Genomic DNA, 72089 nt, shown 5'->3' with positions numbered 1-72089 from the left:
AGTTTCGGGAGAGGGCTTTGTTGGTGCCCCAGTATGCAGGTGACGAGGATATGAGGAGGACTCGTTACCATGATATGCTACGAGCTGACATTCGGGAGCATGTTAGTTTTTCGGCTTGCCCTACCCTGGACTCCATGATTGCCAGGGCTAGGGAGAGGGAGATAGATTTGGAGCACATCCGGAAACGGAAACTTGAGAATGGTCAGATATCGGGGGCTTCGGGGAAGAAGCCCAAGGGATCAGATGCGAGGCCGAAAGGCCAGTCGGGACCGAGGCGCTGCGGGAGGTGCGGCAGGCCGCACGAGGGGGCGTGCAGGATGGGATCGTCAGGCTGCTACAAGTGCGGCAAGTTTGGGCATATCAGCAGGGATTGCACTGCTCCTGCGACCGTTATTCAGACGTCGGAGTTGCTGTGTTTCCACTGCAACCAGAGGGGCCACAAGAAGGCCAATTGCCCCATGTTGACAGCTTCAGCGCCAGTGAAGGCGCCAGCTCCAGCGACCCTGCGAATCACGGATGGCCGTCAGGGCAAGGCAGAGACTCCAGTGGTGAGGAGTCGGGCATTTCAGTTGACTGCCGAGGAGGCACGCGCCGCGCCCGATGTGGTGACGGGTATGATTCCTTCCTTCTATCTTTTATTTTACATTGTTATGATATTGATATGTGCTCCGTGTGTATACATGTGTATTAGGATCGTTCCATGTGAACGGCATCCCGGTTCAGGTATTGTTCGACTCGGGTGCATCCCGATCGTTCGTTTCTCTTGCTCTTAGCAAGAGATTTCATGAGACTTCAGGCGAGTTAGATTGCCCGTTAGAGGTAGAGATTGCCGATGATCGATCGGTGCGAGCATCGATGGTGTTTCGAGATTGTGTCCTGCGACTGTTTGAGGAGTGTTACCTGGTAGACTTGGTCCCCATTCCATTGCGTGGGAACAAGGTGATTATTGGTATGGATTGGTTGAGCCCTAATGGGGCAGTGACAGATTGCGCACAGCAGCTAGTGCGAGTCAAGACCCCAAGCGGGAAAGAGTTGGTGATTCATGGAGAGCAGCCGCAGTGTGGACCCACTGTATGTTCAGCAGCGAGGGCTAGGCGCTACCTTCAGCAGGGATGCGCGGGTTATGTCGCGTACGTGATGGACACCCGGGAGGCGGGTAAGGCAACCGTGAGCGAGGTCCCGGTGGTTCGAGATTTTGCTGATGTTTTTCCGGAGGAACTACCTGGGATACCTCCGGAGCGGCAGGTGGAGTTCAGGATTGACCTCGTTCCCGGTGCGGCTCCGATAGCCAAAGCACCGTATCGGTTAGCTCCTCCCGAGATGCAGGAGTTGTCTACGCAGCTGCAGGAGCTGCTGGACAAGGGATTTATTCGGCCGAGCAGTTCGCCCTGGGGAGCCCCGATTCTGTTTGTGAAGAAGAAAGATGGGTCGCATCGGATGTGTATAGATTATCGGGAGCTGAACAAGGTAACGGTGAAGAACCGTTACCCGCTCCCGAGGATTGATGACCTCTTTGACCAGCTTCAGGGCGCATCTTGGTTCTCCAAGATTGATTTGCGTTCGGGTTATCATCAGATGAGGGTCAGGGAGGAGGATATGCAGAAGACCGCGTTTCGGACGCGCTATGGCCATTACGAGTTTGTGGTGATGCCGTTTGGGCTCACCAATGCTCCTGCCGCGTTCATGGACCTCATGAACCGTGTATGCAGACCGATGCTGGACCGGTCTGTGATAGTCTTTATCGATGATATCTTGGTTTATTCCAAGACCCGGGAGGAACATGAGGAGCATTTGAGAGAGGTGTTAGAGACCCTGAGGAGGGAGAGCTTGTATGCCAAGTTCTCCAAGTGTGAGTTTTGGTTGCGCGAGGTGCAATTTCTGGGGCACCTCGTCAACCAGAACGGGATTCTGGTCGATCCGGCCAAGGTTGAGGCCGTGATGAGATGGGAGGTTCCGAAGTCCCCATCTGAGATTCGGAGCTTCCTAGGATTGGCAGGCTACTATCGGAGATTTATCCAGGATTTCTCCAAGATAGTCGTGCCCCTGACGCGGCTGACGAAGAAAGCCGTGGTCTTTCGATGGGGACCCGAGCAGCAGGCTGCATTTGAGACGCTGAGACAGAGATTGTGTGAGGCGCCGATCTTAGCCCTGCCGGAGGGCGTAGAGGATTTCGTGGTTTATTGCGATGCGTCCATTTCTGGGTTGGGCGCGGTGCTGATGCAAAGGGGGCATGTCATTGCTTACGCTTCGAGGCAGCTCAAGCCTCACGAGGCGAACTACCCGACGCACGATTTGGAGTTGGGGGCGGTGGTATTTGCCCTCAAGATTTGGCGACATTACCTCTATGGGGTTCGGTGTACCATCTACACGGACCACAAGAGCTTGAGGTACCTCATGGACCAGCCGAATCTAAACATGAGGCAGCGTCGGTGGTTGGATGTGGTGAAGGATTATGATTGCGAGATCCTTTACCACCCGGGAAAGGCCAATGTGGTGGCCGATGCGCTTAGCCGCAAGGCGGCGCCGATCAGGGACGCCTGTTTGAGGATGACTGTGGTGACTCCCCTGTTGGAGCAGATTCGGGAAGCTCAACAGGAGGCTATCAAGGAGGAGCATCGGAAGAACGAGCGCGTAGTAGGTCAGGTTTCCTCCTTCGATTATGATAGCCGAGGGTTATTGACACTACACCGTAGGGTGTGGGTGCCGTATCATGGGGGCGTGCGCCAGATTTTGATGGAGGAGGCGCACAAGTCCCGATTCTCTATTCATCCCGGGGCGACGAAGATGTATAGGGATCTTCGTCTAGACTATTGGTGGCCCTGCATGAAGCGGGATGTGGCATGGTACGTCGAGCGGTGCTTGACCTGCAGGAAGGTCAAGGCCGAACATCAGAGGCCGCATGGCAAGATGCAGCCGTTGGACATTCCACTGTGGAAGTGGGAAGATATCACGATGGATTTTATCACGAAGCTTCCCAGGACCGCGCGTGGAGTGGATTCGATTTGGGTCATCGTGGATAGATTGACCAAGAGTGCTCACTTTATTCCGATTCCGGAGAGCATATCGGCCGAGAAATTGGCTGACATCTATATCAGGGAGATTGTGGCACGGCATGGGGTGCCAGTATCGGTGATCTCGGACAGGGATGTGCGTTTTACTTCCAGGTTTTGGAAGAGATTCCATGACGAGTTGGGCACTCGTCTGCAATTCAGCACCGCCTTTCACCCGCAGACAGATGGACAGAGTGAGCGGACCATCCAGACTTTGGAGGACATGTTGCGGGCGTGTGTTCTGGATTTCGGTGGTAGCTGGGATACCTATCTTCCTTTGGCTGAGTTCTCCTACAACAACAGCTATCACGCGAGCATCGACCGCCCTCCCTTCGAAATGTTGTACGGACGGAGGTGTAGGACCCCGATATGCTGGGGTGAGGTTGGCCAGAGAGTTATGGGAAGCACCGAAGTGGTGCTCAAGACGACTGAGAGGATACAGCAGGTCCGGAGCAGGCTTCAGACTGCTCAGAGTCGACAGAAAAGTTATGCCGACAAGCGTCGATCCGATTTAGAGTTCCAGGTCGGGGATATGGTCCTCCTGAAGGTGTCACCGTGGAAAGGCGTCATCCGATTCAGGAAGCGGGGCAAGTTGGGCCCGCGATTCATCGGACCGTTCAGGGTCTTAGCCCGGGTGGGCAAGGTAGCATATAGGCTGGATCTGCCAGCCGAGCTTAGCCAGATCCACAGCACTTTCCATGTTTCGCAGTTTCGGAAGTGCCTAGTGGACGATTCTGCAGTAGTACCTTTGGAGGATATTCAGGTTGATGACAGCCTGAACTACATCGAGCGCCCAGTCGCAATCCTCGACAGGAAGTCGAAGGATTTAAGGAACAAGAGGGTGGAGCTAGTGAAGGTGCAATGGCAGCACCGCAAGTGTTCAGAGTGGACTTGGGAGCCGGTAGACGAGATGATGGAGCGCTACCCCGAGCTGTTTCAGGATTAGGCGGCAGACTTCGAGGACGAAGTCTAAAATAAGTGGGGGAGATTTGTAGCACCTGGTTTCCGGTATGTGAATTTTATTTGAGCATTGCCCTAATTTAGCCTTAGACTCGGCGAGTCATAGGGTCCGACTCGCCGAGTAGGGACGAGACTCAGGACGCGTTTTAAGTAGGCGACTCGACGAGTCCATATCCTGGACTCGGCGAGTCACCGCTGCGGGATGAAACCCTAAGTTTCAAGGGTTTGCACCCTATTTAAACTCTCATTCCGCCCCAACTCGTCCCCATTCACCCCCAGAACTCCCCCTACATCGTTTTCCCTTGTTTTCTTGAGAGTTTGAGGTATTCTTGGTGTGTTCTTGAAGGTTTTGAAGAGTAAGAGGAGTAGATCGAGAAGAGGAGAAGGAGATCAGCCATCCTTGTGTCATTTCAACTTTTCCTTTGAGGTATAACCCGTTTTCCCCTTGATTCTATGCTTAAAACTTCATTTGGGTCCTTCTTGGTCAATTCCCCAAGCTTGCATGTTCATTATATGTGGTAATAAGGCGTTTGGCCTTTGGATCTATGTAAGATTGAGCTCCAGGAGCTCAGATCTGTTAGCTTTTTGACCTCATGAGGCTTGTTAGCCCTAGATCTACCATTTTGAGACATTTTGAGCCTTATAATCCATATTGGTGAATATCCACACGTAAAGTTGGAAACTTTACGTGTGATTCGTGTCCTAGAAGTCCAGATCTATGAATGGCATGGTCTGGAACCGAGCAAATCGGTATATTTAAGGAGTGCATGGCGACGACTCGGCGAGTCGCATAGGTGACTCGGCGAGTCTGGTCGCGAGTCACCGAATTGGTCCCTTCTTCATGTGTCGAGTTGAGCCTTGAGTCACAGGGGGTGACTCGGTGAGTTGGGAGCTGAACTCACCCATGTTAGGACTCGGCGAGTCAATGCCCTGACTCGGCGAGTCCAAGGCAATCTTCATAGCTCAAGAACAGACTCGGCGAGTTGTTCATACAACTCGGCGAGTCTTAGCATAAAGTGTTCATCGGATGAAGATGAACTCGACGAGTTGTTCATACAACTCGGGGAGTAGGATGAAGGTGTTGAATGGCAGTTAGAAGGTGAACTCGTCGAGTCATAGCCCGACTCGACGAGTAGAACCAGGGACCCAGGACATTGGTTTGCTAGGGACTCGGCGAGTGGTGATCCACTCGGTGAGTCGGGTCAACTGAAAGTTGACTCCAGCTTTGGCTTAGAGTTAATCCAGGGGTAAAATGGTCATTTTACCTAAAGGACAGTTAGCAGTGTTTGATTGGGTATGTCGTGGAAATTGCAGCCGGAGGACTCCCGGAGCAGCAGCAGTCAGTTAGTTCCCGATCAGTTCAGCAGCTACTTCGAGGTGAGTTACCTTCCAGTAGCGGTGGGTCTAAGGCCACAATGCCGACCCACCAGTAGGAGTTGTATGATAGATGATTGTCTTTGTGATATCATCTAAGTTCGCTAGTACCTGACATGTTATATGCTAGCATGATATGCTGTATGTGATAGTAGTCGAGTTCGGTTGTTAGGACCGAAGGGTAGTCAGACACCCCAGATACGTCTGACAGTGTATGATTATATGTTTGCATGCTGGCTTGTTATGTTATATGCGATAGAGGTAGTATGAGGGGACCAGTCCCTGTGGTCGGTTGTTAGGACCGACGGGTAGTCAGCACCCCAGAATGGCTTGACACGGGTAGTCAGCACCCCAGAATGGCTTGACACGGGTAGTCAGCACCCCAGAATGGCTTGACACGGGTAGTCAGCACCCCAGAATGGCTTGACATGGGTAGGTCGGCACCCCAGAATGGCCGTACCGGGTAGTCAGGCACCCCAGAATAGCCTGGCAGTATATATGTTATGTGTTTTGTATGGTATGCGGTACGTTGGGAGAACTCACTAAGCTTTGTGCTTACGTTTTCAGTTTTGTTTTCAGGTACCTCTGCATCGAAGGGGAAGGAGCCGACGCGGTAGCGGCACGTCATACACACACTCTTCGGTTTCCGCATTTATGAGATTTACTGGGATTGTACTCTGATGTTTTGATGGAATGTACGGTTTGGCTTTTGAGAACATGGTTGCAATGTGTTACGGTGTGAACAAACAATGTTTCTTTTTATTTAGACAATGTTTTATTTATTAATGTTTTTCTAAAGTAATATCAAAAAAAAAAAAAAAAAAAAAAAAAAAAAAAAAAATTTGGGTCGTTACAATAAGACCCTAACCGTATACAATTTTGAAAGCATACATGTAGCAAGATTCATACGATTATCATATGTAACACCCGATTCCTGTTCCTTGTCTGTTTGTGGTCTTATGGTAGAGTATGTTATTCGAAAGTTTATTTGATCATGTTTTGTGTATAATTTGCATGCATAAGGCAACCTGTTATGATTGAGCTTTGGTTTGATATGGATGGAGTAAATCTTAGGATAGCCTAGGATTTGAGTGTTTTTCAAGTGTTTTTCATGTTTTACCCTGGGACTCGACGATTTGGAGGCCCAATGTAACGCCCGTAGATCCAGGCTAGTCAATTTAAAGATAATAAGGGTCGAAAATGACTTTTTGACAAAATATTATTTAGAATAAAAAATCTTAACCAAGTTGTAGAATATGTCTCAAGGGTTTCGTACATATAAAGAGCGCCGGAATCCGAGTTATAACGAAGAAGTTATGACCTGTCGAAGTTTAGCGACGGAACCGGCACGGCACCGCGAAGACGTAAATAGTGAATTTATGATAGAGCGACTTTTAGCCTTAGTAATATAAATGAAAGTCGTAGAATAGGTTAACCTGAGAACGTCTATAAAAAGAACGCCCAAATCTGACTTCGTATGAGGAAGTTATGATTTTTCAAAGTTTCAGCTTAGCGGTGTACAGCCCGAAGTTCGAGTATTAGATCGAGCGGTTTTTAGCCGACACAACCTAAACGAGAATCGAATATCTCATTATTAGTAGCGTAACGATAAAAAGACAGACGAAAATAGACATCGGATGAAGAAGTTATGAGATTTTAACGGACCAATCCTGTCTCGGCCTGTTAAAAATATAACTTTAAAAATAAATTCAAAATTAGCCAACGGAGTCTAAACGAAAGTTGTAGAGTACGTCTCCACCTATGCGTGGATATAAATAACGTCAAAAATGGAGTTCGTATGAACGAGTTACAAATTATAATAGCATATTTACGTATTAAAATAAAGTATAAATCATATATACGTACACACACACACACACACACACACATATATATATATATATATATACATATGTATATATCATTAGAAAGGTATCGACGATGCGGTCATTATAAGACTAATGATGAGTTCTTTCGACATTAGTTTAGTACAAATATCATTAAATCTATTTAAAATAGTATTATGAAGGGGTGTTTAGTCGTTTATATAACTATAAGGTCATTAAGTAGTTATGGAGGGTAGTTTTTGTAAATTCAATTACTATAAATAAGGCTCTCATATTTCTTGCACCATTCTCTTGATTCAAGAGTCTTTCTCTTCTTATCCCCCGAGCATTTTGGTCCCTCGTGATTCGACTTCTCTTTCTGTAGTTTTAGTATAGTAAGGTGAACGCTGAAGCGCTGCACGAATCTTTCTTTGAAAGATTCAGCGACGAAGTTCTGCCCTTGCAGAGTCCGACTCCTAGCTAAAATCCCCTTGTAAGTAAGTTATGCTTACCCTATTTTAAATATAGTTTATATTTAAAATTAGTATTGTTATTATAAATTTATAATAAATATTTGAGCTATTATTATGACTTATATAAGTGTCGTTATAATATCTTTTTAACTACTCGCGGTACGGGAAATCTGGGTTAAAGGGCCGCATAGGGTTGTTGGATTTCAGAAGTGCTACACGCCAAAATGGTCCCGCCCTCCAGTGTTTTATGTATGGCCCCTATCTGTACATAGTGGATGGAAAGTATTGTTTAAACGCTTATATAATAATAATAATAAGACTAATAATTAGTCACGGTAAATATTCTGTCACACCCCACTAAAGCGGAAACACGAGGCGTGGCAGTATAAAGGGTTTATAGCAAAAGTTAAAAGATAACACCAACCATAGTATTAAAAATCATTACAAATTTAAAATGGGTTTGGACAACTTTTAAAAGAAATTACAATGAAAATTGGAATACAACACATGCGAATGCTCCTAACAGTGAAGTGTCCCTAAGTGCCACTTACTCGATGACTCCTGAAAAAACATGTAAAACGAGCGTCAACTATAAAAGTAGTTGGTGAGTACTCACAAGTTTAACAAAATAATATTGGTTCATGAATTGAAATCAAAGTTTTGATAAAAGTTTCCAATAACAAAAGTATATTGTTAAAAGGAGTAAATAAGTTTGTCAAAACAAATTTCTTTGTCATCATGAGAGATAAAGTATGTTGCCCGATTAAGATGCAAAATTCATATTCTCATGGAAGATAAAGTTTGTTACTCAAACGAGTAAACAAGTTTCATTGCTAAAATGAGCAATCAATTTCGTTGTTACAATGAGCAAACAATTTCATTGCTAAAGCATGTATATAAGTTTTCAGTAATAAAAGTTCGTTGTTATAATGAGATACAAATTTTATTGCTATAATGAGAAACAAAGTTGATTGCTATAATTGATAAATGAGTTTATTGCCATAATAAATAACAAGTTTATTGCTATAATAAATGAAAAGTTTATTACTATAATGAGTAACAAGTTTGTATGTGTATGAGCAAACAATGAGTTCTCAACCAAACCTATGACTGAAGCCCTATCAAGATCTATGCTTATCGTTCCATAGATGAATATGGTATCATGCAATCCAGCAATAGGGCGAGTGAGGAGTTGTCAATTCCTAATAGTGCTATCCATAATGACCATTGGCTCAAAGAGTTAATGGTTAGAGATAAGGGAAGGGCCTTAATACGATAAGTTCTCATGTTCCGTGTTGCATAGACATACATAGAGAGAGATATAGCAATAAAATAGCAATCATGTTTGATACAAATTAATTTAAATACAACATTCAAATAATAGTTTTTCCGGACATGCTTTTCCACCCCAAAACATAAAAACTGAAAATAAGGGAGTGCGTGAATACTCACAATATGCATTGAGATGATGCAAATGATGCCTTGAAATACGCTCCACTAGTACCACTATCATTTTCCTACAACGATGTTACACACTAATGAGTCTCTAATTGTAATCTAATACTAGTATACTTACTATTACAATAGAATTATGCCAATAATGTGTCAAAATTTAATATTGATAAGTTACAAACATTTTTCTGTGAAAATTTAATTTCAATGAATCAATTGTTATATAACAATTTAAGTGGAAATTTCCTATTATTGAAATGCTAATATTTAACATTTTAAGAGGTGTTCCAATGATTAAATATTCAAAACTAAATCAATTTAGTTCTAAACTTTTCCAAACTTTTCATTTCAGTTTTAATTAAAGTCAAAGACTTTAAGATAAATTTTCTTGAATTTTTGATTTGTCTAACTATTTTTCACCATTTAATTCCATGAATAATAATAATTCACGCCGTGAGTCATACTCATGCACGGCATGAGAGAAAATTTTATGATAACTATATATTCTCTTGATCATTACGACTTGAGGGACTTTTGGCCAACTTGGAGGGTTCCTGAAGATGAAATTCAAAGGGAGAAGAAGTCTGGAATTAAGTTGCTTACCAAGGAAGAAAGAGGAGTTCATATTAGCTTAATAATTTGGTACACTTTAATTATGTTTTTGAGTATGAGTTATTTGAGTTTATTTGCTAGTATGCCCAACTAAATCTAGTTGCTTCTGTTAGCTAGATGAAGCTGAAACTCATGGTTTCGATAACTTAGTTTTGATTTACTTGTTGGTTATGAATTGTGTTTGATGGATTGAACCTAACATGTTTGATTTAATATTTGATTGCTTTAAATTCCTGTTCTGTGTAGTTAGTGAATATGAAGCTGCATGAATTTGAATACCTAATAATTTAGTGAACACTAGTTTATTAGAGCTAAGATCAAACCAATCTTAGATAAGTAATTGAACTATTGAATTAGGCTGTGCTAGAGAAATCATATTATGACCATAAGTGTGTTTTTCAAATCAATCTTACATGGCTCAAATTCCATTTAATAATTGATTCTGTGTAAACTATTGTATGACCATACATAGATTGCATGAATTAATAAATGTTAGTAAATTTAGAAATGAATTGCTAATACTATCTTAATTGGTAACCAATAGTAATTGTCATAACTAATTTACAAACCATTGAGGGAAAGGGGATTCGAACTAACAAAAGTGTTTGTTAATTGATTGAATTGTGTGCTAAGAGTTAAGTTCATCTAAACTTGCAAAATTCGATAAAACCCCCACTTTGCTATAAAATTAGGTTAATTTAGTAGTAAATAGATTAATTAGTTAAAACCATTCTCTGTGATCGACAACCGACTTACCCGACTATTCTATCATTTGTACTGCCTAGGTGCAATTTAGTTAGTTAGGTTATAAATATAAAAGTAGGTGTAGCTAGACAGACATAATTTGCACGCATCAAGTTTTTGGCGCCGTTTCCAGGGAACTGTTTTTAATTAATTTAGTTTGTTTGATTATTCGTTATTTGTTTTTATTTTTTAGTGTTATTTTATTTTTATTTTTATTTTCGTTGATATCATGTCATTTTTCAGGAAGGTTTTTGTTGTTATGTGCATGAATTCGTGATCATACACATTGCTTGGTTTTACTTTTTGCATGAGTTTCGAGATTGGAAGCGATTAGGGAATTCTTGACTTGTTTAGTCTACTACTTTGGGTGATTTGTCCAACTCAATCCACGAGGCATAGTATAGCAAGGCGTATCGAGGTGGTTAAGTGGAAGACCGAAATCTTGCTACTCTTGACTAGTTGGGTCGACTCTTGTTCTACTTTTTAGTTAATGGTGCAAAGAAAATAAAGGAAATAGTCTGACAGGTCCTGCAAGTTTTTTTCTTTCACAAACCACCTCTTGCATGCAAGGGATTTAATCAACAATTGTAGCTTGATTTCGACGAAGGTGATTGTGATATACTTTTAGTTATTTTGGTTTGCTATTTTTTAGTTATTTTATTTTTATTTATAGTTTGTTTAAATTTTTTGTTTTCCATGTTGATGCTCTTGTTGTTTCAAATCTTTGCGGAATTTTTGCTCTCTTTGAATGCTTTTAGAAATTTCAACAATTAGGATCTAATGTTGATTTGTCACATGAAAAAAGACATATGAGATTTGAAGTTGACAATCGAGAGACATGACTTTCAATAAGTGTGGGGTGCGCGTCGATTTCGTGATAGATTATTATTTCGAAGAGTGGCATTTCTAACTATACATGGACTCCTGTGGCATGGAAGAGTTGTTCATATGCCATGGAGTTTTATTTAGACACGGAGCAGAATTATTGTCCCGGCTGCCACGACATGGTTGACACTTTCCTATGTCATGGGGGAGTTTTTCATCGCAAGAAGGAAGTTGTCATTCTAGATATCACGTCGTGGTTATCACTTACCACGTCGTGACCATATTATTATTCGTATTCTCCCTCGTTCGATAACACGGCGTGTTCGACACTTCCCATGCCGTGGTCACTATACATTGCATTAGTTTGCAATCTTTTACACCACATTTTAGAAGTCGAGATTCTTGATTTTATTTTTCGTCACATTCAGAAGCAACAATCTAGTTTCCAGTTTTCCAATAATTTTCTGAGCAACTTTTAGCAGCCCCATTCGATCTCGCCACTACCACCCCAAGGGAGTCTGTTCCAATTCTCTCTATTTAATTTTATGTTATTTAGTTGTTTTAGCATGCAATGAGGACATTGCATCAAATAAGTGTGGGGTAGGGGACGAAAAAGGTATTTAAATTGGAAAATTAAAAACTGCTAGATTAGGAAAATTTAAAAATTTATATACTTGAAATAATAGTTTTTGATCGCAAGAAGGAAGCTGTCATTCTAGATATCACATCGTGGTTATCACTTACCACGTCGTGACCATACTATTATTCGTATTCTCCCTCGTTCGATGACACGGCGTGTTCGACACTTCCCATGTCGTGGTCACTATACATTGCATTAGTTTGCAATCTTTTACACCACATTTTAGAAGTCGACGTTCTTGATTTTATTTTCCGTCACATTCAGAAACAACAATCTAGTTTCCAGTTTTCCAATAATTTTCGGAGCAACTTTTAGCAGCCCCATTCGATCTCGCCACTACCACCCTAAAGGAGTCTGTTCCAATTCTCTCTATTTAATTTTATGTTCTTTAATTGTTTTAGCATGCAATGAGGACATTGCATCAAATAAGTGTGGGGTAGGGGGATGAAAAAGGTATTTAAATTGGAAAATTAAAAACTGCTAGATTAGGAAAATTTAAAATTTTGTAAACTTGAAATAATAGTTTAATTTAGGAAAATCTAGTAATAATTAAAAAAAATTTCTAATATTGTATGGGATGATCTGATGAGAACCAAAATGTTTACCTGAGCCTACACATGTTATAGTGTATTTGTGGCTTCCCATTTCCTAGTGAAAAGTCATGAGGCATGAAAGGGAATCTGGTAGTTTATATGACATTATACGTTTTGCAGCCTAAACCTGAAATCTATCCAGGAGAACGTATGTAGTCATTGTACTTAGACTAATACCTTAACCAATAAGGGTTGAAGTTAAACATCCCTACTTAAGCATGTAGGTTTTGAGTGAAAAGAAAAAAAAAGTGAGATACATGTTAAAAAACACACACACACACACAGAGAAATTACCAAAAAGTTGTTAGAATTTTGGAGCTATCAAATTATGAAGATCAAAAGATCAAAATTCTAAATAAATCCAAAAAGCTGAAGATACCAAAAATCAAACAAAAACGTGGTGAATTCAAACAAAGTAAATATCAAATATTCGAAGAAGTGACGAATTCAAAGAGCTCCATTGTGGTATCAAAGTTGTAATTTCTATAATTTATGTATGCTTGGTTGTTTAGCCAAAATACCTTGAGGTTAAGAGAGATTTCTGAGGATTGATTGGGAGGGTTGCAAATTTGAGTGTCGTATAAACTAAGGGGTGAAGGTTTATAAGAATTGTGAGTATTTAGGAATGGTAAGTTTCTTAGGATTTATAGACACGAATACATCCATTGCGGTCTTGGGATAATGTCTGGGTTTGAAATGGATTATTCTATGCGATATTGGTGAGATAATAAAATTAGTTTTGCTTGAGGGCAAGCAAAAGGCTAGTGTGGGGTAGTTTGATAACGTCTATTTTATGCATATATTTATGATGTTTTCTTATTATTTTATACTATGCTTTTATCTTATTTAGAACTAAAAGATACTTAATATGCTTTGAAATATTTAATTACAGTAAAAATGGGAGCTGGAATGCAAAAGGAAGAGAATGGAGCTGAAAAGATGCAAAAAGGATATTGCTAGCAGATTGAGCCCTCTTCAGTGTTTCGGGTATATCGGATGACTCATAAGTCCAATTGGCGTGATTCAAAACGTTCTAAAGACTAGACGAAATTTCCTACGACTTATGTGAGATGAGCGTTTTGCTAATTCTGCATTTATCTTATCCAAAATTGGCCTTGAAGATGAACCATAAAGCTAGAGGAAATTCCCTCCAAGTTACTTATTCCCCATGCATCACTTACCTTATTTTTATTTGCTTAATCCCTAAGCCACCGTTAGTTGCCTTATTCCAATGCAACTATAATATTCCATATTAATTCCATCTACCTTCAACTATAAATACCCCATATCATTCCACCATTTTCATCGTCTATGATATTCCGACTTCTAACCTATTTTAGTCGACAAGTAACTTCTGGTAAGCCGTTTTGAGGGTCTAGAAGGCGGCCAGAAGGCCGTTAAGCTGATTTTGGTGTGGAAACCATTTGCTTTGAGTTTATGATTAGATGAAACCTTGATTATTGGATTAATTGCTATATTTTATTGTTTTATTCATGTTTAATTTATCTTGTTAAACTTGTTAAAAGATCCTCATGTATTAATTGCTGGATTAGTGTCTAAGCCCGTAACCATATTTCGTAAGTAATTGACCTGGTTGTGCAAGGTCCTTTTGGGTTGCGTTCACCAAAGCAACTTGACTGGAGAAATGATAGAGAAAGAGGTTATTATTTTTTATTAATATATTATAAGAATAATATATTAAAAGAGATCATATTTATTTAGTTAACATTGGCCAAGAATTAATTAAGAATTAATTTTGTGATTAAAAGAAGTTAACTAAACATGGGGGTTGAACTATAATTATGTGATAGTTGCAAAGTAGGGCAAATGATGCCCTATAGGATAGGGTGGACGAATTCAAGGGGATAAGGCCCTAGAATTTGTCCATGATAAGGCTTCTAGATTTATCTTATGGGCTGCTTGGTGGGCAAGCAACCAGATAAGGATAAGGACTGAAACCCTAATCCATACCCCTATATAGGGACCCCTTGGCTTAGGAAAATTGGCCACTTGATCCTAGACGTTCCTAGAGCCAATTTTCTGCCTCTCCTCTCCTCTCTCTCTCTCTCTCTATCTCTCTCTCTCTCTCTCTCTCTTGCCTCTCCATTTTCTCTTGGTGTTTGTGAGCCATTAGAGGTACTACACTTGTGGTACTTGCTTTCAAAGACAAGAAGATTCAAGATTTAAGTTGTTATTAAACATAACAACAAGAGGTATGTAATCCTTTCTCCTTCATGAATTTTGAAAATACTAGGAACATGCTAGGGTTCTTCATGTGTTCATAATGTTGTGTATCTAATAGTGAAAACATAGATCCTAAAGTAAGGTTGCATGCACACATAGAATTGTTTGTATAAAACCCATCAGTGGTATCAAAGCATTTGGTTTTTGTTTTCTATTAGCATTATACAAATGTATGAATTTGACACTTTAGGGTTTATGGCCAATAAACCCTAGGAGGCATGATTTTCGAAATTAGGGTTCTTGAACCCAAAATTTCGAAATTTGATAAAGGTTTTTCAAACCCTTTCCTTAGCCCCCAAGATTTCGAATTCTAGGGTTTGCCAACCCTAGGGTTTTCGAATTTAGCCTCCTTCCCAAGATAAGATCCTAAATTTTAGGGATTAGGATAATGCCATATCTTGTAATTATCTTTTAATTGTTTAAATGTGGTAATTAATGATTTGAATTATCCCATCCCGTATTTTCGAATTTTAGGGGATTTAAGGGATTAGGTTAAATTAATTGTTTAATTTAAAAGATGATCCTTCAAGATTTGATAATTAAAATTAATTGTTTAATTTTGGGATAATTATTAAATCAAGAGTTTTAATAGTTATTTTTTTTAAATTAAAAGGTTTTAAATTTCGAAAATTTTAAATTGAATTAAAACCCTAGTGTTTTAAAATGATTAAGATACACCCTATACTATTATAATATTACAACATATATATATATATATATATATATATATATATATATATATATATATATATATATATATATATGTAAAACTTAAAATGCTAGTTTTACTGTTAGTATGCCTCATTTACGAAGCCGGTCTATAAGGGGGTATAAGGTTATGGCTATAAAATGACCATTTAATGGGTGTCCACTCTCACCCACCGCTTCCTTGATTGGTGAAGGATCGTTAGCCGAACGGGTAAGATAGGGAAAACCATTCCTCTTTAAAATTATAATGAATTATAAAAGTAATTAAATGTTTTTACAAATAATTCTCAGTCTTAGTTACTTTAGGGAAAGTGAATTGGTGCAATTCCATGAAATTACACTTTTCACCCTTGCTAAGACGTTAGTGGAGCACGTGTGGTTAACCGGCACACTAATTGGACTCTAAGCATAGATGGCAAAGGGTGACTCATTGTTTTTCATAGTTCGATGGAGCATGTGTGGCTAACCGGCACATCAAATAGGTGACTATAACAATTAGGGCACCATGTACATTTGCATGGTTATTCACACCCGCTTTGTGATCCTCGACATCCAAGTCACAAACTAGAGGGGCACATCGAGATTTAAACATGCCATTGAAAAGTTCAATGAATCCCAAAGGAATCTAGGAGTTTTTAATACATTTAAAACTTAATCTCTTTTTCGTTTTTCATGGTGTAGAATTAGTGAATCGTCATTCTCTTACCTTCAAATTATTTTCATGTTAGATTACGACATCCCACTTCTAATTTGTAAATAATGTTGTTGGATCCTAGCCCAAATTTCTCATTTGGGTGTTTATTTGGGGATTCATTTCTAATCAAACTTTGTCCTTTTCTATTTCAGATGTCGAATATAAACAACAATGCTTCTGGCTCAAACTCCTCTGGCTCGTTCTCACTCATGAATTTGTGTGGGAGAGTGATCTTTGACGGGTCCAATTTCAACAATTGGATCCGCAACATCCGAATGGTCACTCGCTACGAGGACAAAGAGTATGTCCTTGATGAGAAGCTGAAGGAAATCAAGCTCAACACTGCCACTGCTAAAGAAATCGTTGCCTTTGAGGCCCATGAGCATGATGCCATGAAACTCCATTGCATAATGCTAGCGACCATGACTGCAGAACTCCAAAAGTCCTATGAGGACATTTATCCCTATGAAATGCATCAAGACTTGTTGGACGGTTACCACTAAAGTGCGAGGCAAGAAAGGCATGAGATCATCACTTCGATGATCACTGCCAAAATGGGTAATGGAGAGTCCCTTACCACCCATTTGCAAAAGATGCAGAGATATGTTGATCGCCTGCTAAAGTTAAATGTTAACTTTGATGAAGAGCTGGCAATTGACATCATCATTCACTCCTTTCCTCCCTGCTACAACCAGTTCCGCATTACCTACCACAGGAATAAGGAAGAGGTCACCTTGAGCAAGCTTCAAGGCTTGCTAAGGACTGCTGAGAGCAATCTCAAGGATAATTCTGTAGCATCGACTCCCACTCCTACTGCTGCGCCTGTCTTGGCAACAGGTCAAGGGAAGGGTAAGAAGAGGAAGGCTCCCTCAAAGAGCCACCACAAGGGAAAGTACCAAGATGACACCTCTTCTAGTGGAACCAAAGCTGGTTCTGCTAAGCCCATCTCCAACCCTAAGGAGGCAGAGTGCCACCACTGCCACAAGATAGGGCATTGGAAGAGAAGCTGCCCAGAATATCTGCAAGCCATCAAGGATGGGGAGATCAAGCCATTTTTCGCAGGTATTTACACAATTAAATATAATTATTCATCGCATGCTATTTCTTGGGTTCTTGATACAGGATGTGGTTTTCACATATGTTCTGATTCGCAGAGACTAAGAAGAAATAGAGATGTGGATCAAGGAAGGATAAATCTAATCATGGGAAATAGAAGATTGTCGCCTGTCACCAAGATTGGAGTTTATTCCTTAGTGCTTAATAATGGATTAGGTTTAGATTTGAACAATTGTTTCTATTCGCTAGATATATGTCAAGAAACATCATTTCATTTCATGGTTTATATAGACAACGTTTTAGATATTCATTTGATAATGAAAAGGGTTCTATTTATGCTTATCTTAATAATGTTTTATATTTTGAAGCATTGCCTTGTAGTGAAATATATGAGACTGTGATGGTTGTAGATAACTTAAGAAATGATGTGTTGTATGTGGATTCTTCAAATAGTATGGATAAAGCATGCTTGTGGCATTGTCATCTTGGACATGTCAACAACAAATGCATAGCACAACTCCAAAATGATGGAGAGTTGGAGTCATTCAACCTTAAGGACGATGATGTGTGCGAGTCTTGTTTACTTGGAAAGATGACCAAGTCACCCTTCACTGGCACTTGTGAAAGGGGTGAGGGTCTATTGGATCTCATACACACCGATGTGTGTGGGCCCTTTAGATCCACCAAAAGGGATGCGAACCACTTCTATGTGACTTTCATCGACGATTATAGCAGATATGGGTATATATACTTAATCAAGCATAAGTCAGAAACCTTTGAAAAGTTCAAAGAGTTTAAACAAGAAGTGGAGAATCAATTGGGTAGGAAAATCAAGATGCTTTGATCCGATCGAGGTGGAGAGTACCTGCAACATCCCAAAATTCAGGTGCATCTCTTACACCCTTCTTCTTTTCCAAGTTGTCAAGTTTATCCCTTAAGAGAAAGTTATGGAAAATGAGTACGTTGGGCGTACTGAAGAGTACGTTGCGCGTACTCATGTGCTTAAGTTCAACGTAGACTCTCCTAGGTACGCTGGGCGTACCCAAGGTTACGCTGGGCGTAGCGAGCCTAGATGCAAACCCTAATTGTGGCTTGTGGACTATAAAAGGAATGTGTTGGTCTTGTCCCCAACCACCATTCCTCAGAGAAAAACCCTAGGAGAGCAATATTATCATTCCTAGCTAGTGTGTGAGTGTTCTTGAGCTAAAAAGTGCCTTTGTGTGTTAGTAAAGATGAAGATAAGGTTCTTGTGGATGCTAGAAGTGTTGGATTAATGTCTAAGTCCATAACTATATTTGGTAAGACTTGACCCGACCCGGCATGGTCCATTTGGGTTGCATACCATCATGCACTTGAATGAGAGAAATAAGACACTTATGGTTATTAATATATTATAAGTTCTAGTATATTAATAATAAGAATAATAAGATTATTTAATTAGTATTGATCAAGAATTAATCTAGGATTAATTAAGTGATCAAAAGAAGACTAATTAAATATATGGGTTGATTGTGTAAATCATCCATACTTGTATAGTGGGCTAATGCTCCATGGATAATCAAGTTGGGCTAAAACCCATAGGATGGTCCATGGATGCTCCATGGTGTATTTGTACCCATGGATCCAAGGAAATGGAAAGCCATGACAATTAAGAGTTTACCCTAATTGTGTAACTATATAAGCATCTTATTATTGAGGAAAAATCGGCCACTAGAGATAGTGAAGAAAGGGCTAGCCGATTTTGATGAGTGTAGAATTCTCTCAAGTCATTCCAAGTGTTTTGATGATTGTGATTCCATTTGAGGTGTCACACTTGGGGCACTAAGCACTCAAGCTTCATGAAGACTTACTACACCAAAAAGGTATGTATTCTATCCTACTATATCCATTGTTTTATATGCTAGATTAGGATAATACCTTGGAAGTTCTTATTTGCATGTATAATAGAGAAAACATAGATCCAAGGTATTTAGGGTTGCATGTACACTTAGGAAGTGTTAGAATGCTCAAAACCCAACAGTGGTATCAGAGCCACGGGTTGTTTTCTGTTATATTGATGCAAATATTTTATTTTCAAAGTTGGAAAAAAAAAACATGAAGTTTGTCAAATTTTAAAATAATTACTTGTTCTTGTGAAAAACTAATTATTTGTAAAATTTGAATAATTTGCTTTATGAGTTGAATTAGGTCAAATTTAATAAAAGATAAAATAATATGATTATTTTATTAGTTTTAAAAGTTTGATCTAAAAAGTTTTTTTTTTTTTTTTTTTGAAACCTCCATAAGTTATGGATTTGAAAAGGTTTTAAAAAAAAAAATTGACTCAAAGTTTTTTTGGAGTTACAAAATTTGGTGTTAATGTTTTAAAGGATTACATAACTTAAGAATAAGTTATGGATCACCAAAAGTTTTTTGTGTTATCTTGTTTTATGAGTGAATTTGGATTAATGATGAAAATTATGTGATAGTTGGTTTTAATCCAAATTAATCTAAAAATTGATTCTAAAATGTGTTTTTGTAACTTGTCCTCAAGTTATATGAAAAGTCACATTTAAGAATCATAAAACTCATAAAAATTGGCAAAGGTTACAAAATGAAGAGTCTAGTTCTAATTAAATGGTTTTATGACTCCATAACTTGTCCTCAAGTTATGAAGGACCAAGAGTCTCTTCATTTAATAAAATAAAAATAAAATAAAAAAGGTGTAACCTTAATTAATTCCATAAGTTATAAAATAAAGAAAAGTTAATTCTTTTATTAGTTTAAAGTCTTCCATAACTTGTCCTCAAGTTATGGAACTTGAAGAGTTTTTGGATTAAAACTACTTTAAACACATAAGTTATGGAATTAATTAGTTTTGAATAGTTTCAAAACTTGACCTCAAGTTTTGGAATTTGTAAAGTTTTCACTTATGAATACTTTAATTCCAAGTTAGCCCTTAGAATTTTAAAAGTTAAAATTCAACCCTTATACTTTATAATATTATAAGTTAATAATATATATATGTATAAGAGTAAAGTCAGTCTTACCGCTAGTACGCCTCATTCACGAAGCCGGTCTATAAGGTGGGTATAAGGTTGTTGCCTATAAAATGGCAACTTAATGGGTGTCCACTCTCACCCACCGCTTGCTTGACTGGTGGAGGGTCGTTAGCCGAACGGGTTTGACAGGACTAGAATTCTCCCTTCATTAAAAGTATTAATGATAATACTAAGTAACTAAACTCTTAATAATACCCAATCTTAGTTACTTAGGAAAAATGTGAATAAGGTGCTAATCCATGAAATTACACTTTGCACTTTGTTTAAGTCGTTAGTGGAGCGTGTGTGGTTAACCGGCACACTAACTTGGACTTAACAAGGTAGGTAAAGGGTGACTTAATATTTATCATAGTATCGATGGAGCGTGTGTGGTTAACCGACACATCGATTGAGGGGTAATTTATTAAGGGTACCAAGTGATTTGCATGGTTACTTCACACCTTGTTTTGTGATCCTCGGCATCCCAGTCACAAAAACTGAAGGGCACATTCGAGATTGAAACATGCCTTTGAAAAGTTCAATGAATCTCAAAGATCTAGGAGTTTCAAAACCAATTAAAACCTAATTATACATTTCGTTTATCTTGGTGGAAATTGGTGAATCGTCATTCACCTACCTTCAAATATTCTATAGCTTGGATTACGGCATACCTCTTCTAAGTTATAAAATAGTTTGTTGGGTTCTAGCCTTAATATTTCATATTGGGTGTTATATTAAGGACTTTAAATCAACTATCTTGAATATCTCCCAAAAGATGTCTGGTTTAGACACCTATGATCTTCCCAAATCTCTTGAAACAAGGTTTCCTAATGAAGATGATGTCCCATGGATATCATACTTCTTTCTCCTCCTCCAACTATTCTCCCTAACCCACAAGTTCTTGAAAAGTTTAAGGTCACTCAAGCCCTATTGGCAAGGCAAGGTCTAGGTGTGATCACATCTTGGAGATGTAGTCACATATTGACAAGCCGGGAGAGTTGGGTGTCAAAGTCTTGAGAAAGTTGGTGGCTCAATCACTTTCTAAGTCACATAGTGAGTTCCTTTGGGACACCTATGAAACAGACTATGACAAGACCCTTAATGACCTTATCTATTTGCTAAGATCAACTTCCTAAAACTTTATGGACATTGACAATGATGACATTGGATATCCAGTAAAGCATTCTCTTCCCAATGGAAAGGGATCGGCTATAGTCAACTCGGTTGACCAAATGGTAAAGAGAAAAGCTAAGTCTGTGATAGTCATGTGTACCATTATCAAAGGGTCCATATGTTTGTATTGCCAAAGAAAGGGCATTGGTTGCGAAGCTGCCAAATTTACCTAAGGATGTTAAAGTCAATAAGTTTGACTCTACTTCAGGTAAAATCCACTATCTAACTCTGTTAAGTTTCTATTATGAGATTCTTGATACATGATGTGACCGGGTCGCATGGTGATGGTTTAAGAATCAAAGGAATGTGAAGAAACTTAAAGGAAGAATATGCTGAATCTGATCGCATAGATGGATTTCTATCGCATAGTTTGAAAAATCGGATTCTTGAGCTACTTCTTAGGAGTTATGAGATATTGCTTAGGAATAGATAACAACAAGTTTTCATATGGATTGTAAAGATAGTTTTTCCGCAAAGTTTTAAAATAAAAGAAATTTTTTTGATTTTATTTATTTTAAAATATCCTTACTATGGCATTTGAGGAAAAATTGTTGCTTATATAATTCCGTTAAGAGCAAGAGTGGAAATATGAAATTGATTCTTTCATTTGTGGTAATGTCTAAATTTACCAAATAAGGAAAGGTTCTCATCATCCAAGGTTCAATTGGACCGGAACTTGGAATCATGCAAGTTGTATAGCATGATGAATGAGAACTTTCAAGTTTTGGAAAATTAAGACTAATTACTTGTTCACATGGATGTGTGAGTCAAGTAAAGGACTTAGGGATCGAGTAGACATTCTTGTGCACTGATTAAGTCCACCACTAAAGATCGTTAAGAAGAATCAAATTAGGCAGAAGGATAAAATTTTCTCATATCTGAAAAGATGGGAGAGTACTTTAGTATCAGTTTTGAGATCATCTTAATGATTAAGAAACCATATCAAAATTAGTTCTCTAAGGAAATCTTAGTGCATTCTTATGACTAAGAAGAGGAACTTGAATTGTTGAAATGGTTAAATCAAGAAGATGAGTCATACTTCGTTCCAATACAAGTCTTAGAGTCATACTCCAAGATTGTCATTTGAGTGACATGTCTTAAAGAAGGTTTAAAACACTTGTCAAATGGAAGAGTAAAAGTTTTCTACTCTTGTACATTTGAAATTGGTAAGTTGTGATGTTTTGGATAAAACAAAGACCAACTTAGGCCAATTGTGTGAAGTGTTTGTCTTGATTAGAATCCTCACTATCTCTTGGATATTTGAAAAGGGAGTCTTATATGTCAAGAGGACAGTGGGAGTCTTAAAGGTCTTGAAAGTCTCAAGAAATAATCAAGAATAAAACCTGAAGTTCTTCGCTAGCACACGACTTGAGGTTTATAACCTATCGTGTTGACATATCTGTGCCCATTCCAGTTAAAGTTGGCTTTGCATATGAGTTCTTAGAGTTCTCAATTTGTTGCACAACAACTTGGAAGCAATGGCAGGCCCTTGAGCTGCCAAGTGGCAAGAAGTTAAGATTGAGTTCAATCCATATGAGTTTGGATTTGTCATTATCCTTGTCTTGTGACTATGGTTTTGACAATTCACATGGATAAGAACACATACGCCATTAAATCTAAGTGTCATAAGGTTTCTCTCTGATTCATGAAAATGATGGTGAGGAAACACTTTCACTAAGTAGATTTTAGCTAGATAGCAATTGTGATATTTGCATTCTCAAAGTCGTTAGTGGAGCGCGTGTGGTTAACCGGCACACTAATTTGGACTTGTGAGAAGTGGCAAAAAGGTCTAAACATTATGATTACGGCATCCCTCTTCATAATTGTTTAGATACACAAGTGTGCTATCTAAGGGAAGGTGTATGATTTTGATACAGCTTTATCAAAACAATCTAGCATCAGAAATCTGAACTTTGGTAAGAAAGTCAATGAAGTATTGATTTCTAGAAGTCCAGCTGATTTCTGAGTACATGTCAAAGCTAGTGGGAGCATAAGTGTTATGCTATTAATCATCATGTTATTGGGAGCATGATAATTATGATAAGTATTGCAAGTTAGCAATGTTAATTATAGAAAACAAAAGTTTCAATTGGGAAAGAGTTGTTTTGCTATAATTAAGGGAGAGGAAATTATACTTCATATCAAATCTATAAGGTTTAGATTTGAGGTTTTAATCATTTAGTCAAGGATATATATATGAATTTCATGTTGGAATGACTCAACATAAGGAAATTCTGTATATGAGTCCATTATTTGCGTTCTAAAATTCGATTATGATTACGGCATCCCTTTTCATAATCTGAATTATGAGAACTTGGCAAATTGAAATGGAAATGTTATAGCAAAAGACTGGTTTAGTCTTTATGTGAGACATCATGAATCGTGTCCCATATGCTTCGGATATAGGATCGATTACATGTGCTATAATCATCCGTTCTAAAATTTTCAAAAATGCCTGGGGCATTAAGAAGGGAAAAGGTTTAGAACTAGATATGACTAAAAGGATTAAACAATTGTCGAGGACAATCTAAGGTTTACCAAAGATTGGCTACTCAAGGACAATTGGAAGTATAGTGATAATTCTGGAAGGACCATATTGACATAATCTGTAAGGAGGCAACTCTTGTTCAGAAGTGATAGTCAAAATGGAATCTGGAAATGTTTCAAAGTTAGAATCGTCAATCTGTGTAAGATTAAGGAAACTTAATGCAAGAAGAATATTTCCAAGGAGTTGATCTCCTTTGGAATACTCTGTAATGATTGTTGCCAAGTCTTTATGACTTTGTGCATAATCATTACGAGAGGATCAATGCATATAAGTTTAGAATCTAACAGATTTCAGTAAATGGCATGAATTTGGAATTCCTGCATTTGCGGTAAGGATTTGGGAGTGTGAAAAGAGAATCATTGAAGTTATGTTCAATGGATCTAGTTCACAAAGTAAAGATCATAGACAAACATAGTATGCATACTTGGTGTATGGCATGACTAGTGTTTAAGAAAACATAGTGTACATGCTTGGAGCATGGGACAACTATTGTTTTAAATTCAAGAATAAAGTTGATAGCTGAAACAGTATACAATGAATAATGTGTAATCATATGGTGATCAATAAAAGGTGTTTTATTTATGTTCAAAGGGTTGATACCATATTGGATTCTATTATTATTGTGTTTCACTTTGCATGTTTTGACTTCCCGAATAAACTGGGTTATTCTTCCGGAATGACTAAGTTATTCAAACCATCCACAGTCGGTCATATTTTGGAAGTAGATATGAATTAAGACTGTCATGATGGGTTGTAGAGGTCTAAGGTGTTGGACAAGGCTACAACAATCATGAGTGCTCATAAGTTCTGAGTATTGGATTCAACCCGCGCTCATTGGAATCACTTCATGGATTTTATCACGAGTGATCATGAGACGATAATATCTTATATTCTTCAAACCTAGAGATATGAGTTGTTACTATGAGTTGATAGTACATTGATTGCACGAAACCGCATTTGGTAACTCTGTGCTATAAAACGTGCCTTTGTGTATGATTCAACAAGTAGTAGAACAAGCCATATGAGTCGAAGTTTATCCGTTCCTTTTACCTTCGGGATAAAAGCGATATGTGTGGGCCCCTCGATGATTTGATGATGACAAATGGAAGTGCTCGACCGGGCCAGGACTGATTTGATTTGTTCAATTAGTCAGTTGTCATAAATCGGAAATCGGGAAACAACAAATGGACAGAGAGAATGATTATAATCCATGTCTCAGTCCATATGATATCTAGAATGGAGGAATATATGATCCCTTATCTAATGGACAAGTCACTGACAAAGGTCAGAGTTCATCGACAAGGTCAGAGTTCGACAGAAGCTTTTGAGAGCTACGATTGCCGGTTGGTTCCTGAAGTCATACGCAATAATAGTTTTAGACTTATCCAAGTGGGAGACTGTTGGATTAATGTCTAAGTCCATAACTATATTTGGTAAGACTTGACCCGACCCGGCATGGTCCATTTGGGTTGCATACCATCATGCACTTGAATGAGAGAAATAAGACACTTATGGTTATTAATATATTATAAGTTCTAGTATATTAATAATAAGAATAATAAGATTATTTAATTAGTATTGATCAAGAATTAATCTAGGATTAATTAAGTGATCAAAAGAAGACTAATTAAATATATGGGTTGATTGTGTAAATCATCCATACTTGTATAGTGGGCTAATGCTCCATGGATAATCAAGTTGGGCTAAAACCCATAGGATGGTCCATGGATGCTCCATGGTGTATTTGTACCCATGGATCCAAGGAAATGGAAAGCCATGACAATTAAGAGTTTACCCTAATTGTGTAACTATATAAGCATCTTATTATTGAGGAAAAATCGGCCACTAGAGATAGTGAAGAAAGGGCTAGCCGATTTTGATGAGTGTAGAATTCTCTCAAGTCATTCCAAGTGTTTTGATGATTGTGATTCCATTTGAGGTGTCACACTTGGGGCACTAAGCACTCAAGCTTCATGAAGACTTACTACACCAAAAAGGTATGTATTCTATCCTACTATATCCATTGTTTTATATGCTAGATTAGGATAATACCTTGGAAGTTCTTATTTGCATGTATAATAGAGAAAACATAGATCCAAGGTATTTAGGGTTGCATGTACACTTAGGAAGTGTTAGAATGCTCAAAACCCAACAAGAAGTTGGAGTGCAAGCTTGGATCTGAGTTCTATAGAGGGAGGAGCTTCACTTGGAGGTAAAAATCTCAGAGATTTCCTTGTTATTGTTGATTTGTGCTTCATGGACCAATTTTTAGGGTTTTTGGTCCCAAGGTGGAGACTTTATGAGCAAAAGGTCTCCATAAGCTTAGATCTACTATATTTCAGAGTATTATGAGTTGTGGGTTCATAAAAATCCAATCTTGGACGTGAATATTAAGCCAGGCATGAGATATAGGCTTTATGAGGAAAGAAGAAAGGTGTTAGAGTGATTAGTGACCTTTACAGCCATGCAAAGGCTTAAAGGTTTCACCTTTATGGATTAAGTGACCTTAGAGAAGTCAGATCTGAAGTTGAAGTATATGTCTTACCAGTTTAATACCCAAAATCAAAAGGAGTATGAAACTAGGATTTACGCGGGGCGTAATCCCAGTACGCGTAACAGAGGGGGTCGTGTTCCCCGTTTTTGTGAAGTCGCTGGGTACGCCCAGCGTACAGATTTGGTACACGCAGTGTAACTCGGAGGGTTGACTTTTGTTAACTTTTAGGGTTTAGTCAATGATTGGATCTTTGAGCCATAAGAGGGGTAAAATGGTCTTTTACCATTCTGAGAGAACTTAGAGAGGGATTAGTCTAGCCTTTGAGAGTTGTATTGATTAGAGTAATTATTCCATGTGATTAGGCGGAGGCTAGACCAGTATTACCGAGTTCGAGATTTACAGAGTTACCCGAGGTGAGTCTTCTCACTATAATTTACCTAGAGTGGTAATTAGAGTTACGTGACAGAGTATGTTGTATGCTATTTATATGATGTGATATCTATGTGATTCTATGCTATGTGTGATTCAGAGTTTACAGATTAGGACTAGAGGGTCCACAGAGTTATGGGACTGGAGGGTACCACTGAGACACATTGACCAGAGGGTCATACAGAGTTATAGCCTCGAGTGGCTAATATGTGTTGTATGTGGTATTTTGGGGAAACTCACTAAGCATTTATGCTTATAGTGTTATGTGTTATATGTCTTAGGTACTAGTGACGACCGCGGGAAGGCGCCGGCATTATCCATACACACAGATAGAGGATTTTATTTGTGATCTTGGGATATGTTTTGTTTGATGACAATTGTTGAACATGTGATTTTAAAATGTTGAATGAGTTTTATATTGTTGAAAAATGAAAAATTGTTTTGAAAAGCTACGTCGTTACAGTACCTAAGTCTTGAATTCCACGACTACCTCAAGGAATGCAGAATAGTTTTTCAATTAACGCCACCTAGGACACCTCAGTTGAATGGTGTAGCTGAGAGGCATAATCGAACCTTGCTAGACATGGTTCGTTCCATGATGAGTCGTGCTTCACTACTAATCTCATTCTGGGGGTATGCCTTAGAGACTGCCGCCCATATCCTTAACTTAGTCCCTACAAAGAAGGTTGCCAAAACACCTCATGAGATGTGGACAGGGAAGGCTTGTAAGGTCCTGAAACGGATCTTACCAGTGATCTAGCAAACAAAACGATTGATTATAATAAGAATGAAGTAGAAACAGAATCAAGAACAAGCTTGCACACGCTTCTATTAATTAAAAACGTCTAGCACAACTTGTTTTCAACAACTGTGAACTCTGTGGCATCAACAACTATTAAATGACCTACATAACCTCTATATATAGTGGACTTGGGCTGACTCTGGGTTTATGGCCATAAATAGGCTTACGGTCGTAAACTCATAACAAGGCCGTAAACTACTAACTAAACTACCAAAACTGCATACAGACCCAAAAGAACCTATTACAACAAAAGCCTAGACCAAACCATTAATTATAACCTTCAATCCCCCCCCCCCCCCGGTTGGTTTGGTGCTAGCTTGGAGTTAATCTTTGTCGACCACCGTCACATCTGCCTGCCCCATTGCTCTATTCCACATATGTTTATTGATGATCTCGGCAACCATGGACTTGTACTCTTTTGCTGCTTGCTCAAAAATCTCCTCGGAAACTTTTATTTGATAAGTACTCAGATGATGAATATCCCACTTCCTGAACTGGAACAAATCCCTTCGATCATAAATACGGATGCATCCATCTTTAAGCTTGATAACAGCAGGCGCTATAGCCTTGTCAAAAACCTAGTAAAGCATGGAGCTTAAGGATCCATCTGGATAACTTTGAAGAATATGGATTTGTTTAACCTGATTGGTTGCAGGACACATCACCACCTGAAGTGGATGACCAATTTTGGGATCTATGACGTCTGGATAATGCTTGATAACAGACTCAACAGTCTTCATCGAAGGAAAACCCCTTTTCACCTGGTCTTCTAGGAAGTGTTTGAATTGATTTGCCTGTGGATTATCCGAGGGATTTGCAAAAGGAGATTGTGATAACTATGATAGATCCACCCTAGTCCATGAATTGAAATCATGACAGTCTTTGTATAGCTCAGTGTTGCCACTCTTTCTTTGCACTATCCACATGTTTAGAGTATCATGAAATCCCCAAGAAATGATCCCAGATCTATCACCATACTTATCTCTAAAGCGTACAGCTCCAAGATCCGTAACCGTGATTGTTGGTTGATCCCCAGGTGCATTCTTGTCAGACCTCCTCTTAAACAAGAGTTATCCATTTTCAGCAACTTCATCTTGTCTATCACGTATAATGGCCACAATATGGGGAGCATGAGAGGGGTCCTCATCAAAATGATTAACGACCCGTGAAGTCTGAACGGTTAGCATGGTAACAGGATGAGCTTGAGTATGTAGATTGATCCTGTACTCTTCTGTAAATGTTTTATATTTGTCACCAAGATCTCCTTCAAGATTCTTCTTCAGATCAAAGTAACTGGAGGTAAGGAGATTAAAATGGGCTTGAAGATCAGAGATTTGCTTTGTCTTTATCACTCGATCATCCTGGAGATCAGAGACTTGAAATTTCAGTTTGGCGTTCTCATTCAATAAATCATTGACTTGAATGTCAAGTTCAATGTTCCTCTGATCCTGGACATTGATCTTCTTTTGAAGCTCATCAACCGACGGTTTATCTACTCCTTGGTGAGCTTCTCTGAAAGAAATTCCTTTGTCGCGAGAAGAAGGATCTACACTTTCATTTTGAGCGAGATGCATAGCTAACCGCACAGAGGCATCATCAGGATCTGCCCCAGGAAGAGAGAATCCTGGTAGAGCAGAGGAGCCACCAACCTCAAAAGTGGTGCTAGGACCTCCATAAAATGGTTCTGTTGATACGATAGCAGGGGTAGTCGTTGTTGTAATCGGCATGCCATAAGACAAGTCAAAATATCAAGGCCCAAACCTAGGATCACGTCTTCTTCTCTTAGATGGAGGTTGTAAGGTCTGGTCTGATGTATCATCACCCTAAAGTGGTTCAATTATAGGTGAGGCAACGTCAAGGGGAGGAATCCCTGACACTGTCACCATTGGAGCCATAGAATCAACCACTTGATCTGTAGAAATGGGTGTTGACTCGAGAACGTCTTCAGAGTCCCATATCTCCATTGCTGGGTTAGCAACATCACTGATATTATCAAGCAATGTGTTGAGGTTGACATTCGACAAGAAGTCATCATTGCTTCCAAAGTTGGTTGGAATCTTATCTCTATCAAAACCTGTATGATCAAGGTCTTCATACTGATCAGTCTCAGCTGCATTCTTGGAAGACCCTTCATTGTAGTCATTCTCGACTTGGACTGATCGCAGGTCATGCTCCTCATCCCCAGACACACTAGGAGCAACTGTCTCTTCTCCTTCCTGATATGATACAGTGATCACATCTCCTTCTGAGATCACCCTTTCTGATGAAGTAGGCTCCGAAGATATCTTATCAGAAGATCCATGGGACTCGGACGCGTTATTCGGCTCAGCAAATCGTCCGAATTTAACCAGTGGATATAGTCCTTGAAAGATAACTTTTCCTTTGCGATTTTGTTTAATGAGCCTAAAAGTGTGAGGGCCCAAAGACTTCATATCAAGTGTTTCTCCCTCCTTTACCATGTCAGGAAATTGTTTGTTGATGAAGAGCTAAATGAATCTAGGATACATCAAGAAGGTATCCCGTGTGATGGAATTGATGTTGACCACAAACTCGTCTAGGATAAACCTCGAAAAGTTGAAGCCAATCCCCGCAACAAGAGAAAAAATAGCTCTAGTGTTTCTCAGGGATATTTCATCTGCACCAGATCTCCTACCGGAGATGCAGCTCACAAACACATGGGCTAGGAATCTCCAATAGGGTGGTAGAAGCTTTTTCACTGTAGGAGGAGAATCGCCTTCATACCCCATCTTCTTTAAAATTTTCTAAGCATCTTCAATACCAATTTCAGTGGGAAAACTCGGTAGGTCATTGATCAGCAATGTCCAGACAGGTTGAAGGCCTGAAGGGGCAGTCCAGACATGCTGAAGGTTCTGAGAGTGGTCCAGATAGGTTGAAGGCCTGGTGAGGCGGTCCGGTCATGCTACAGACTTTGTATTTGTTGAAGATCTATGTGCAGGTATTGAGTAGACTGTTGTGCTATAGCAATGAGTAGGACGGTCCCAGGGATTAAGCATGCCGTTGGAGTGGACTGAAGACTCCGGTGTATTTATGGGTTAATCGGAAGTTGTTATTAGAGATCAGGTGGAGTACAGAGGATCTTGGTGAGCTCATTAGTTTGGATTGTCTCCGAGGTTCCATTTCTTGGATCGGGTAATACTCCAGTTGGGGCTGGGAGTAGATCCGAATGGGTATTCATCAACTTTAAGAAGGTTTGGAATTGGAATGTCATGTCAGTCAAGTTCTGGGAACCAGGTTAGATCTTTCTCTTGATCATCTAGGGACACATGGCATGTGGGTAGGGTTAAGGTGGTCCTGCTCTATGCAGTAGGCCAAGATACCTAGTGCGGGCCGACTGAAAGTCGTAGGCACGAAGACTCAAGAGGAGCAGTAGGGTTGAGGCGGTGGGCCAACAAACCCTGATGGTTTCAACTTGATGGTTGAATTGATTCGATCTGTTGGTTTTCCAATCTAGGTTATTCCATCCCGAGGATGACCGGACCCTATGATCAATTGGACTTGGTATATCGGTATTCCCATCCGAAGGGTGATATGGGATAGATAGGAGTGCCGTACTGGTGGGCCAGTAGTGGTAAGTATGTTGATGATGGTTCGAGTTATTTTGGCTTGACATGGGTTAATTTCATTTGTGGAAGAGCCATAGTGTCTCTGAAGTGAGGAGGAGATGGGTCGCTGGAGATTAAGTGATAGGTGAGGCTGTCGTGGGTCATGTAGCGTCCATTGTGATAGTAGAGGTTGATAGCAGGGCGTGGAAGCAAGTCCAACCAGTCAATTTTCTTTGTGGGAGGCGGATGGGACTACCGTTTGTGTGGGTCTTTTGGTTAAGTAATCGGTGAGGAGTCCGGTGTTGTGGGTAGTGGACAGACAAGTGGGACCAGGGAGATTTCGACTTCGTCTGAGAAGCATCATATGGTAGCAGGAAGAGTTGAAGTAGGTGTATGACTTGGGATTCATGTGTAGGATGCGAGGACATTCCGTCCTAGGGATGAATGGACCCGTCGTGGGCATGCCTGGTATTCCATCCCGAGGCTGATTGGGCCATGCATGAGTGTTCGTGTTTCAGTGGATTGATTTTTGTATGATGTTGTGGTACAATTGTCCTGTCAACACAAAGGGTTCGCCTCATGAAGAGGGAAAGTTGGGTTTCCGATACGTTGGATCATCAAGATTTGTCAGTTGGCAAAATGGCTAGTAGGATAGACCTTTTTAAAAGGTTCGGTTGGGTTTCACATCATCATTCACGTTTCGTAATTACGAAAGTGCATCATGGATCAGGAGGCGGTAGTAACGCTGGATGACTTTTAGGTCGGTGAGCGCCTTTGTTATGTTGAGAGGCCTGTGGCCATTCTGGAGAGAAAGAGGTGAAGGTTCTGCGGAACAAGGAGGTACCTTTGGAAAAGATACAGTGGGAGCCCCTGTGAGGGTCCGAGTGGACATGGGAGTCGGAGGCAGAGATGCAGGAGCACTACCCAAGGTTGTTCACCGCAGCAAACTTCGAGGACGAAGTCTAGTTCAAGTGGGGGAGAATTGTAACGCCCAGATTCCCGTGTATCAATTTGTGGTGATCATTTCTCATGATTTCAAGGTCTGCTCGACGAGTCAGTTGTCGGACTCATCGAGTAGCAGTGGGCTGATCCGCATGTTTAAGTGACCTACTTGCCGAGTCCAAGAAGGGACTCGACGAGTAGGAACTGGCAGATGAAACCCTAAATTTTGGGGTTTTGTACCCTATTTAAAGGATCCTTTGCCCCTAGCTTCCCTTGCAGCCCCTGTGAGTCCAGAAACCCTAAATCTCCACTTCCTCTCCATACTTGTATGTTTGAGCTTGAAAGGTGGATCTTGGTAAGGAAAGGCTTGAAGATCAAGAAGCTTTGAGCAAGGAACACTTGGGGATCTGAAGTCTACCTCGGTTTATCATCATTTGGAGGTATCAAGTCACCACCTTGAGCTTCTTCTAGATATACCCTTTTATATTTGAGTTTTGGGGCCATCTTGGGCATTTGGTGTTGCATTTCGAGTGATGAACCAAGATCTGAAGTTGCAACTTCAGATCTAGGCTCATCTTGGCTCTTATTATCATAAAGTCTCAGTCTTTAGCATGTTGGTGAAGCTCTTTTTCCTATAACCTCTTATTTAGCTTGATTTAGGTCATTAGCACCTTGCATGCACATAAAGCTTGCAACTTTATGTGATAAACATGCCTTGGGGGACTGGATCTACAATATGGAGCCTTAGCATGGCTTAAAAAGCCTCTATTTGGATGAAGGAGTGAATCGACTCGGCGAGTATCAGGACAACTCGACGAGTCGGATGAAGATAGTTGTAGATTCGACGAGTCGGATGAACGACTCAGCGAGTCTGATGAAGATTGCCTTGGGCTCAGCGAGTCAGTCAAGTGACTCGGCGAGTCGGCTAGGGTTTTTCCAACCTTTGGACACGTATGAACCCGTCGAGTTGTATAGGGAAACCTGACGAGTTAACCAAGGGGTTTGCGGCCACTGACACTAGGAACTTGACGAGTCGCTCTTGTAACTCAGCAAGTTGGCGAGTTATACAAGGAACTCGGCGACTGGCTGGTTGTACTCGACGAGTTGAGGTCAACATGGACTGTTGACTTTGGCAGTTGACTTTAACTTTGACCAAGGGTTGACTATTGGACTTCTGAGGGTATTTTGGTAAATTGGATTTTGATAGCAAAGGGGCATTGGTGAATATAGGTGTTGAAGTTGGAGCAACATCTGGAAGAGTTTGAAGCTACCTTCCGAGCTACTTGCGAGGCGAATTATCCTCACTATATCAACGGGGTCTAAATCACCAAGGCCGACCCTTTATCGGATTTGTATCCTGGTTTTGTTTGATATGTTTGTTGATCTGCTAGATCTGCATCCTGGTAGTTAGGATGATATTATGTTAGTGACCTGGTTTAGTTCAGTATCCTGCTATATAGGATGATGCTATGTTAGTGACCGGTTAGGCCGGTATCCTGGTTAGGATGTTGCTATGCTATATGATCTGCTAGATCGATTTGCTTGTCTATGGACTCTTACGTGATTATCTTATATATGTGCACATGGTTGTTTGATTGGGGTTTTGTTGTGGGCTTCCCTAACCTCCAAACTACCTATGAGGAATCTTGGCATATCATGCTTCATGATTGCTATAACTAATTTGGGATGAAGGATAAGCTTTGTATTAGATCCTAATGATAAACACACAAATGTTCATTGTGTTGAATTGCCTTAGTTAACCAATTATTCCCAACCTTTGAGCATCTCATCAACTTGCTTAATTGCAAGGTTTTTAGTTATTCAAGTATTTTAATTTTCAAGTAATCAAACCCACCCCCCCCCCCCCCCCTTTTTAGTTTAATTGTAGTTAATTAGTTTAATTTCACTAGTTCTATTGAATTGCATTGGTGATTGAATATAATCATTTCCCCGAGGATCGATACCCCTTTTTACCATTATATTACGTTTATTTAGTAATCAAAGGGTGTAATTTGCTTGGTGGGCTTGACATCCCAACAAGTTTTGGCGCCATTGCCGGGTAATTTGGTTATTGTTATTTGATTGTTTACGCCTAGGTCTACAAGAACCGGTGAACTACTCTACAATCCGGAAATTGAAAGAGAAGCAAAAAGGTTGAAAAAGTTAGCTAAACAAGCAAAGCAGCAACAACTAGTTCAAGATTCTTCCTCTTCTCCACTAATCAACATAGAAGATCAAGTTCATACTTCAAGTGATACCGACACCGAACCGAGTTCTCCAATTGTTGGTCATTCCTTTGAAGACATTCCGTTTGAAAACCACATAGCCATGAATCACACTCCACCTCACAATCCCAACCCAAACCCAATCAATCAAGATGCCAATACCCCACCCCATCAACCAAGACAACCACCACAAGAACCTCTCATTGATATTCCACCTTGGAATCAAGCCCCTCCTCAAAACCAACCCAATTATTAACCACCACCACAACTACAAAACCAACACTTCCACCAAAACAACCAACCTCAAAACAATGTTTTTCAAGTTCAACAAGTACATTACCCAAATCAACCCAATTACCAACACCCTCCAATGTACCAAAACCCAATGTACCCACAACAACAACCTCCTTACAACCAATACCCTAACTACCAACCTTATCCACCACCAATCTACAATCCCCAACAATACCCATACCCACCTTACCAACAACCACCCAATTACTTGCAACAATATCCCAATAACCCCAATCCACCCAATCCCCATCAAGAGTTGACACTTAGACAAATGATGGAAACGGATGTTACTCATACACCTCTTGCTATTGTTTATCCTGCAAACCGCAGAGGGATTGAATTGAAGTCAAGTTTCATCCATCAACTTACCAAGTTCCATGGTTTGGATAGAGAAGACCCTCAAAAGCATTTGAAGTCCTTTCATATGATATGTGTTAGCATGTTGGCTGACAATGTGAGATTGGATGATTTCAAGTTAACCGCATTCCCTCTCACCTTGGAAGACAAAGCTAGAGAGTGGTTATTCAACTTACCACCGGGATCTATTCACACATGGGAAGAGTTACTCAAGGCCTTCAATAGCAAATTCTATCCCACCTCCCGGATATCAAGCCAACGAAGTGACATTTTGGGGATTCGTCAAGGGGAAAATGAAACATTTCATGATTTTTGGGAGCGCTTCAATAATGTGTGTACAAGTTGTCCTCAACACAATATACCCGAACAACTACTTCTTCAAAAAAATTACGAGGGTATGAATGAAAAGATCGGAGGATGGTTGATGCTTCAAGTGGTGGTGACATCTTCAACAAAACCCCTCACGAAATCCGATTACTTTTTGGTACCATTTCTCAAAATCAAAGGAATTTTGGGACTCGAAATGACATGAAGAGAAATTCTACACAAGTGGTTGGTGAAGTTAGCAACACTCAACACTTGGAATCAAAGCTCTTGGATTTGACTAATGTGTTAAGTCAAATGGTGGTGGGAAGTGGTCAACAATTGATGGTATGTGGTATTTGTGCAATGACGGGCCATTATACGGATAAGTGTCCCACACTTGGAAGTGAACCAGAAGATGTGAATGCAATGGGCGGATATCAAGGCCAACCAAGACCCAAGGGATTTCAAAACAATTTCAACCCAAATTGGAGGAATAACCAAAACAACCCTTATCCACCAAAGCAAAATCCACCAAATCTTTTGATGAGACCTCAACATCCACAATACCCCTCCCAAAAACCTCCATGTCCACAAACTTCTTTTAACCCTCCAAATTACCAACAACCTCCACAACAAGGTCAATCAAGTGGTACCCATCAAACGAGCCTTCAAGAACTTGTTACTTCTCTTGCTCAAAGTCAAACCCAATTTCAACAAGAGACCAAGAACACTTTCTCAAACATTCAAGCACAAATCGGAGACTTGGCCACCGCTATCAACAAGATAGAACAAAGGGGTAGACTTCCATCTCAAACCGAGAAGAACCCCAATGTGAGTGCAATAACTTTAAGAAGTGGGAAAACACTCGGAGAAAGCAACCCTAAAAGATTTTCAAGAGAAGAAGCAGATGAAGTCATCATGGTTGAACCTTCAAAAGTTGTAGCTCCCCCAAAGGAACCGGTTGTGCCAAACATTGATCAACCTGAATCTTCCAACAAACCCATCAAACCATTGGTCATACCACCTCCCTTCCCTTCCCGGTTAGCCTTTTCCAAGAAGATAGAGGAAGAAAATGAATTATTTGAAACTTTTCGAAAGGTCCAAATCAACATTCCACTATTGAATGCTATTAAGAAAATTCCAAGTTATGCAAAATTTCTCAAGGATTTATGCACTAAGAAGAGAAAATTCAAGGCAAATGAAAAGATTCAAGTCAATGCAAATGTGTCTGCAGTTATCCAAAAGAAGTTACCTCCCAAATGCAAGGATCCGGGAATATTTGCTATCCCTTGTACCATTGGTGATTTGCATGTCAAAAGTGCCATGTTAGATCTTGGAGCCTCGATCAATGTGATGCCATATTCGGTTTTTCAATCTCTCAATGTTGGACCTTTGGAAGAAACCAGAGTAATCATTCAATTAGCAGACAAGTCAAGTGTGTCTCCAAGAGGAGTGTTGGAGGATGTGTTAGTACAAGTTAATCAACTTGTTTTTCCGGCGGATTTTTATGTCATTGATCTTGAAGAGAAGACTCCTTCCAAATCATCTATGATCCTCCTTGGAAGACCTTTCATGCATACCGCTCACACAATCATTGATGTCCATAAAGGAAAGATAACTATGGAGTTTGATGGAGAAACCATTCACTTCAACATCTTTGAAGGAATGAGGTACCCTAGCAACATTTCTCCATTGTATCGGGTTGATGTGATTGAGCCAATAAACAGGATAAGCCCTAATGTATGCACAGACAAGATAATCATGGAAGATTATTGTAATCCTAAGAGGGAAACTCAAAGAAGATTGGATCCTCCAATGCTGGAAGTGGTCAAGAAGAAGATAATTAAAAGGTTCAAGAGGTGCAAAGAGAAGAAAAAGGCAGTTCATGACAAGCACATAACCCAAAAAGACTTTATTCCGGGTCAAAAAGTTCTTCTTTATCATTCACACTTAAAGCTATTCCCGGGAAAATTGCGATCTCGATGGCATGGACCTTTTAGTGTTATAAAAGTGTTTGATCCTAGTGTGGTTGAAATCAAGAGTTTAGAAAAAAACCAAATCTTCAAAGTGAATGGGCACCATTTGAAACTATTTTATGAAGACTTTGACACGGGAGAATTCGACAACGTAACAATGGAAACACCGATTTATGAAGGTTGACGGAAGCGAGGCTATGTCTTGGCAAAGACGTTAAATAAATGCATTGTGAATAAATAATCTCCGCTTGAAGTTTTGGGTGTTTCTAAACTTGAAGTTGGCCTAAAAATAAGCATATAGAAGTCTTCTAGTGATTTTGGTGAAGTTTGAAAATTTCCAAAAATTTGACTTTTGCGCGACCGACCCCAGCCGCGCAGGTCCCGAGTTCCAAATTACACCAACATGGGGTGCTCTCTGATTGCTGTGCGCGGGAGCCCGCGCAGCCGTTGCGCGACCGACCCCCAACCGCGCAGATTCTGAGTTCCAAATCACCCCAACATGGGATGTATTCTGACATGTGCGCGCGGCTGCCCTCCACCCGCGTAAAGTTTGCGAGGGTACCCGCGCAAATATGTTATTTCATAAGAAAATTTGGAGCCATTTCATATGCGTCCTTTGTGTGACCAAGCTTTCATCCATGTGTATTTAGGCGGCCAAGAACTCCATCCAAGCATCATTGTGCGACCCATGTGTTGCTTCCATACCGTCCTCGCAGGCCTCCTCCACCTTGATCCCGGTATGATCTTTCCTTACTCTCATCCTAAGCATTGAGGACAATGCTTAATTTTAAGCTTGGGGTGAGGTATTTCTTATCTTTTGTTTTTATTGCATTTAGGTTATATATAGTTGCATTTAGAGTAAGTCATTTAGGTCATTCATAAAAATTGCACAAAAAAATTCAAAAAAAAATTGCATATTTTGTTTCTTTCTTTTCTAATTTTCATACTTTTTAGATGCATTCTAGGTTAGGTTCATGCATTTTTGTTCTCTCTTGTCTTCTCATCCCTACAGGTACCATAGCGCCGAGTCATAAGTATTGAATCATAGATTGGTCCCGGGTCTTGATATGGAATTCCTTGTATTTGATAAATGGGACACGTTTTGAGACTCACATACCACTTTGAGACTGCTTGTGTGGGGGTCAGATGCAGGTAGCTTGATTGGGTCTAGGTGCGAAGGGATGTGGTTGGTCATGCCAATGTGTGCGACCAAAGACTAGCCCGGTAAGGTATTTTGAAGACATTGAAGATATTGAAGACTCGCATCTTGGTTTTGGAGGGAGTACCCCTTAGTACTCCCGAGTCTCGTCCGAGCCTTGCTTAGTTAGATTCTCACCACCTTTTTAAGATAGGTTATTTTTTTAGGAGTCTAGAGTAGATAGTTAGATAGATTTTGTTCATCACACCTTGCATTGAGGTGCTTGATGAACTTTGAAGTGGGTCCCCCAATTCACATCTTTAGGGACCAAGTATTTTCAGTAACACCCATTTTTAAGTCATTCCCCACCCTTTTTAGTTGATCTTGGCACATTGTCAATGATCATTAGGTGTTCATATTAGCCTCTATCTACCACTCAATTTTCACTATTGGAGTCCTATGTTACTTGGTGAAATTCCTTAGACCTTCCAAGAAGCAACACAAAGAATGAAGAAATTTGAAAAAGTGAAGACAATAAGAGCCTATTAAAGATGATTCAAGAAAAGCAACAAAAGCAAAGAAAAAAAAAAGAGAAGAAAAATGAAGAAAAAGAGAAACACAAAAAGAAGAACAAGATTCCAAGTTCAAGACTTATGTTATATATCTAGTTTGCCAAAAAAAAATGGATGTTAAGCAGCAAATGTGATTGAAGACCCAATAACAGAAGTTCAAGATTGAAGATTTAGGTTGTTAGGTTTAGATTTAGGTTAAGTAGAGTTTTTATTATTTTATTTTATTTATGATTTTTGGTGAAAAAAGGCCCCGACGATGAGACGGTAGACTGTAAAAGACAGTACAAGGGAGAAGCCTCTGAAACAGGATGTTTGCCCGGAGGCCGTGCTGCAAAACCCTATTTCGTTATTATACACTTTATCCTGACAAATGTAGGAATCATAGTGTGTGAAGAGGCGCATTTCCTTCGTGCACTATGGTCTACATTGGTGATTTAAAGTGCCCCCACTGGGCGCATCTCTGTTTCCTTTGTCTTGCACACCGCGACCGCATCCAGCCGTGATCTATTCGCCCATCAAGTGGTTAAGAATGTGGTTTACGGCTCTAAAGCGGGGAACATTTTGAAGATGCGTAGGGTCCATTGAAGGACTAATTCTAACCATGTTGACTGATGTTGACCAAGTTCTATGGTATCTTTCTTTTTCCTTTTTAGATAGTTCATCCCGAGCTCATTTTTAGTCTTGTTCTAACTTGAGGACAAGTTAGATTTAAGCTTGGGGTGATTTGATAGCTTATTTTATTTCCTTATTTTATTAGTTTATTTTTAGATTTTTAGATCTTTTTATCATTAATGCATTGTAATTTATTTATTTTTCTTTAGTATGGATCATACCGGGTGCTTGTTATGTTGCATGAGATATTTTGTAGGTTTTTCGGTGCTTGTTGCGGTTGCGGGTTGATTGCAGACGGGCTTAGTGGGCTTCCGAGGCATTATTGGGCTTGGCGGAATCAAAGAGGAAGAATTGGGCTTTGAAAGTTAGTGGCTTGAATCATTTGGGCTTGTGAAGATGGATCATAAAATTCAAATTTTGGGCTTGGAGCATCCATTTGGTGGCTAAATGATGATTGGTGCATTTCAAATTACATGGACAAGGGAGGGGGGACCACAGGAATCTTTGGTAGTGGAAGGGTGGAGTGGCTTGGTGGACCAATAGCATTACAGCAACATTTGCACGGGTGAAATTTTCGTCGCGCGGGTACCCGCGCAACTGCCTAGTTTGGGCATTTTGGTCATTTGGCTTGCCATAACCTTTGGGGATCAGATCTAGAGGCTAATTCACGTTTTTCCAGCATTGGAGACCTGCAAGAGGCGATTTTGGGAGCTAGAAACCATTTCCTTTCATCTTTCCAAATCTTAGGTAGTTTCTTTATGCAATTAAATTATTGTTCTTGTTACTTTGTTGCCATGAGTGGCTAATACTCTTATTTGGTTGACTTTGGCTGAAAACCAATGAATGTTTGTGGGTTTTGAAGGATTTATGTTGATTATCAATTTATTCCATGTTTATGGTTCTAGTTTGCAATTCTTATGCTTATTTGATGCTTTGATCATGAGCTTAGTATTTCATTGAGCAATAGTTAATTTATTTCATTGATTTTGTATTAGATCATTGAATTTATATAGAACAAAGGCTTTATGATGGTAGAAATCATCTCTAGCTTATGAATCATATATCCTTTATGGATGTGTAAGCATTTGACATCCTCTAGGAATTGGGGATTCCTTCATTCTTAAGGCTAATTGATTTCTTGGGATTGATTGCTTCAATTGACCCTTGATATTAATTAAGAAGGTGTGTTGTGGGCTTCCCCAACCTCCATACTACCTATGAGGAATCTTGGCATATCATGCTTCATGATTGCTATAACCAATTTCGGATGAAGGATAAACTTTGTATTAGATCCTAATGATAAACACACAAATGTTCATTGTGTTGAATTGCCTTAGTTAACCAATTATTCCCAACCTTTGAGCATCTCATCAACTTCCTTAATTGCAAGGTTTTTAGTTATTCAAGTATTTTAATTTTCAAGTAATCAAACCCCCCCCCCCCCCCCTTTTAGTTTAATTATAGTTAATTAGTTTAATTTCACTAGTTCTATTGAATTGCATTGGTGATTGAATACAACCATTTCCCCGAGGATCGATACCCCTTTTTACCATTATGATCCATACTAAAGAAAAATAAATAAATTACAATGAATTAATGATAAAAAGATCTAAAAATCTAAAAATAAACTAATAAAATAAGGAAATAAAATAAGCTATCAGGTTTGGGTTGAGGCGGGTCCTGCTTTGTGCTGTAGGCTAACATACCCAGGGCAGACCGAATAGACTGCAGTGCCAAGAGGGCACCTAGTCAGACCGAAAGCCCAATGAGTGGTCCGGATAGGCTGAAGGCCCCGAGAGGGCGGTCCAGACGTGCTGAGGATCGGGGAGTGGGCCAGATAGACTGAAGGCCCGGTCCAGGCGGTCCAGTCATAATATATACCCAGAGAGAGTGGACCAGGTGGACTGAAGGCCGGTGCTGGCGGACCAGTCACACTGTAGACTCGTTATACATGAATGTTCTGTTAATTATATGTTATATGATATGGTTATATGTATGACATTTATATATAATGATATATTTTATATGACTTCATTCTTAATTTCAATGTTTAATATTTGAAAGTTCATATATGAAACCTTGGATGTTTTGGTGTAATATAAATAGTGTAATACAAAGTTTATTTGTTTAATATTTTTTATTACTAGCTCATTCAAAACAACTTATTTCTTATTTTATCCAAAAAATAATATCGGACATAAGAAAAGTAGATTATATTAATTTTATACATAAACTTATAATATATATTGGATATTATAAAAGTAAAAGTAAGTTTATATGGTATGGATTATATTAGATCGTATCAAAATATAAGTTAATAGATTTTTATGTTATTTGATAATTCAGTTAATGCCCAAAACATGACTAAAAACGTAAATTTCAAGATATTATACTTAAAGTTATGTCTTTAACTTTTAATATATTATACTTAATTTATTAGATTTAATATTTTGTTATATATGTAAACCATTATCAGTTTTAAGCTACAACTTTTGAACAGTTTGGACAAAATACTTAAATTGTTAACTTAAATATAACATTACAATGTCAACTTAAATCTAAAATTCAGTTCCACCTAAAAAACCAAAGAATATTTTATAAATAATTAAAAGTGATAAATGCAAAAACTAAATTGTAATCTAAATTTAACTAAAATATTTCCTAAAGATATTTTTATAATCGTTACAAGTTTTCAAATAAGTAGCTTAAAATAACTTACAATAAAAATAGTTAAAAATAACTCTATATAAATGATTATATTGTTACCTTTAAAATAAAAAAATATGATGTTCGATGTTTTAAATAATTATAATGATAGAAATTAAAACATTAAGCGAATAAATTTTAAAAAATTAATTAACAATAAAAACAACTATAAATAACATTAAACCATATATTATATGTAATTTTATTCATGTGTTAATCGCGGGTAGAAGTTATTCAAACGATTGAGATTATGAAGTTATAATAGACGTATATATTATCATATAATTCAAAATAATCAATATATTATATCAATTTATTATACAAATTAATATATCAAATTTAACAACAACGTTATTGTTATATTAAAAAACATATCTTTGTAAAAACTTAAACTATATAGGTATTTCTGCGCATTACAATGTCAACTTAAATATAAATTTCAGTTCCACTTAAAAAACCAAAGAATATTTTATAAATAGTTAAAAGTGAAAAATTATAGTGATAAATGCAAAAAACTAAATTATAATCTCAATTTAACTAAAATATTTCCTAAATATATTTGTATAATCGTTAAAAGTTTCCAAATAAGTAGCTTAAAATAATTAACAATAACAACATATAAAAATAACTCTATATAAATTATTATATTGTTACCTTTAAAATTAAAAAATAATATTTGATGTTTTAAATAATTATAATGATAGAAATTAAAAAATTAAGCAAATAAAATTTAAAAAATTAATTAACAATAACAACTTTAAATAACATTAAAACATATATTATATTCAATTTTATTTATATGTAGTTCGCGGATGGAAATTTCATTCAATCGATTGAGATTATGAAGTTATAATAGATGTATATATTATCATATAATTCAAAATAATCAATATATTATATAAATTTAGTATAGAAATTATTATATCAAATTTAAAAACAACATAATTGTTATATTTTAAAAAAACATTTATTTATAAACACTTAAACTATATACTAAACTGTGTTTAGCAAGAAGACAATAGGAAACAGTTAAATGGTGACGATATTTTGTAGAGTGTGTAATTGCTTTTGTGTTGGCTAACTGTTCCTTTAATAACTACGCAAATATAATGAACAAACTTTACACCTTAGTATCGACTTGGCTGGAGCCCATTTGGCTATTACCATCTTCATGTGAACCATGACCCACGATGTTTAAACTTAAAAGTATGATTACCCATTTGGCTATTACCAATTGACAAGCCTTTATTTGTTCAGAAAGTGAGGAACGGATCTTAGTAGAATGATATTATTCTATGAGCCTATATTCTAGACTACTTTGTCTTTTATATCATGTGCTATTATACCTAATCCAGAATTAAGTATTCACAAAACAGAAGCGGGAAAAAAAATACACATTAGTTCGTTTTCTGTGACTCTCGCAATTCTTGAATCTCAAAACATAGAACAGATATTTACTTGGCTTGTCTATTGCAATTCACCTTTTACTAATTTTTTAATCGCCAGACACTGTAAAGTTTTTAGAAAATCGCATTGTGGTTTGGCGCAAACATTGATGAAACAATTCATATGGTAAGTTAAAACTGTTTCAGCTTTATTTTATATTTAAATATCAAAAGAAAGATAAAATCATATATACTTCACTAGATGTTTAAGTCACTCAACAACTTAAATTCGAGCTTTATACAAAAGCATCTATGACAAAATAAAACTGGACAACAGTTTAACCCCATTCTTATGGTTTATTAGACATATATGTTGATCGATGAAAGCACGCAAACGTGAAAACGATGATTCAAAGGAAATGTTATTTATCCAAACTAAGGAAAATTAAATATAAAAATTTCAGAAAGATCTCTACGCTAGGAAGGTCATCGATATCTAATTTAAAAATTAGAGTAAATTACACGAATGGTCCCTATGTTTTGGGGTAATTTGCACGCTTGGTCCCTAACTTATTTTTTTAACTCATAAGGTCTCTACTGTTTGTTTTTGTTACGCGCTTGGTCTCTACTGTATGCTTTTGTTACACGTTTGGTTTCTATCTTACCTAAAAATATTATTATTTAAATAAGAAAAAAATGGTAGAGTATGTAAGGTAAGGTGAATGGTGAGGTTGAGGTGTGTTTATTTAAATAAATTAAAAAAAATGAAGGAGAAAATAGTCTTTTTAGGTAAGACAGGGACGAAACGCGTAATAAAAACAAACATTAGGAACCTTCCGAGTTAAAAAAATAAGTTAGGGACCAAACACGCAAATTACCCTAAACCATAGGGACCATTCGTGTAAGTTACTCTAAAATTTAAAATAATAATACCTTATATTACTGAGATTCATTAATAAAGCCTTGGGTTCATACTAGTTGATGGTAGAATATGGAAAAATAGGCATGCATGGGTCTTATAATAATACCGCATGGTTTACCAAATGTATTAGTTATTTACTTTGTTGCAGTCAATAAAGACTTTGAACGCTCTATTGTCAAGATTAACTTACTTGCATTATTGATTACTGATTACCCTCTCCCAAATGATCAACACTACCTGAATTCACGTTCAGAGTTTGAATTATCCGAACCCGAAAAAGATGAGAACTCTGTATATTCTCACATTCTTATGGATACTCGTTTCACAAAACTTGCAAACTTCCATGTGTATAGATACCTTGAAACCCAACCAAAACTTCACTGACGGCTTCACCTTAATCTCCTCGAACCAAAGATTTGAATTCGGCTTCTTCACACCTGGTAATGGTTCTTATGGTTCTCGATATCTTGGAATTTGGTATCATAATCTTCCTCTCACAGTCGTTTGGGTGGCTAATAGAAACAACCCTGTTCGTGATTTGAATGGAAAGGTAGTTTTACTCGAAAATGGAGTTTTAATCCTTTATAATCACTCATTGGCTACTATTTGGTCAACCAATAACTTACCCATCAAAACTACTTTCAACCCCGTTCTTCAGTTATCAAACTCCGGTAATCTTGTAATTAGAGATGATGGGAGAAACAACACCATTTTCTGGGAGAGCTTTGATTATCCAACTGACACAGTTTTACCAGATTTGAAACTGGGGTGGAAGTTAGACGTTGGATTACAAAGGTTGATTAGATCTTGGAAAAGCATTGAAGATCCTTCAGATGGTGAGTATTCGTTTAGTCTTGATCCACCGGAAGCTCCACAACTTGTTCTTCGAAGTGGTTCACGAAAGCTTTTCAGATGGGGTCCGTTTGATGGGACGTCGTTTAGTGGTAGCAATATCTTGAATGTAAATCCATTGTTCCGATCTACATATGTTTCAAATTCTTTAGAGCTCTACTACCAATATGAAATGTTGGATGAATCCGTTTTCTCTAGACTTGTAGTTTCATCTTTGGGTTTTCTTCAGTATTTTACATGGAGGGTGAACATCAGTAAAGAATGGAACCTCTTGGTATCATTCAACACTGATCCTTGTGATAGCTATGGGAAATGCGGTTATTATGGGATTTGTTATTCGCTAAGTAGTTGCAAGTGTTTGAGTGGATTTACACCCACTTCGCCACTCGACTGGGGTTTATTTAGCTATTCAGGTGGGTGTAAAAGGAAACATGAACTTGAATGTGGACATGGAGATGGGTTTGTGAAATACGATGGGTTGAAATTTCCTGATAATCCAACTGTTTGGTCAAATTACACGGATCATGAATGTGGAACAAAGTGTTTGGAAAATTGTAGTTGTATGGCTTATGCTAATGTTAATGTTTATCGAAATGGTAGTCTTTGCGTGGTGTGGATTGGTGATTTGATTGATATGAAGAACTTTCCTAATGGTGGAGAGAAGATTTACATACGAATGTCACGCTCTGAATTACGTATGTTCTCTTAACTTTTTTTCATGGACTTATAGAGTTGCATTAATTCATGAACTTTTGAAACAAGATTTAATACATTTCTTTGCGTTGGTTATTTAATTAATCACAGAATCCATTGCTGATGCTAAGAGGAAACGTGTAACAGTGAAGGTCGTCAGCATAGTTACAGTTCTTGGATCGTTGCTTCTATTCAGTGGTGCAGTATGGTACCTCAGTTGGGTAACCAGGGTAAAAAGAAAAGATCGAATAAGCATGAACTCTAAAGGTATTCTCAATGTTCGTATAATGTGCATGACATAAACTCCATTTTGGTATTATTATACTAAGTTTCACTGTTCATGTGATTCATTACTTTGTAACAGGTCAACGAAGTGGGAGTTTTCAATATGTGGAAGATAACCAAGATGAAGGATTTCAATTGCCTATTTATGATCTTGATACCATTTTACTTGCATGTAACAATTTTTCTGAGAGAAACAAGATTGGACAAGGTGGTTTTGGTTCTGTATATAAGGTAACTCACTACATAGCACCAGTTTGTTTGTAAGATTATTGAACAAAACGAAGTTCGAATGAATAAAAATGGGTAATTTTGATTATGAATAAAAATGGATAATTTTTCAGCCTAGACTCTGGAATGTTTTACTGAGTATACCCATGAGCACTTTTTTATGGTATTATGGAATTATATAAATAACTATGATATTAAACATGCTAATAAAAGTAATGATTCAGCTTTTAAGGAAAATAATTTGGGTGGTAAACGTATTTTATCTCTAACTATATTTTTATTAATCATACAAAGAATTGTGGTTTACAATGTTAATTTATTGCCCGCAGGGTCAATTTTCGAATGGGCAAGAGATAGCAGTTAAGAGGCTTTTAGAGAAGTCGATACAAGGCGTTGAAGAATTGAAGAATGAATTAATTTTGATCGCAAAGTTACAACATCGTAACCTTGTCAAACTTTTGGGTTGTTGCATTGAAGGTGAAGAAACCATGCTGGTGTACGAGTATTTGCCTAATAAAAGCTTAAACAACTTCATTTATGGTACGTTATACTCCCCATGTCTCATACTTCATTTCAGTATCCCTTATTTTTTATGCAGTTTCAAATGATTTAATTATGACAAAGGCAGCACAAAATAGATAACTTCGCTTTGAAAATTAGTGAAGATTAAATACATGGTTTTATTACTTAGCGTTAGACATCGTGGAAAATTTAAGGATTAACATCCAAAAGAGCTTACGCGTTTTTGGTAAAACGAAGTGATAGCTGATATTTAAAAGCTGAAAGATGGTAGTCGGAAGTAAGCATATAAACCATTTTGGGACCGAAAAAACCGAAAACTGAATAAGCTTTAAATTAAAAACCGAAAATCGGACCAAATACCAACAATCAGTTCACATTTTGGTTCGGTCCGGTTCGATTCTATCTAAGAACGTGTTTGGAACCGGAATTGGACCGAAACCAGAAAATCAAAAGCCGAATAACCCGTCAACTAAGAGCCGACAACCGGACCAAATACCACTTAAGAGTTCTGGTTTGATTTTTTGGTTAAAAAAGTTTATCCGTAGCAAGAGGATGTACATTTTATTTGTTATATGAGTGTTCGACAAAAGTAGCTAAAAACTTTTGAAATATGTAAAATTTTATAAAAAGACAATTAAAAAAGATGTTGATAATCTTATTAAGTGCAATTTTGTAAATTGATTAAAAAAATTAATAACTTTTTTGTTAGATGAAGTAGTTTTTAGATTTGATATTTAAAAAAAAAAATCAAAATGTTCGTACTTACAAATGAATTTTTTTAAAATAAATTTTATACAAATGAGTTTTTTTTAAATAATTTTTTTGTTAAAAGTTAAAAACTAGAAATCAAACGATGTGGTGTTTGCACTGCAATCATCCAGGTGTTTTCTCCTTCGAACTAGAAGAACCTGAAACATAATCTGAAAAAAAATAAGCACAACGCTTAGTGAGTTCCCCAAAATACCACATACCACACATATCAAACATATAATTGGCCACGCCTGTCATTGCGCCCCACCCAGTATAGATATAAACACATAAATATATAATTATATAACACATGCAATAATCACAAATATAAATAGCATACATGATAGTCATCGAGCCTCACCCAGTAAACATATAAAAACATATCAAATGCAAGAGTCACGCAGATAACTAGCATCCTAAATATAACAAACCATGGGCCAACATTGATGCTTAGACCTGCTAAACACAATGAGGTAACTCACCTCTAGCTGGTGAATCTTTCAAATAAATCTCGGTATGTTGGTCCAGAAAATCTCCGTGCTAACATCATCAAATAATATCCAGTTAATAATTGGATCTCGACCCATAATCAAGAATCTAAGCTACTTGTCCAATATCCAGGGTAAAAGACCATTTTACCCTTTTTCTTACTTGGCCCAAAACCAAAGCCCAACCTATTTGCTCAAAAGGCCTAAATTCCTAAATGGCATCACAAGGACCAAAAAGGCCCAACTTCCAAATTGGGCCCAAAAATCATCTTGGACGTAATCGTAAGAAAGTCCATGGTTTATCCACAGCCCAAAGTCAGAAGTCCAATGGTCCAACAAGGCCCAAACCCTAAAAGCCCAAAATATAGTCGAAACTGATGAACTCAAACTGAAGGTCAATCTACTGAGTATGCGGGGCGTACTCAGCTTGTAGGCTTAGAGTACTCCTTCATGGGCCAGTACGATCAGTGTGCGAGCTGGGTACTAGGATACTCCCCAGATTACCAACCCAACGCATTAATCACTTAAATGGTTAAGCCAACATACTAAACTCTCAGATCTGATTCTTTATGGTGACTTAATATGTAAAGTTGACAACTTTACACCGAAGCATGACTTAATGGGGTCCAATACTCAAAAAGAAGCTTAATATGGCTCTTAACACTTGCACGAAGCAATATCTCTCATAAAGTTTGTTTTTTATGAACAAGGGACCTCAATGGAAATAAGATCTAACATCCACAGCTTCTGGAGTAGATCAGAAGATCAACTTTAGCTCAAAAGACCCAAAAATGCATAAATAACACCCTAAGTAAGATCTAGCATAAAGAATCATCAAGATTGGAGCTTTTTAACTCAAATGTCTTGCTAAGGTGAAGATAACCTTGGATCTACAAGCGCAAGATACTTCCAAGCAACCATCAAATGTTCTTCTTCTTCACTAGAAACGCCACCAAATCTCACTTTCAAGCTCAAAACTCACCAAAAGCACTTAGGCTTTCGTTTTAATGGTAAAGACTGATGGAGGTCGATCAATAGAATGTCCAAAGGTGGTATAAGTTGCTTAAATAGGGTACAAAACCTAATAATTAGGATTTGCCACTACACCAAGTACGCAATGCGTACTCCACGTACTCCCCGCGTACGTGGGTGATTCCCGCGACCAAAAAAGAGTTAATACGCTAAGTGTACTCATAGAGTACGTCGCGCGTACTACATAGGGACCAAAAAGATTTAAATTTTGCATTAAGGAGATAAAAGGAGACATATCAAATTACGAATACAACAATTCTCCTCCACTTGAATCAGAATTTTTCCTTGAAGTTTGCTGCCCCAAATAACTCTGGGTAAAGCTCCCTCACATCGACCTCCAACTCCCACGTTTTATGAACCCTTGAAATGTTGCCACTGAACTTTAACCAACTCAACAAACCTATTCCTCAAGGTTTGTCTTCTTGTCAAAATCGTCATCGGTCTCTCGATATAATTCTGGCATTCATATACCTGAATATCCTATAATGGAACCAACATGGAATCATCCACTAAACATTTCCGCAATTGAGAGACGTGGAACATGCTATGGATCTGACTAAGCTCCTCAAGGAGATCCAAACGATAAGCAACTCGGCCCACCCAGGCCAAAACCCTGAAAGGACCGATGTACCTGGGGCCCAACTTTCCCCTCTTACTGAATCAGATGATACCTTTCCACGATGACACTTTCAGGAGAACCATATCCGCAACTTGGAACTCTAGATTTGACCGGTTCTTGTCGGCATAGCTCTTCTGCCGACTCTGAGTTGTTTGGAGTCTACTCCAAACCTACTGAATCAACTCGGTAGTGTTGAGTACCACTTTGGTACTACCCATGAATCGCTGACCGACCTCACCCCAACAAATAGGGGTCCTGCATTTCCTCCCATAGAGCATCTCAAAAGGAGGTCGATCAATGTTGGCATGATAACTATTGTTATACGAAAGTTTTGCTAGTGGAAGATACATATCCCAACTCCCACTGAAATCCAATACACATGCTCAAATCATATCCTCCAAGGTATGAATAGTCTGCTCGCTCTGACCGTCACTCTACGGATGGAAGGTCATGCTAAAATATAGAAGAGTACCCAAATCATCATGGGACCTCTTCTAAAATTTGGAAGTAAACCAGGCGTCCCTGTCTGAAACCACAGAAATCAGCACCCCATGTCATGCCACAACCTCCCTGATATATATCTCGACCAACTTCTCCGCATAGATACTCTCCTGAATCGGGATAAAATGTGTGCTCTTGGTCAATCGATCCATGATGAACCAAACCGAATCCACTCCATGCGCAGTCAGAGGCAACTTCGTAATAAAATCCATGTTTATATCCTCCAATTTCTAGACAGGGATATCTAATGGTTACATCTATCCATGAGGATGATGATGCTTAGCTTTGACTTTCCTGAAAGTCAAGTACCCCTCCACGTACCGTGCTACATCCTGCTTCATACAGGGCCACCAATAATAAGGACGAAGATCTCTATATATCTTCGTCTCCTTGGGATGAATGGAGAATCTCAATTTGTGTGCGTCCTCCATTAGAATCTAAAGTACACCACCCAAATATAAAACCCACACTCTCCAATGAAGAGTCAATAACCCTCAGATATCATAATCAAAGGAAACCACCTAACCCACTATGCGTTCACTCTTCCTGTGCTCTTCCTTCATAGCCTCAACTTGAGCCTCTTGAATCTTGTCTAAAAGTGGAGTAATCATGTTCATCCTTAAACAAATATCCCTAATCGGAGTTGTGACCACCTTGCGGCGAAGAGCATTGGCCACCACATTGGCATTCCCAAGATGGTAAAGGATCTCACAATCATATTCTTTCACCACATCCAACCATCGGCGTTGCCTTATTTTCAGATTTTTTTGATCCATCAGATACCTCAGGCTCTCGTGATCCGTGTAAATAGTACAACGGACCCTATAGAGGTAATGTCGCCAAATCTTTAGGGTGAAAACTACAGCCACCGGGTCTAAATCATGTGTTGGATAATTCGCCTCATGAGGGTTCAGTTGCCTTGAAGCATAAGCGATTATGCGACCGCTCTACATCAGAACTGCACCCAAAGCTGTGATTGACACATCACAATAAACCATAAAATCCTCAACGCCCTCCGGCATGGTCAAAATAGATGCCTCACACAATCTTTGTATGAGGGTCTCAAAAGCTACCTGCTGCTCAGGCCCCAAACAAAAAGTGATAGTCTTCTTTGTCAACCGAGTCGGAGGAATCGCTATCTTGGAGAAATTCTGAATAAAGCTCGGCTAGTAACCTTCTAACCGAAGGAAGCTCCAAATCTTAGATGTAGACCATAGAAACTACACCACGCGCAACCATAACTCACACTTGAAGAACTTTTCATAAAGTGTCTCCCTTCTTAAAGTCTCCAATACCTCCCTCAAGTTCTCCTCAAGAAGGTCCTAGGTCTTGGAATAGACCAGTATACCATCAATGAATATAATCACAGACCAATCTGTCATCGGCCTGAATACGCGGTTCAAGAGGTCCATGAATGCAACAGGAGAATTTATGAGCCCGAAGGGCATCACCAGGAACTCATCCGGAAGGCTGTCTTCTACATATCCTCCTCTTTGACCCTCACCCGATGATAAACCCAACGCAAATCAATCTTGGAAAACTAAGATACACCCTGAAGCTAGTCAAACAAATTGTCAATCCCTGGGAGTGGATAACAGTTGAACACCTTGTCTAACAATCCCTACAGTTATGTAGACAACCCCTGTATCTACGGAAGAGCTAGTTGATACGGTTGTTTAGCTATCAGAGCCGCACAAGGAAGCAGGTCAATCCTAAATTCCACCAGCCTCTCCAGAGGCACTCCAGGAAAACCCTCTAAAAACACATACAGGTACTCCCGTACAATCGATACCTTATCCACATTTACCTTACCCTTATCTCGGGTATCCATAACATAGGCGAAAAATCTGAAACATGCTTTGATTATTATAGCGTCTGACCCTAGCTGTTGAACATAGAACCGGCCCACACTGAGCTCTTTCTCCATAAATTACTAACTCTCCCCCACTTAGGGTCCAAATCCGTACCATCTGATACTCTCAACCAATCACCGCCCCATTGGGGCTCAAACAATCCATCCCTATAATTACATTGTTCCTGCGCAAAGGAATATGAACCAAATCGATTGGATGCTGCTCGCTGAAGATCTCTAGAACACAACCCCGATGAACCCTCGATGCCCAAACGGATAGATCATCCTCAATCTCATCCTTTATCTGATAATCTATCTTCCATGGAGCTCCAGCAAACCTCATGTTGAGTGCTAGAGATACAAAAGATTGGGTAGCCCCCGAATGAAACAATATCAGGGCAGAGATACCGTTCACAAGGATCAATCCTACAATAAACATATAAGCATAAGCATAATAATCAACAAAAAGAAAGAGATAAAGAGAAGATACATACCCATCACCACATTAGGTGCTACACGAGCCTCCTTGGGTGTCAGCTGAAAATCCTTACTCCACCACAGGCAAATCCGACTTGCCCTAGCGGCCGTCAATGATCTGTAGAGTTGTTAGATTGGGTTCTACCACTGGTCCTGCTGTTGCCAAACTCGGAAAATGGGCCTTCTTATAGCCCCTTTGAATGCAATGGAAGCAAATTAGATCAGATACTCGAGTGGTGGTAGTAGTAGTAGCAGTGCAATCCCCGCTAACATGACCAGTCAGCTGCACTCGAAGCAACCATAACCACCCACCCTACATGCCCATCATGTATTTTTCCGCACTTACCACAACAGCTCCGTCCTTGCTGGCCTCTTGATCTAGAATCAAATACCTTGAGCCGCTTTTCCCGAACCCCCTGAATCCTAAGCATGATCCGAATCTCTCTTCCTCTACATCTCTAGATCAATCTCCATCTCTTTGGCTCTTGCAATCATATCCTCTAATGTATTGCAAATGGACCGACTCACGAACTGCCAAATATCAATCCTCAACATCTCATGGTATCTCACCTTCTTCATCTCCTCATCCACTACATACTATGGAACCAACAACACCCTCTCATGGAACATAGTGGTGATCTCAACCACCATCTCAGTAGTCTGGAGAAGGTCCTGAAACTCCCTTGCCAACTGCTACACCTCAATGACCAGTGCATATTCAGCTCAAAATCTAGTCACAAAGTCATCCCATGTCATCGAATCAACCGCCACATCACCAATGGAGCCCCTAACCGTTGGGAAACTGCTAGTGCGGAAGGTGTTAGCGACATCCATTAACCATTACCTGCTCGTGATCGGATCCTACTCCATGAAGTAATCCGAAGCCCCACATGCTCGAAACTCCCGAAAGGTGAACATGCGAGCTCCCATCAATGCCACTATCTTAGTCTGAAAAACGCTCAAACGCTCATCCAATATCTCCAGAATGCCCTCTTTGACCATACAAAAGATCTTTATAGTCTGCTAAAGTATGTTGCGGGTAATCTCAGATGAAATGAACTCCCGTAGTTGATCATCCAAATGCCAGAGCGCAAGCCCAAACCCTTACCAGCACCAGAAGCACTAATCGATCTGCCCCGAAGAGTCACCATACTGAAAATAGACCATACAAACCATCAGAACATGCATAAATAATATTGAGGAGACTCACACTCTACAATCTCCCTAGTTTTATTACAGCTTTCCTTGGCTCGAGTACTGATCCTCAACTTCCAGTAGTACGGGCCCATACTACCTTCCACATCTATCCATACTTTCCTTAAGAATCGCCATGAATCCTCCAAGTCACTTCTTATTCATTCATACAATCCTCAAATAAGACAAGGCTCCCAACACTAAATATCTTCCTAGGTTTTCTTAGGGTAACTACCACACTACTCCCTGCCATCGGCTGCAAAAGGAACTCCTTCCAACATCCTCTAACTAGCTCACAAAGACAATTACATATCACCGACACCAGATAATTCTTTGAATGAAAGGCCTCACACTACAATGGTTGGACTCAAACAAGAGTTGCTTAATAAAGTTAAAACCTTACCTTTTAAAATTATTTAGTCTCAAAAATATGTCACTTAGTATATTCGCTTACTAGTTAGCTGAAGTTAATGGGAACTCCTAAAATCACAAAGCAAGCAACATTCGAGCATCGAGTAATGGGAACAAGCATAACCTAAACAGGCCATCCTATCGTTGACTGATCAGTACTAACATGCAAGTCTACAAGTTCATACAATAAAAATATAAAGTCATGTCTCCTAGCATTCTATCATGCAAATCCTGAGCGGATCCTTAGCCCTAACTAGCATATGATTCACAGATTCACAAATCAAAACATATCATAAAACAAGTATGGATATTTTGGGAAAAAACTTACTTCAGCTCAGTCGATTGCATGCACCAGACCCTTTTTCTTTTATTAGAAAATCCTTTTATAGAACATTTCTTTTTGAAAAAATTTACCAAACCCCTAGTTTAAGTTCAGACACACCCGAGAGTATGTCCGAATCCCTCAAACTAAGGCTCTGATACCAACTTGTAACATCCCAAAAATTTAGACTAATTTTTTTTTATTTTTAAATTAATAAAACCATTATCCAAACAACATCTTAGAAACCATGGTGAATCAAAGGGTAACAATAACATCCAAGTACATCAGAATAATATAAAAATACGGAATGATGTAGTTTGTGCACTGCAATCATCTTGGGCTCTTCCCCTTTGAACCAGAAGTACCTAAAACATAAACTGAAAACTGTAAGCACAAAGCTTCATGAGTTCCTCAAAATACCACATACCACACATATCAAAAAAATAATGGGCTCTTCCCCTTTGAACCAGAAGTACCTAAAACATAAACTGAAAACTGTAAGCACAAAGCTTCATGAGTTCCTCAAAATACCACATACCACACATATCAAAAAAATAATGGGCCTCGACTGACATCGAACCCCACTCAGAATAGATATGTCAGTCATCAGTCCCCGCCTGGCATAAAAATAAACACATAAACATATAATCATATAACACATGCAATAATCACAAAGATAAATAGCATACATGATAGTTATCGGGCCCCGCCCGGTAAACATATAAACACATATCACATGAAAAAGTCATGCAAACAACTAGCATCCTAAACATAACAAACCATGGGCCGAAATTAGCACCTTCGACCTGCTAAACACATTGAGGAAACTAACATCTAGCTACTGAATCTCAGTCTACTCGACCCATAATCAAGAATCTAAGCTACTTATCCAATACCCAGGGTAAAAGATCATTTTACCCTTTCTCTAAGTTGGCCCAAAACCAAGACCCAACCTATTTGCTCAAAAGGCCCAAATTTCTAAATGGCATCACAAGGCCCAACTTCCAATTTGGGCCCAAAAATCATCATGTTAGTAATCCCAAGAAGTCCCAAGCCCTAAAAGCCCAATAGACTAACAAGGCCCAAGCCCTAAAAGCCCAAAATATGTCCTAAACCTTTGAAAGTCAAACTGAAAGCCAATCTACTGAGTATGTGAGGTGTACTCAGCTCGTACGCTTAGCATACTCTTTTCGAGTCCAGGACGCGTATCGTACCAACTGCATAAGCCTAGCCAACTCCCCATATTACCAAACCTACCCTTTAAGCACTTAAATGGTTAACCCAACATGTTAAACTCTCAAATCTGATTCTAAATGGAGACTTAATACGTAAAGTTGACAATTTTATACTTATGCATAACTTAATGGGGTACAACACTAAAAAAGAAGCTTCATAAGACTCCTAACACTTGCATGGACCAATATCTCTCATAAATTTTGCTTTTTTAAAACAAGGGACTTCAATGGAGCTAAGATCTAACATCCATAGCTTCTAGAGTAGATCAAAAGCTCAACTTTAGCTCAAAATACCCAAAAATGCATAAATAACACCCTAAGTTGGATTAAACATAAAGAATCATCAAGATGGGAGCTTTTTACCTCAAGTGACTTGCTAAGATGAAGATGAGACTGGATCTACAAGCCCAAGCTACTCCCAAGCAACCACCAAGTTTTCTTCTTCTTCTTCTTCTTCTTCACTAAAAACACTACCAAATCTCCCTTTCAAGCTCAAAACTCACCAAAAGCACTTAGGGTTTCGTTTTAGGGTAGAGATTGATGGAAGCTGATCAATAGAATGTCTGAAGGTGGTAGAAGTTGATTAAATATGGTGCAAATGCTAAAATTAGGGTTTGCCTCTATACCACGTACGCCATATATATTCCACGTACGCCCCACATACGTGGGGGATTACCGCGACCAGAAAAGAGCTAGTACGATAAGCGTACTTATAAAGTACGCCCTACATACTTGTTAGGGACCAAAAAGATTTAAATTTTTCATTAAGGGGCTAAAAGGAAACATACCAAATTACGAATGCTACATCTTATGGCTTAAAAATTGGACCAACATAGGAGGGACTTTGAATTGGAGTTTCATGTAATCATATTGATAACTCAATGTACTCTCTTTTGATATTGTTTGGCTTTTCTCTTGTTTGTACTAAATTATTGTCGTTCAAAGAAACAATTAAAATAGTTATAGATAAGGTCAATAAATGGTAACTTTCCCTCTCAAATATCAATGCTAGAATGATACGGTTTGATGGTTTCCCACAATAAAACATAAACTGAATGTCTTATCAATCTGCATTTGTTGGGTCCCAAATATACCAAATGTGTGTGTGTGTGTGTTTTGTGTAGGTGGTGAATACAATTTGTTCAGTCAAAATATCAATTGAATGAGAGAGTCCATAGTTATAAAAATATTTATTTTAACTAAGTTTGACTAACAAAAAAAGATTACGATAAAAAATATTCCAAGGAAATGATAACAAAACAACCTTACATAGAAAACTATTCTTTCACTAAACTCCACAAGGATAATTCATTGCAGATGAAAAAAAAAGCTAATTGCTAAGTTTTTGTGATAGTTGTGGTAATCCTAATTCTATAAAGATTTTTCAATGTATGGTAGAAAAATGGTAGGTATCCGTTACAAGAACATAAATATGTTGTGTCATTTATCGTCTAAAGATTTTTGCAAAACAAGTTCAAGGGCATAATCACGGTAGTATAAGTCAGGCTCACTTCATATGTCAACATCTATCATTTCCACTACCTTCAAATCTTCAAGAGGGACCACATTTTGCTTACATTAAGGGGGTGTTTGACTTGGCTTTTCAAAGCCAAAAGTACTTTTTGAAAAAGAAAAAAAAGCAAAAGATGTTTGGCAAAATGGTTTCTTTTGAAGTTTTTACATAAGCAAAAGGAACTTTTTGGAAAAGTCAGGAAATCCTGACTTTTTGTAACTTTTCCAAAAAGAACTTTAGGGGTTTAAAAAGCTAAGCCAAACACCCTCTAAGTGAAACACAACGTACACACTTGAAAAATTAATATAGAGCATCAACATTATATCTTCAACTACTATATGACAGGCCGACTTTATGTGTTTATAAACAAAGGTAGGGCTTAGGGCCCCCACTCCTAGAGGGCCCCACTTAACCCAAATATTCAATACAGTCCAATCTATTTGTTGAATCGTTACTCGTTGCACACGCCTTACAATTCTCTTCTTCTCAGCGGCTGCTCAAAATAATCGGAACTTGATTAGCAGTTCTGCTCTTCTTCTTTTCAATTCTTGAACATCTGAACCACTGAAACACTCTTACTTCTCCATTCTTTGCTTCTTCACAAGTTTTGATAAATCGATTGTTCAAAATTTTCTAAATTCTGATGATTCAAGGGTTTCACTGAATCGGTATGTGAAAATTTTTCACTTTTCACTTTTTGTTTTTCCATTATCTAAAGTCATTTGATTACTTGATTAGGGTTAATGCTTATAACTTTTTAGTTTTTATTTTTTTAGCTATGTGATTTTTGATTCAACCGACATTTATCATTGATTACAACATATTACATTTACAGAATATATAATCACTGAGTGAATCAGGTTTAAACGAATTTCAACATTTGAGTTTTTAGTTTTTCAGATTTGAGCTTTCCATTTATCTTCTAGTTCTATTCTCAAATCTCAAGGCAGCAGTCACATAAAATTTGAGTGTTTATAACATTAAGTATAGTAAATGTCAAAGGGCCCCAAATTTTTGATTTGTAATTATGCACCACATACAATGGACTAAATACAATATAATAATAATGACTTACCAAAAAAACTATTCTCCATGACCGATCAAAGGGTACACAATACAATTTCTACATCCAAGGAAAGTGACTTGTATCTCAAACGAAACATTTTAACGATTTAATGTTCCAAAATTGTGGAAACATTTTAGATTAGAAATTTGTAGTCATTATGTTACCCTATATTCAACCATCTGTTAATCACCAAATATTAATCACCAAATAGATCCCTTTTAATACATATTCATAGTGGAATGGTATTTCTAGTGTAGTATTTTGGTTGTATTTATAAAACATTGTATGTTTGAATTTAGAGTTCCATATAATTACGCATCAAACTTGATTTTGTAGATACATATAAAAATATCAACCTTACTATGACTAGCTAATTAAGTATAAAATTCATATGAGGGTTAAACAATCGTTTTCTTAATTTAGTTTTTTTTTATTTTCTTTCAACAATGATTGTATTCAAACATTTTCTTTATTTTTTTCATGGTTTATTTCTTTGTGTATATAGATAAGCCTACTCGGAAACAGCTTATTTGGAGAAAGCGTTACCACATAATTAAGGGTATTGCACGAGGTTTACTTTATCTTCATCAAGACTCGAGATTGAGAATCATTCATAGAGATCTAAAAACAAGCAACATCTTACTGGACAGCGAGTTGAATCCGAAAATATCAGACTTTGGCATTGCTCGTATATTTGGAACAGACCAAAAACAAGACATGACCAAGAGAATAATAGGAACTTAGTAAGTTATCTTCATGAGATCCATCGATATTTTTCTTGTCATTCTTCTCATTTACAAAAATAATTAATATAAAAATATGATTATATTGTATGCAACTTTCCACCTAATATATATATATATATATATATATATATATATATATATATATATATATATATATATATATATATATATATATATATATATATATATACATACAAACACAGATATGTATAATACATACGTATGTACATATTTACATACATAAATACACACACACACACATATATATATATATATATATATATATATATATATATATATATATATTCTCACTAATTCAATCATTTATAAAAGTACTTTGGACGTTTTTTTTTATGATTCTCCTTCTGTCATAATGTGTTATTTATAACCACAAAATCTAAGAATAAAAAAGAGTGAATAACGATGTGTGTGAACAAGAATTTATGACAATTAATGAGAATGTATGATGATAATAATAATTATATAAAGTTAAAAGTATTTTTTTTAGTCATTCTCCGGTTCTTATGAGGACTCGTTTTAAAGTGAGACCTCATGAGCACACCTAAAAAAATTGAAAAGATCTAAAAAAAAAATACAAATAGCATAGATTTATGTCCGAGAGAAAAAAAAATTGGAATTTTTTTTTTGCATCATTAAAATTGATCAATGATTTAATTTTAATTTTTAATTTTTGTATCATTATGATCCATGATTTAATTTTAATGATAAAAAAAAAATTTCTTTCCGGTTTTTTTTCTTCCGGACATAAATCTATACTTGATTTTAAGATTTGTATTTTTTAAATTATTTTTTAAAAATTTTTAAATGTGTCTTTACTTTAAAATAAGTCATCACCTGATCTTTTTTTTTTTTTTCTCTCTCTCTCTCTCTCTCTCTCTCTCTCTCTCTCTCTCTCTCTCTATATATATATATATATATATATATATATATATATATATATATATATATATTGTAACTTAAAAAACATTATATTTTGTCACTTGTCTTGTTTTAACCACTGCATTTGAATTTGTGCTAAAAACCATCAATGTTTTGTAAAGGTTATATTTTAACTATTATGAATTGCAAATGTCGATCAAAGAAGTAATACCTCTTTTTTTTATTCTAAAAAACCCCTATATTTTCAAAAGAGTTTCATCACGGAATTTGCTTTTTGTTATTTGTTATTTGTTTTTTTAAAAGTTTACATCTTACTTTTATTTACAAGGTAAATATATCAAAATTTATAGTCTTTTGACATCTTTAAACACAAACGTCTATATCAACATATGTTGATTCTATAATATTGCAAAGTTCTACTTTTGTTTTTTTGAAAAACAGTTCGATTATGGGTTTTGTGATTTAGTTTCTATTTTTTTGGTTGAAAAATCATTTGATTTTACTTTATATCATTTAGTTTCTGTAAAAGAAATGTTCCATGTATTGGTATAAAAGTAGTACTCTCATACTAAATAAAAAAAACAAAATTTTGGGGGTTGATTTATAACACAAAAGAATCAAAATTTATTCGTTTTTTTTAACCAAACAAAAAAAATGAAACAAGATTATAGAAAAATATCGAATCATTTTTCAAAAAAAAAAAAAAAAAAAATCAAAAGCCAAATCATAGAATCCGAAGACTAGTTTTTAAACAAATTAAAAACCCAACTTTACCGTTTGACATGGACATATATCAATGTAGATGTATGTTTGCGGAACATAAACGCGGTCAATTTTGTTTTGTTAACTTTCATTTTTTGTATATAAAACGTCATAAAGAGAGGACGTTAATATTAGAAATTTGACCATTGCAAAGAATTCCTTCAGTTATTTGTAGAAAACAAATTGCAGGAACTTTAATTGTTAGTAACTCTTTCTTTTGATGTAGCGGTTACATGTCTCCAGAATATGCAATGAGTGGTCATTATTCAGTGAAATCAGATGTTTACAGCTTCGGTGTTATTGTATTGGAAATTATAAGCAGCCAGAAGAATTGGTCCTTTGATCATCCTGATCATGATCTTAACCTTTTAGGACACGTAAGTTCTATACACAACTATCCTATTTATATATGATATTTAGACTTTAGTTATTACTGATACACATTACGTATGCTTAATTATGCGTGAAAACTAGCAGCACGATATAGACCCATATATTTAAGCCTTTATTACTATCAACTTAATTAAGATATTGTTTTATAGAATCATAAATGTATTTTAGTACTAGGTGTGAAACCCGTGTAATACACGAGTTTATTAAAAAAATATTGAATATAAAATATTGAGCATCAAGTTTTTCAATATATCTACCTTAATAAATGAAAATTATTTTCTTTGTTTATGATTGTATTTCATAATATTTTTTGTTTTGAAGAAGTTATTGTATAAGTGAAAATTATGATGTATAAATATTAAATTTTGAAATAATTGATTGTTGCCTAATTGATTATTGCCTAATCTGTAGTTGTAGGTATTTTATTTTGGTATGATTATTGAAATTTAATATAATGATTTTACATAACATAAATAAACTCGCATAAAATATGAAATTATTTTTGTATTTAAGAAAATTGAAAGCACAAGAAAATGCCAAGTGGAAAAAATCTTATAAAATAACATGTGTCAAACTAAATGAGAACATGATATTTGGCAACAACTTTTTCATTTATTAAGATAGATAACGTAAATATATAAATTCACAATTCAAGCTATATTATGCTTCAATATAATATATTGAACAATTATAGAAATACTTTTTTCAGATCGCGAAACGTTCCATACATACATAAAAAAGCTATATATAGGCACAAAAGCTCACACATATATTCACTAGCATATGGATTTTAGTTTTGTTTTCTAAATGTTGCTGGAATATTGCTTGGCTCAGGCATGGATGCTTTGGAACAAAAGACAACCCTTAGATATACTAGACCCAACTATACAAGATCCATCTTGTGGGGATCAAATTATAAGATGCATCCATGTTGCCCTTTTGTGTGTGCAACAATATCCTGAAGACAGGCCAAAAATGTCCACAGTCTATGCTATGTTGAGTTATGAAGACATAGAGCTACCCGAACCTAAGGAACCTGGTTTTTGCAGGGAGAGTTATAAAAAGAAGTGTGATACATCAGTTAGCGATTTAACTTCTGTTAATGAAGTTACTATGACGACATTGGGTGGACGTTAAACTCGTTGTGCGTATGCATGCATGTGTATTAATATTAGTGTTTATTTCTAACTTGCACTATAATTTCTAGGTTGGAACTTTGAGATTCCGTTCGCTTTTTTTTTGTTGGTGATGTCATGTTTAACTAGTCATCATGTTAACATTGTAGCGAAAAGCATCATAAGCACATAATTGCTAGGTTGGATTGTTACTTTACGTCAAAAATCAAGAAAATAAAAACTATATATTATTGATACACTCAAATAATATTTGAGATTGTAGCATATTCATTAACCGTTGCAGATATTCATTAACCGTTGCAGATGTGGACATAACTCGATCACTTATTAATTTTTTTCCTCATGAAAGTTCTTTTTTTGAAACAACTTTCATGGGATTGTTTGAAAATAGTATTTTCTCTACTTAAAAAGAAAACTCAAAACATGTGAACTCCAAATGTTTATAAAATATTACAAAAGAGACATAATTACATTCCCCCTTTTCTGTACTAAATAGGTCCGGCAATTTCTAGACGTCACCCACGACACAATACGAGATAATAAGGGTTTGATTTAAGTTTTTTCAACCCGCTAATCCGTTTATTAAACAATTAAGTCATATATGAGTTTATCAAAAAACATATGGGTTGATCTGCCAATTAGGTTAGAATATTAATAAAAAAATTATATATTTTTTAAATATATTAAGTATTATTCGTAGGAATATAATATATTAAGAGAAAATATCATTGTCTTCCATAATCTTATTAACCATTTGACCCGTGACCTTGACCATTGGTGAGTTAATTTTTAATGATATTTATATATTTTTACATATGTGTTTTAAACTTTTATATTGTTTCCACTTAAAAGTTGATGTTTATCATAAAAAAGAAAACGATGTTGAAGAATTAATTTTGTTTTTTGAGAGAAAAAATGGAAATTGTGGCTAATACATTAGCATTTGAATTTATCTATGTTTCTATTAATGTTTTAGTTTGAACATGTTTTTAATTTTCATTTGCATTTGGAATTTATTCATGTTTAATTATCAATTTTACTTGTGGAATCTAACTCATGAACCCACAAACCAAAATTTGAACCACGAACTCGCCAACCTGTGAACCCCGTAAATAAGTGGGGGTTGGCGGGTCGTATATGAGTTTATATTCCAAACCCCTTAACCCGTGACATTTATAGTTAAATGGGTCGTGTTCGGATTGGTTTATTTTGACCTGCAAACTCGAACACGATTGTCAGACCTAAATCCAAACCATTCAACGCTAACATAAAAGTCAAAACATGATACTATTCATTAATTCCAAATCAGTCAACGCTAACATAAAAGTCAAACATCCAATTTAATACAAACCAATCAATGTATTAACAAAACAAAAACGTGCAATGTCTAAAATGTCAAACTTACCCCTCATCACTAGTAGTTTCGTGGTCATTTGTTTCTCGAAATTAATAAAATCCTGTCAATTGCATTGGCCGTTAAGTAAAAAATCATATCCAAGTAAAGTAAAAAAGAAACAACCATACACCGGAAAATAGGCTATAGAATACACCCATATCTAATAAGGTTGTAAATAAAAACCATATTATAAAGGGATAAATAAATATAATACGTACAATTGCAGCATCTAACACGGTTATTGAGATGTATTAGAAACAAGATCAAATAACTAAATACCTAAATTGAATACGGTTCCTCCTTACATACTTAGCTTCCTCCTCCCACACTTCTCTCCTCCCAACCGAACACCTTACCACCACCCTTTCTCCATCTCTACACCACTAATCGGCCCTTCATCTCCATCTCCCTTGTCGTAACACCACCATCACTGGCCAGCCTCGCCTCGCCTCGCACCTCCAATAATTCAACAAACCTGAAAATCTCACCACCGGACCATCATCATCATACAAATTAACCACACATGTAGTTCAAATTTAAAGGGTAAGAGCTTTGATTTCTGTTTTTGCAAAACACAGGTAGCAGTTCAAATTTAAAGGTAAGAGCGTTGATTTCTGTATTTGCAACAGAAAAACAAGGGCAGAAATACAAAGGAACTACAACTGTTCACGAAGGATAAGGAAGCGTTTTGGCTATGATCGAGATGCAAAATCAAATGGTAGGATCTCTATTATGAAAACTTATTATTTAATTTTAACCAGATGACCTTGGAATCTTAAAATTTAACTCCCTCTTGTTAAATACTACTTCAAACACCATCTTGTTAAATACTACTTGACAGTCCTTGCGTACTAAGTTCATACCAATCAATTTCAATATATCAACTTCTTACTCACATAGACCATATTCCCTATTTCATCAAGCCTGTCAAAATATCAGATTAAGTTTCGTAATACACACATATATAGTGCAAACAGAATATGTATACATGCTTAATAATCTTGAAATTTTGGCTAAAATCTTTTAAGAAATGATAAAATTGGTAGTTAATTGCTGTTTTTTTGTTTACTGTAAGCATTTGAGTGTGGATCAACTGAAAGGATAAAGATTCCGTCTGTACCTCATAAACAATGGTTATTCTTTCATTTCTATCATATTTTCTAATAATGGTATCAACTCCAATGTAATCAACTGATTAATAGATTCTTTTTGATTTATATTTAGTTAAATCTTTTATCCGGACCAAATTATCCTTGAAACGGGCATATTAATGATCAACATTTTTGGTAAAACATGATATATTTTCCTGATTCATGTCATAATCTTGTTGAATTAGAGTTGAATAACGCATGGCTTTTTGTTGAAAATTTGAATCGAATGTTAATTGTAACAAGTTTAACACTTAAGTCCATATGATTAGATGATAAAGAATTAATCCAGTTGAATAAGTCATTCCCTAATCTTTAAGTTCTTAACTTGATAGATGTTAGAGGACTTAAACTACCAACAATCCACCTTCTCCACCTAAAAACTGTAACACTCTAAACATTTAAGCCAATTTAAACTTTTCAAGAACAACCCACTTTCGTTAAATCATTACAAAAAGGTTTTCAGTACAATTATTATCAGAGTCTTCCTAGACCATATCGTAAAACATAAACATGAGGAGCGGTACGATCACGCCTTCGCCTTGCCACGGTCTCCTGAAGTACTTGAAAAACATTAAACCACAACTGTAAGCCCAAAAGCTTAGTGAGATACCCCCAAAATACCAACCACATATACCACGCATAACATAACACAACCAAACAGAACAGCCATGCACTTCGGGTCTACTGTGTGACTGGTCCGCCGCACCAGACCTTCAGTCCACCCTCCAAGTCTAGCCATATCCATCGAGTCTGCAGTGTGGTTTGTCCACCCGCACCGGACCATCCAACCACCTAGTCCATCCTCCGAGTCGACAGTTTGACTGGTCCGCCCGCACTAGGCCTTCAGTTGGCCTAGTCCACTCTCTGAGCCTTGGCACGTCTGGTCCGCCCTCTTGGGGCCTACAGCATATCCGGACCGCTTGCTGGGCCTTCGGGACAACCGGTCCGCCCTGGGTGTGTTGGCCTACAGCACAAAGCAGGACCCGCCTCAACCCAATCCCGGTTCAACAACCATGTGCACATAAACATACAATCATATACAATGCATATCCAATCAACCGATCTAACAGATCACATAGCATGGCATACTCTAAACAGGATACCGACCTAACAGGTCACTAGCATAGCATCATCCTTTATACCAGGATACCAACCTTAACCAGGTCTCTAACAAATACCATCCTAACTACCAGGATGCAAACATAGCAAAGCAATAATATAACAATGATACCCGGATTACAATCCGATAAAGGGCCGGCCTTTGTGCCGTAGACCCTGTCGATATAGTGAGGATAACTCACCTCGCAACTGCCGACTGAAAAGATAAGACCGAGATGCTCCAACCACTGACACGATCTCCACCACTGGCCAACACCAACACTGAACTCAAAACAATGCCAACAATTACCAAAATGCCCCTGGAAGTCAACTGGTCAACCCTTGGTCAAAGTCAAAGTCAAAGTCAACATCATGACTGACTCTACTCACCGAGTCAACCCGCTGACTCGTCGAGTCCCCATGCTCAGAACTTCCCAATATGCGATTCAACTCGTCGAGTCACCCCGAGACTCGCCGAGTCCCACAACTCTGAGTCCCCTCGCACTCAACTCACCGAGTCCTCCCTTGACTCACTGATTCACGGCTCAACCAGAAGAAGGTTAGGACCTCACGACCAGACTCGCCGAGTTCAAGGCTATCTTCAATCAACTCGCCGAGTTGTTCCTCTAATTCGCCGAGTTCCTGCCCATCTTCAAGCAACTCATCGAGTACACCTTTGTGACTCACCGAGTACCTCTAGATCTTAATCCATACAGAAGCTTTCCAGGCCATGCAAATGATCCAAACCACAAATCTACCCTTCTACAACCCATCCATCACGTAAAGTGGCAAACTTTACATGAATCCAAAGAGATCTAGGCATATAACACTCTAGGGTTAGGGTTTGGGACAATATGGCTTCACCAATCACTCAAGAACATGGACTTTAATGCACTCTAGACCTTCTCCATTCCAGATCTGAGGTAGCAACATCAGATCTAACCTCCAAACTCAAAACACCACATTTTATCTTTTCCAAAACCTTCAAAATGATGAATAATAGCCCAAGCAACGAGATAATACCTCAAAGGGAAGCTCTAACAGAAGAGAAATCTGAATCCTTGCAAATCCCCTTGCTCCAAGCCTCTTAGCTTTCCAAAATCTCTTCCAAAATCTCTTCTCCAAGGTTCAAAAGCTCTTTAACCACTCACAAACGCACCTTAGGGTTTTTCTAGACTTCAAGAGAGGGTATAATGTCCTTTAAATAGGGCTCATTCTCTGAAATTAGGGTTTTCTCCACTCAGCACCAACTCGCCGAGTCCAGCCGCCGACTCGCCGAGTTGGCCACTTAACACGCGACCAGAATTGCGACCCTACTCGCTGAGTCCACCCGTGGACTCTCCGAGTTGCCCTTTCACATTTACACATTGAACCCTGAACTTGCACTCCTATACTCAGGATGTTACAATTCTCCCCCACTTAAATTAGGCTACGTCCTCGAAGCCTGCGGCAGCACAACTCTAGAACTACTCTCGCAATACACCACCTGGCATTAACCAGACCAGGTTCCTCAAAAAAAAACCACCGAAACCCAAAACCCAACTTTCCCCTTGCGGTGTCCTCACCACCGCTTCAAGCCGGCCATCGGCCTCATCCTCAGAACTACACTTATCGTGCGAGTATTACTCCAAGATACCTCATTCGCTCCAAATCACAACAATCAATTGACTCATATGAGCTAGAAACAACCTTGAACCACCGGAATCCCGATCTGAGACCAACTTAATCCACTCCATGCTATCAGGATGACACATCCTTCAGTCTCAGAGCAACTCCCATGAGTTCTCCTCCGCAATCTCATACCCATGTTGAACTGGCTCTAGCATCCTCGGGTTGGGAAAACCCGACACACTGACGACACCTCCAAACATCCCCCAGGATGAATTACCACTTCATACATAATTTCTTGATCACACCAAATCGGAAATCCAAGATTCAATCCCTGCATCCCCCCCCCCCCCCCCCCCCCCCGAGCCTCTTGGCTCTACACCCACGGAATCCCTTCCTCGACTTCAGCAGACATCCAACCCGGATGTGATTCCATACCACCGCCGCAACACACTGCTCAATAACCATAATTGGAACACCCTAATCATAACTCCGTACTATTGCTTTCACTTCCGTGAACTCGCACTCCCTCTCGGAGCTACATTCCTTTCCCTTCCCTTATCAAGGAAATCCACTTGGCTGCCTTGACATTACCACAAGTGCCACGATGTCCACCCAATACTACACCATTCCATTATAGCATAACCGCTATCTCATGCACCACTCATGCTCTGAATCCGCTCGCAGGGACTCTCAAGTCCATGCACTACCTTCCACTAATCACGATCAATACCCAGGGCCAGACGCTCTGATGCTGTCACATCACGACATACTCATTCTGAATCCTCATACAGACCTATCAACACATGCAGAGTCTTCAGCATGATTGGACCGCCTTACCAGGCCTTCAGCCAATCTGGACCACTCTCAGAACCTTCAGCAGGTCTGGACCGCCCTCCAGGGCCTTCAGCCTGTCTGGACCGTCCTTCGAGCCTTCGGCCTGATTGGTACGCCCACCGGCCTTCAGTCTACCCGGACCGCTCAACTAGCATTCATCATTTTGAGTTATCCCTCCAGGAAAACTCTCCCATGCATACTGTTCTAGCCCTCTAGGGGTTCCGAACTCTATCTCTATCCTGCATACTCAATCCCGGCCCGATCCTAGGCCTTCCACAATCAATCACCCTTTCTCACAAAACCCTTGGTCTGTATTCCGCCCCGTCTGTCTGTCACTTACTCATACCAGCCTAAGCTCTTGGCTGACAGAACCACTACTGAAACCCGACAGCTAACAACCTCTCATGCTTATCGATCTTCCGGAGAATTTCCAATTCTCCCCACTTAGAGCACTGACTATCAACCACTGGTCACCATCACCGTCCTCCCTCAACAGCCCTACACAACACAATCCCTTACACGCGAACTGATTCCCACCAGAACGAGCAACCTTCACAAAATTACATATCAACACAGATTGTCTCGGATATCGAAAGAAACCCGACATTGCACATCTTGAATCCCAATGGAGCCCGAGTCCCAGCTGAACACCTCTCACATTGCTAATACTATATCCAACAGCAAAACCACATAACCAATCCCGACCATCCATCCCTTGGATACTAACCGGCTACAGCTCCTAGCTATAAAACCCTCTACCAAAAGATAACCCAGACGAAAAAGCGAACAATACAACACTATAAATCATGCTAACAAGACCAACATATGCAATACTCCATAATAATCGCAAGATAACAAAATAACCAGAAGGAAACATACCCGCAGTTTCATCTGGCACTGCCCTGACCTCCTCTGCTGTAAGCTGAAAGACACAACCCTGAGCCCTCGGGGGCTCTGCTCCATCCTGATCTCCACCCGTAATCCTTAATGTGGCCGGTGCTGGAGCCTGCACCGACCTCCCATTTAGTTGTGGACAGTTGGCCCTCATGTGACTAACCTGATGACACTGGTAGCAAATCCTCATATCCTGGGCTGGGGCTGACTGACGACAATCCCTCACGTAATGTCCCTCCTTTCCATACTTGCGACATGAACCACCTGACTTACAAACTCCGGTGTGACCCTTCCCACACTTCCCACAAGTGCGACTGCTCTGATCTCCCAATCTAGAATCAACGGTCTTGGATCGTTTTGGCGCCGGCTGCAACTGCGCCGGGGCCTGCCTCTACTCCCTCATCTGCAACTCAATCTCCAACTCACGCCGCCGAGCAGCCTCCTGCAACTCCAGCAAGGTCTCGCACCTCTGTGTAGACACAAACTGCCTGATATCCCTCTTGAGCATACTCATATATCGGGGCATCTGAGCCTGCTCTGAAGCAAACTCCGGGCAGAACATCGCCCTTTCAGTGAACATCTTGGTGATCTCCGTCGCTGACTCCGAATCCTGCTTCAGCTCCAGGAACTCCTAAGCTAACCTCTCCCTTTCGACTCGCGGAACATAGCGAGTGCTGAACATCTCCCTGAACTGATCCCACGAAACCGCAGCCCGCTGCACATCAGAATATGACCCCATGGTCAATCTCCACCAATCCTTCGCCCCGAGCCTCAAGAGGTTCAGAGCACACCTCACCCTATGATCCGAAAGGCATGAACACGTGAAGAAACAGCCCTCCACGTCCGATAACCATCTCATAGCGACAATCGGATCCTGAACTCCATCAAAAGTAGGGGGCTTTTGTTGTCAAAATCCCGATACTGAAAGCCCCGACTAGCTCCTCCCTCTGCCGCTGCCACAGCCGCTGCGGCTGCTGCGGCCGCTGTCTCTGCTAGAGCCGCAAAGCACTCATCAAAATACTCGACCATGGCGGTCTTGATCGACCCGAACAACTCCGACAACTCAACCAGGAACCTAGCAGCAACCTCGTCATGCAGGATCTTGCGAATCCTAGCATCCAACTCGTCCGCACTCATCTGACTGATGACCTCGGGTGGCACCTACCCACCCTGACCGCCCTCTCCTGTTCCCGATACTGACCCGGATCCAATCCCAGCATGCCTCGTAACCGCCATACTGAAAACACCACAAAACATCAGATACTTCCCATTAACCCGGGAACCAACTCCCAACCCAACCCTAGGGGTTGTGACTTCCTTGATACGCATATGGGTCCTGTGATTTCAGTAGTACGGGCCCATACTACCTTCCACACCTACCCATAGTTATATCAAGTATCACCACAACACCCTAATGAAGAACATACATAACAAGCACTCAACCCTCACTCCTAGAGGAACACTAGAAATCTCACACGGAAGAGACCCTAGGCTAGCAGGCATCATAAATCAGGCAACATTAACATGAAATCCTGAAGATCCCTAGCCTAGTACTAGCATGTTGTTCTATCATAGCTCAAAACCAAATATCATGTATGGTATTTTGGGTTTACTTACTGGCTCCGGCTGATCGTACCTCCGCGTCCTCCTTTACTCATTTTGAAAACCATTTTTTTTTAATTCTCTTTTAAAAACTCTCCTCGATTTGAGACTGGATTCACACGAATGTTCCTCCAATTCACTCAAACCAAGGCTCTGATACCAACTTGTAACACTCTAAACATTTAAGCCAACTTAAACTTTTCAAGAACAACCCAGTTTCGTTAAATCATTACAAAAACGTTTTCAGTACAATTATTATCAGAGTCTTCCCAAAAGCATATTGTAAAACATAAACATGAGGAGCGGTACGAGAACTATTACTAGAACGCGATATCATACAATGAGTCAGTTCATTCATGAGTCAATACTTTCTAGAACATTACAGTACATTACTATACTTGCTAGATAGAGAGAGCATACATTACAGCTAGAGCATTACAGTAGATTACTATACATGCTAGATAGAGAGAGAACACACATTACAGCTAGCACACGTAGAACATTACAGTACATTACTATACAATTACATGATCACACTTACATGACTACGCTTACATATACATAGGACATACGTCACTAGGTGCTATAGCATGGAACAAGTTCATGATCTAACTATACCAATGAATCACAACGCAATTGTGATAGTTATATCAGGTATACATGATCAGAGTAATGTGGATGCTCACGGCTTGCATACATGCAGGCTTCGTGGGTAGGTCCGAAAATCCCTTTGACAGGGGAGCATATAGCCTGGGATCTAGACATCACATTATACCTTATCCCTCAAATAAGGCAGTTGAGTACCGATGTA

At 38.4% G+C, this 72089-nt stretch overlaps 2 protein-coding genes across 2 annotated transcripts; both read left to right on the top strand.

Annotated features, from left to right (window-relative positions):
- Positions 1 to 35830: 35830 nt before the first annotated feature.
- Positions 35831 to 37564, top strand: LOC111904849 (uncharacterized). The gene is made up of 2 exons (XM_052767316.1): positions 35831 to 36839; positions 36930 to 37564. Exons 1-2 carry the CDS (start codon positions 35831 to 35833, stop codon positions 37562 to 37564), a joined length of 1644 nt encoding a protein of 547 aa, XP_052623276.1.
- A 7346-nt stretch (positions 37565 to 44910) lies between these two features.
- Positions 44911 to 62939, top strand: LOC111904845 (G-type lectin S-receptor-like serine/threonine-protein kinase At4g27290). Its single transcript, XM_023900552.3, has 7 exons — positions 44911 to 46262; positions 46372 to 46527; positions 46625 to 46776; positions 47103 to 47313; positions 59261 to 59498; positions 61390 to 61540; positions 62391 to 62939. The coding sequence occupies exons 1-7, from the start codon at positions 44996 to 44998 to the stop codon at positions 62691 to 62693; spliced, it is 2478 nt and encodes an 825-aa protein (XP_023756320.1). The 5' UTR covers positions 44911 to 44995; the 3' UTR covers positions 62694 to 62939.
- The last annotated feature ends 9150 nt before the right edge of the window (positions 62940 to 72089 follow it).

The sequence above is a fragment of the Lactuca sativa genome, chromosome 1, assembly GCF_002870075.4.
Source record: "Lactuca sativa cultivar Salinas chromosome 1, Lsat_Salinas_v11, whole genome shotgun sequence".
NCBI classification, from domain to species: domain Eukaryota; kingdom Viridiplantae; phylum Streptophyta; class Magnoliopsida; order Asterales; family Asteraceae; genus Lactuca; species Lactuca sativa.
Note: the sequence above shows the minus strand (reverse complement) of the source record. Positions and strands in the feature narration are given on the sequence as shown.

Bases quoted from the DNA above. Each gene is read 5' to 3' on its own strand.
- LOC111904845 (XM_023900552.3), top strand. From the start codon at position 44,996: ATGAGAACTCTGTATATTCTCACATTCTTATGGATACTCGTTTCACAA. The intron at 59,499-61,389 runs GTAAGTTATCTT...CTTTTGATGTAG, and splicing joins AAGAGAATAATAGGAACTTA to CGGTTACATGTCTCCAGAAT. The intron at 61,541-62,390 runs GTAAGTTCTATA...TGCTTGGCTCAG, and splicing joins ATCTTAACCTTTTAGGACAC to GCATGGATGCTTTGGAACAA.
- LOC111904849 (XM_052767316.1), top strand. From the start codon at position 35,831: ATGGGCGGATATCAAGGCCAACCAAGACCCAAGGGATTTCAAAACAAT. The intron at 36,840-36,929 runs GTGTGTCTCCAA...TTGATCTTGAAG, and splicing joins TCAATTAGCAGACAAGTCAA to AGAAGACTCCTTCCAAATCA.